General features: G+C 36.3%; 3 protein-coding genes across 4 annotated transcripts in view; all 3 read right to left on the reverse strand.

The window, feature by feature from the left end:
• Window positions 1–11,005: 11,005 nt before the first annotated feature.
• On the reverse strand, window positions 11,006–20,976 carry LOC123533402 (beta-glucuronidase-like). Its single transcript, XM_053520606.1, has 12 exons — window positions 20,848–20,976; window positions 20,098–20,274; window positions 19,401–19,576; window positions 18,183–18,325; window positions 17,766–17,959; window positions 17,203–17,349; window positions 16,445–16,624; window positions 14,482–14,624; window positions 12,944–13,028; window positions 12,212–12,388; window positions 11,574–11,709; window positions 11,006–11,133 (listed from the first exon to the last, which is right to left on the reverse strand). The coding sequence occupies exons 1-12, from the start codon at window positions 20,926–20,928 to the stop codon at window positions 11,006–11,008; spliced, it is 1,767 nt and encodes a 588-aa protein (XP_053376581.1). The 5' UTR covers window positions 20,929–20,976.
• Window positions 20,977–23,048: 2,072 nt separating this feature from the next.
• Window positions 23,049–39,010, reverse strand: LOC123535029 (C-factor-like). Of its 2 annotated transcripts, none has more exons than XM_045317542.2 (6): window positions 38,766–39,010; window positions 27,593–27,728; window positions 25,661–25,712; window positions 24,513–24,700; window positions 24,070–24,213; window positions 23,049–23,527 (listed from the first exon to the last, which is right to left on the reverse strand). In XM_045317542.2, exons 2-6 carry the CDS (start codon window positions 27,725–27,727, stop codon window positions 23,300–23,302), a joined length of 747 nt encoding a protein of 248 aa, XP_045173477.2. In that variant the 5' UTR covers window position 27,728; window positions 38,766–39,010; the 3' UTR covers window positions 23,049–23,299. The 2 variants fall into 2 exon arrangements, with proteins under 2 accessions (XP_045173477.2, XP_045173478.2); XM_045317543.2 differs by lacking the exon at window positions 38,766–39,010 and adding an exon at window positions 27,967–28,106.
• A 12,698-nt stretch (window positions 39,011–51,708) lies between these two features.
• LOC123534391 (PHD finger protein 12-like) overlaps window positions 51,709–72,089 on the reverse strand; it is a 20,575-nt gene continuing 194 nt past the window's right edge. The window contains exons 1-15 of the mRNA XM_045316620.2: window positions 71,958–72,089; window positions 70,257–70,438; window positions 67,825–67,900; window positions 67,325–67,520; window positions 63,831–63,948; window positions 63,300–63,432; window positions 61,397–61,567; window positions 60,384–60,524; window positions 59,419–60,127; window positions 58,739–58,861; window positions 57,228–57,368; window positions 56,218–56,313; window positions 55,085–55,167; window positions 54,496–54,699; window positions 51,709–53,253 (exon numbers count right to left, since the gene is read on the reverse strand). The exon at window positions 71,958–72,089 is cut by the window's right edge and continues 194 nt beyond it. Coding sequence (XP_045172555.2) covers window positions 53,032–53,253; window positions 54,496–54,699; window positions 55,085–55,167; window positions 56,218–56,313; window positions 57,228–57,368; window positions 58,739–58,861; window positions 59,419–60,127; window positions 60,384–60,524; window positions 61,397–61,567; window positions 63,300–63,432; window positions 63,831–63,948; window positions 67,325–67,520; window positions 67,825–67,900; window positions 70,257–70,438; window positions 71,958–72,005 — 2,643 coding nt within the window. The 5' untranslated portion in view covers window positions 72,006–72,089 and the 3' untranslated portion in view covers window positions 51,709–53,031. The remainder of the gene's footprint in view (window positions 53,254–54,495; window positions 54,700–55,084; window positions 55,168–56,217; window positions 56,314–57,227; window positions 57,369–58,738; window positions 58,862–59,418; window positions 60,128–60,383; window positions 60,525–61,396; window positions 61,568–63,299; window positions 63,433–63,830; window positions 63,949–67,324; window positions 67,521–67,824; window positions 67,901–70,256; window positions 70,439–71,957) is intronic.

Here is a 72,089-nt window from a genome sequence, read left to right on the forward strand (position 1 = left end):
TTTCTAAAAGTATTTTGAAAATAAATAGCTTTTGATGTAACTAAGAAATTCAATGAAATTTGGTTATCAACAGAAGAAAAATAATTTTCTGAATTTTCAAAACTAGCATAAAAACAAAATATTGTGTCAGTGTGGACCATAAAAGCTGACTTTACATTCTCTACAGTACTTATATTAAATTTAAAACATTTCTAACTTGAAATATCAAGCTGTTACAGTGAAACTTGTTTTTCATTACACAATGAAACCACACCACAGCAAAGTCTCCACTGTGTACACTATCTGGTCGACTTGAACAATTTAATACTCCAAGCACCTCCTTTCCCCAAATCTTAGTTTAGTGTATCTACTCAAAGTTTTAGCTATCTCATCTTTACATGGTTTTCTTTTAGCACTATTCAGGAAAGGTGGGGCAGGGGTACTAAGTGTGGGGAGACATATTGTTTTTGCCCTGTCCGTCCATCCGTACGTCACACTTCCATTTCCTGGCAATAACTGACGAACCATTTGACATAGAACCTTCAAACTTCATATGATGGTAGGGCTTATGGAGTAGACTGCTGCTATCGTTTTTGGGGTCACTCCATCAAAGGTCAAGATCACGGGGACCTGAACATGGAAAACCATTTCCGATCAATAACTTGAGAACCACTTGACCCAGAATGTTGAAACTTCATAGGATGATTAGTCATGCAGAGTAGATGGCCCCTATTGTTTTTGGGGTCACTTTGTTAAAGGTCAAGGTCACAGTGGCCGGAACATGGAAAACCATTTCCGATCAATAACATGAGAACCACTTGACCCAGAATGTTGAAACTTCATAGGATGATTGGACATGCAGAGTAGATGACCCCTATTGATTTTGTGGTCAACTCTCTTAAAGGTCAAGGTCACAGTGGACAGAACATGGAAATCAATTTTTGGTCAATAATTTGAGAACTATTTGACTTAGAACCTTCAAACTTCATAGGATGATAGGACTTACAGAGTAGATGACCCCTATTGTTTTTGGGGTCACTCCATCAAAGGTCAAGGTCACAGGTAGTTGAACATAGAAAACTCCTTCCAATCAATAATATGAGAACCACTTGACCCAGAATTTTGAAACTTCATAGGATGATTGGACATGCAGAGTAGATGACCCCTATTGATTTTGGGGTCACTTTGATAAAGGTCAAGGTCACAGTGGACAGAACATGGAAATCCATTTCCGGGCAATAGCTTAAAAACTATTTGACCTAGAACCTTCAAACTTCATAGGGTGATAGGACTTACAGAGTAGATGACCCCTAATGTCTTTGGGGTCACTCCATCGAAGGTCAAGGCCACAGAGGGCTGAACATAGAAAACTATTTCCAATCAATAATTTGAGAACCACTCGACCAAGGATGTTGAAACTTATTAGGATGATTGGATATGCAGGTTAGATGACCTAAAACTTCCCACGGTGTATTTTAATCCAAATTTAGCATATTATGTTCAAAAAGTTGTCGAACAATAAATCGGAACACAAATATTTATGATCAATAAAGCAGCGTTTATGGTTTCTTTCATATTCTTTACAATGTGATATACAACTCCAAACCTTTGCTTGTCCGTAGAACCTTTCTTGCTGTAAATATACAATGTTCGTGGAGTTTTTGATACTTTTATAGTCAATTTCACAACAAAATAATTTCAAATAACTTCCGGCACTTGTAAAACACCGTATAGCCGGGGAGCCAAGGCATGAAAAAATGGATTTACCTGTCCGGTCATGCTATAGTCAGTTTCTATACATATTATGAAAGTACCAGAAAAATCGGGCCTGCAAAACCAAAGCTCTTGCGAAATTTGAGAATATCAAGGGGAGATAACTCTGTATATTTGCATTTTTTTAAGATTCAAATCGTGTTTTTACTAACAAAACATGACACCATGTTTCTAAAACCAGTTCAAATATATATCTTTTAACATTGCTTTTACGCATAAGGCTTATGCTTAAAAAATATGCAAAATGTTCTCATTTTATGTACATATTATTATAAGATTTGGCACCTAAAATACCAGAGAATAAAATAAAAATATTTAACCTAAAATTTACAGTAACAAGAAGTAACCTTTAAAATGGTCTTATTTATCAAAGTCATTTATTAATACCGCTGCGAAACAGTCTTTTAGAACAGAAAATCATCTAGATACGCTAGTTTAGGTTTGGCTAAGAAATACACAAATCCGGAGTATTTTATGTACCCCACCCACTTTATATAAGGCAAAAAATGTATAATAAAAATATTCGACCAACAACCAAGAAGATATATTCTTTTTATCACGTATACAATATAATCTATATTTCTGACCATATAAAGCTGGATAAGGGGTATTTAAAAGATTTTAAGCAGAAAAAGGGGGTAGGAAAACCTATGTATTTTACAACCGATAATTAGAATAAACAACCCGTTATTAAATAAGAGCAACACTAATGGAAGGCGATGAAACCTTTTCTTGCAAACTATTCATTTAGAAAGTAATTTAATCAAATACTCTTTCGTGCAATCTAGTTCGGTTTTGGCTAAGAAATACGCTAATACGGGGTATTTTATGTACCCCACTCACTTTATATAATGCAAAAAATGTATAATAAAAATATTCGACCAACGACTAAGAAGATATATTCTTTTTATCACGTATACAATATAATCTATATTTTTGACCATTTAAAGCTGGATGAGAGGTATTTAAAAGATTTTAAATAGAAAAAGGGGGTAGGAAAACCTATGTATTTTACAACCAATAATTAGAATTAACAACCCGTTATTAAATAAGAGCAACACTAATTAAAGGCGATGAAACCTTTACTTACAAACTGTTCAGTTGAAAAGTAATTTAATTAAATACTCTTTCGTGCAATCTACTCCAGGCGTGGCTAAGAAATACGCAAAACCGGGGTATTTTATGTACCCCACCCACTTTATATAATGCAAAAAAATGTATAATAAAAATATTCGACGAAAAATCAATGAGATATATTCCTTTTATTACATATACAATATAATTTATATTTATGACAATTTAAAGATGGATGAGGGGTATTTAAAAGATTTTGAATAGAAAAAGGGGGTAGAAAAACCTATGTATTTTACAACCGATAATTAGAACAAACAACCCGTTATTTACCATTTAATAAATACAAACATCAATAATAAAAGGCGACGAAATCTTTACTTGCTAACTGTTCAGTTGAAAGTAAATTTAAATACTCTTTTGAGCAATTTTGTCAAAATTGTGAAATTGTAGGGGTATGAACATTATCCCACCCATCTAAAACTATGTAAAAATTTTGTGATTGATCGATTAATACAGTTTTTACAAATTAACAAAGTATAAATGCTTGCTTCGGGGTTGTACACATTTGTTTTTACCTTTCTCATGATAAACAGATTGATGGAATGTAGTTCTGATGTGTTGAATGTATTGTAGAAATTTGACATAATGTGTAACTTTAATGTTTATAAAATGAGACATTTTGAATAATCTTTACTATTCAGAAGATTTAAAAACTAATTAATGTAATGATAATTCATTATATCACTTTTCAAGAAATTTTACAAATCGTACTAAAAAGTCGTAATTATATCCCCCAAACATATATAATTCAAATAGATTCTGTCAGAGTTTTAGCTCACCTGTCACGTAGTGACACAAGGGAAGCTTTTGTGATCGCCTTCGTCCGTCCATACATTTGTGAACACGATAGAAACCACATTTTACTATTGATTTTAATAAAACTTGCGCGCAACTTGTATAAGAGCTAGGAGACGAGGGAGGAAATCTACTGGCCACCAGGAACAAAAAAAAAAAAAAAAAAAAAGTCAATGCAACCTTTCAAGGTTTTGCATTGGAATGCAGAAGGACTCCTAAATAAGAAAATGAATTAGAGAACATATTGTTTGATAAGGCCATTCAGTTCTGCTGCATCGAAGAGATTCACCTTAGCGAGGATAAATCCTTCAATGTTAAGAGGCTACCAGTGCTTCCGTTGTTACAGGTTGGGTAGGAGCAAGGGAGGAATCCTAACACTGATGAGAAACAACATAGCAACTTGTACTGGTATAAAATCTCGCTTTAAAAACTGGCCAAATCCCATAATGGGTTCCAGAGTTAGGGCCCCTTAAAGAGCCAAAAGTTTCTGTTTTGGCTTGTGAACAGTGTAGAGACCACATTTTGCAATTGATTTTAATCAAACTTGCACATATATTCTATTGGCATAATATCTCGGTTCCTGTCAAAAACTGGCGAGATCCCATAATGTGTTCTAGAGTGGTGGCCCTTAAATGGCCAAAATTTGCCATGTTGGCTTTTGTAGCCACACAGGCACTTCACTTATAGTTTGATTTGATATAAACTTGCGAAATATCTTTAACAGCAATAAATCTTGCATTCCATGATGACTTCATCAGATCAAATAATAGGTTCCAGAATAACGACCCCTATTTGAACCCCGAAAGTCCCAAAATTTGTTAATTGTTACATTATGAACACGCTAGAAATGACATTTTACGTTTGACTTTAACCACACTTACGACTTAAGTCACGATACGATCTCGGTTCAGTTCGAAAACTGAGTTGATTGACCTTTTAGCCATAAAGAAGTTTCATTTATGCTTTGATCTGACACAAACTTGCAAACTTGATAATATTTAGACCAAGTTTGAAACTGGATTATGTGGGGTCAAAAACTAGGTTACCAGGTCAAATAAAAGGAAAAGCTTGATAGCACCGTAGAGGCCACATTAATGACGCTATCTTCATGAAATTTGGTCAAAATGTTTGTCGGAACTGGGTCATATGTGATTAAAAACTAGGTCACCCGCTAAAATCAAACGAAAAGTCTGTTAACATTCTTGAGGTCGTATTAATTACCCTATCTTCATAAAACTTGGTCAAAATATTTATCTTGGTTAATCCTGTTTCTAGGCACTTTTCGCCCCTTTGGCTCCCTGGCTAATAAGCCATGTTTCATCTTTTACGAGGGACGTTCAATATGTAATGTTACTCCGTATGTAGTTCCGTAACCGCTTATCATTTTTAGATGCGGTTTTAGGCACATTATAAAGCAATTTATTGGGAACAAAATGCTATATAAATTATAAAAATCGGCATGTTCAAAGTAAAAATATAATCATTTTAGTGAGGTGTGCTCAGGTATACTGGATCATAATTATAATTTAGGTTTGTCCTGGGCATCCAGAGTATCAGGAAAATAGAATGACTTGTAAAATTACAAAATTCTATCATTTTTCTACGAGGTACAGCAATTTGTGATGAGTTTGCTTTTGTTTTAATCTATTTATTGCATTTCTAATTTTACAACACAACTAAAAAATCTAAACTCGAGGTAGATTCCATCTAGAATGGGTGTTGAGAGCGATTAATCAAAGTTGTAAGAACTAGTTTCGCAATCGAGAATTAAGATACTAGTATCAACTTAAAATACAAGATTTTTTACGATGATTATCGCGCCTGACAAAATTGCAGAGGCTTATTGTACTCACCTTATCATTTTTCGAGTAAAAATGAACTAGAGTTCTAGTTGTTGAATAGTAGAATCAAGGAATTGCATATTACAGTCTCAATATTTTAGACATAAAATTGCCTAGTGTACCCGAGTATACCTCACTCAAATGATTATATTTTTACTTTGAATCAACCGATGTTTATAATTTATATAGCATTATGTTGCCAATAAATTGCTCTATAATATGCCGAAAACCGCGGTTACGGAACTACATACGGAGTAACATTACATATTGAACGCCCCTCATATCCTACCACTAAGCATTTATCAGGCTGATATCAGTTTGCCGTATAAACTTGGGGTTTATTCAGTCAATAGAGGTGTATACGGTAAATACAACTGATGGACTACCTTTTCAAGGCTGTATAAACTGGGTCAAGAGTTCGAAGCTCAAACATTTTACCGTTTTATGAGAGCAGCCATGGTAAAACAAAAGTAAAATAAAAAAACAGTTGACTCTTTCCTAGAATATCTGAAAACGGAATAGTACGGTGACGGTTTTAAAGTATGGGTGAATCGACCTTGACTTTGCTTATCGTGGTGGTATCACAGTTCTAGTTAGAAATGTAGACATATAATCTGTTTTAGGCAGTCGTTTATTGTAATTATTAGATCTAATCCATTCACGGTGGAAGAAATTTTATTTACCTCACGTTGTCTTGCACGGAAATGGAGTAAATTTAAGGTAGAGACTGCGGGCATTTGAATTCATCTCAAGCATGGTTTTCGACTGAATTTTATCCGGGTCAAAACCACTTTGCTTGTTTGCTTGTACACAAACACACTGTTAGCATCTATGATTTATAATACACAGGATGCAAAGAATGAGTAAGGGGTAATTTTTATTGTAAGGAATCCTGTGTAACTGAATCAAGCAAGGGCGTAGGAATTTACAAATGAGCAAAAATCTGTGCGGGTTATTTTTGTATTGAAAAACATTTTTCAAAGAAATATATGTTATACACAGATTTTATTGACAGCAGGATCAATAGAATATTAGGTTGTTGTCTTTTTTAAGTTTATCTGCCTCGTCTCCGAAAAGTTTATCCCCCTCGGCAAGCCACGGGGTGAATAAACCTTTCTCTGAAGGTCTGTTTGTGTTTTTGTGCGTCCTTATGGGAATTATATCCAATAATAGTGCAGTGCTGAGACAACAATACGGTACCTGCCTTCACTTCACCAACGATAAATTAAAGATTTTAATAAGCTTTTATAAATAGCATATAGCAAAACAAGTAAGCTAATTAGGTATCGACATTATTTATTATTTATCGATATTGATTCTAGTCCGTCCTTGGACTCAGTGTGTTGTTTTATTTTCTGGTCTTTTGGAATCATGCAGTCCATACAATGTGTATGGAAAAAAGCTGGTGCTAAGAACTATCGTGATCCGAGCCTAGGTATTAGTTTATTAGTTTTGCTTGACTGCGTCATATGCTTACAATTTTCATTATTATGTTTTGCTTTTTGGTTTTTTTCTAAAGGCGTCTGAAAAGATATTGTTGAGATAAACTTTTAAAGTTTAGTATATCAGACGACAAACAAAAAATGTCATTGCTTATTTAATGTATAAACCATTTCCAAAGGAAACATGAAAGCCAGCGTTCTGTCAAAGAATAAGACTCGTTCTATCTCTCCCTTGAATTCCTTACATAACGAGTACACCTGGGCGGAAATGATTTTAAAGACATTATTTGAGTACTTTTTCCATATATCTATAAGCTAACAATCAGATTTCTCTTGACACTCCTTGTGGTTAGATTTGACTTTGAGAGACTGAAATATTGCGATATTTAAATAATTATTTCCGTTCTGTAGAATAAAGAGTTCTGATCATAATAAGCTAAATACACTAGACTTTTGATGTATATTAAAGGCTAGTTCAATCAACCTTTATTTCACTTTCTACGGATGTTAATATTGGTGCCTGATAAAGAACACAGCCTGGAGCCCACATGATTTTATATTGCTGCCTCATTTACGAGTGTTCCAAAGGTCAAAAAAGATCAAATGGAATTATGAAATACCTTTATGTCAGACTAAATCATCATGGTAGTCAAATCTTTCTTGGTACTAATATAAAATAAATGACAGAAAAAATACGACCGGGGCTGTTAGAATAAGTTTACCCGACTAGACGAAGCGGTATCGAGCATCTAGATTTTACGCGCTGTGAACAAACCATATTTAAATAGAGAAGGTCTGATCGGGAAAAAAATCAATATCTTGATAAAAGCGAAAGTAGTTGTTAAAATCCATCAAGAAATATCTAAGAGAAGAAACTCACACAGGTTTATGACAAATATAAGACAAGAATTACGTACGCCTTCTGCTGCACTATCCCTTACAGCAAATCATCCCAGAACATTAATGAGAGTACTCAAGTCTGATTTATCATCCTTTATTCTACAAGTTTAGAGTCAAAGATAGAGAGAATTCATTTCCTTACCTGCCTGTAGTTAACTAGTTAACTCCTGTAGTTAACTAGTTAACTAGTGTTTTACAGTGGCCGTTTTATTAAAGTCTGTCTGAGGTGATGAAAGTTGTAGCTTTTTAGGTATTGTGATCGCTCACCGTCCGGCGTCCGTCCGTCCGTCCGTCCGTTGTACGTCCGTCGTCCGTCCACACTCTCCTTTAAACAACATCTCCTCCTAAACAAACAAGCTAATTTTGATGAAACTAGACAGGAATTTTCCTTGGATGGTCTTCTTTAAAAATTATTCAAAGAATTGAATTCCATGCAGAACTCTGGTTGCCATGGCAACCGAAAGGAAAAACTTTAAAAATCTTCTTCTCAAAAACCAGGAGCCCCAGAGCTTAGATATTTTAGGTGAAGCATTGCCTAGTGGACCTCTATCAAGTTTGTTCAAATCATGACCTCGGGATCAAAATTGACCCCGCCCCAGGGGTTACTTGATTTTACATAGAAAAATCTTAAAAAATCTTCTTCTCGAAAACCAGAAGCCCTAGACCTTAGATATTTGAGATTTAGCATTGCCTAGTAGACCTCTACTAAAATTGTTCATATCATGACCCCGGGGTCAAAATTGACCCCGCCCCAGGGGTCACTTGATTTTACATATGAAAATCTTCACAAAATTTCTAAAAATAAACCAGAAGGCCTAGAGCTTAGATATTTCACTTGTAGCATTGCCTAGTAGACCTCTACAAAATTTATTCAAATTATTACCCCCAGGGTCAAAATTGACCCCGCCCCAGGGGTCACTTGATTTTACATAGGAAAATCTTAAAAAATCTTCTTCTCAAAAAGCAGAAGCCCTAGCGCTTAGATATTTGACCTGTAGCATTGCCTAGTGGATTTCTACTAAATTTATTCAAATCATGACCCCGGGGTCAAAATTGACCCCGCCCCAGGGGTCACTTGATTTTACATATGAAAATCTTCAAAAATTTTCTTAAGATAAACTAGAAGGCCTAGAGCTTAGATATTTCACATGTAGCATTGCCTAGTGGACCTCTACAACATTTGTTCAAATCATGACCCCCGGGGTCAAAATTGACCCCGCCCCAGGGGTCACTTGATTTTACATAGGAAAATCTTTAAAAAAATCTAAAAATAAATCAAAAGGCCTAGATCTTAGATATTTGATATGCAGCATTGCCTAGTAGACTTCTACAAAATTTGTTCAAATCATGACCCCCGGGGTCAAATTGGCCCCGCCCCAGGGGTTACTTGATTGTACATTGGAAAATTTTCCAAAACAATTCTAAAAATAATCAGTTTGACATTTGAAACATGTAGCTCATATTACTCTGGTGAGCGATCCAGGGTCATCATGACCCTCTTGTTTTAACAAAGTGTAGATGGTGAACAAAGTGTATTTTCTCATGTCTCAGTATATTCAAATAACTTTTTCATCTTAAAACTGAATTTTGGTCTCCATGTGAACGTTACTTTCATCGTTTCGCTCTTGACCTGCTTCATTAATTTTACGATCGAGAAATGTCATGGTCAAATGTACATAAGCACACGATGCAGCTTTGTTGAGACACTACATTTAACGAAGTGTCAGTCACATCGAGACATAGTTGGCGTCATTGAAATATGATGTTAACAGGCAACATTCGATATCCTACACATATTTCTTAACACTGTTTGTAGCCTAGGACAACTTTACGACCATGAAGATCTTTCATAATACATCGGCCGTTAATTCAAGAATTGGCATACAGCAAACGAAAACTGTACTTGTTGGATTTTCAAAGCAACTTGTCTACAATATTTTTCGTTACAGCTTCTTCATGTTATGTATATATTTTGCTATGCATGGCTTTATGGCTGTGTTTGTGGTGCTCTGTGCTTCTAGGAAATCTACCCTTACCTTTTATCTTTTGTGGGACAACGAATTAAACGTCCTACACAGAGAAAAATACGAGATTACGTAATCTCACGGGAATTGCCGATTGGCATTACCAGGTCGGTGATTTAAAACGCAGTCAAATATGCCTTTAAAATTATTGTGATTGATACAGCAAATACAAACGTTCTCTCATCAAGCTGAAGAGGAGGAGTCCTTAAACACGGACGAAAATACTAGTGTGTTCAAAGTATGACTGCAAACCACAAGTAGAAGCATCATTGAAGGCGATAATAAGGATCTAGCCTCATTATGAGCGGTAACTGAAATTCGTAGAGCTAAACGTACATTAAATCAAATAGAAATGGAAGTTAGGAAAAAGGAAACTGATGGACTTATTCGTAGAAAAAAATATCTGGAATGAAATACGTGTTACCTTGTAAATATTTACGGATATTTTTTAATAATGCCGCATATATCCGCCATTTTTAAGCAACATGCTCAGTTATTCCAATACAGACGCAGCTCAACATGCGTCCCAATCCCTCTTCCTTTTGTTATATTAGTACATCCATCCCCATCCCTGTTAGGTATTTCATCTTCTTAAAACCATCCGTTCCCTATTAGGTATTTCTCCTTCTTACATTCATCTCCATTCCTGTTATGTATTTCATCTGCTTACATCAATCCCCATCCATATAAAGTATTTCAGCTTCTTAAATCTACCCACCCCTTGGACGTATTTTATCTTCTTACACACATCCCCATCCCTTTTAGGTAATGCGTCTTCTTAAATCCATCTCCACCCCTGTTATGTATTTTATATTCTTATCCATCCCCGTCACTGTAAGATATTTCATGTTCTTACATCCATCGATTATATCGCCCTCATGGTTCAATTCCTGCGCATCTTAACTCTGAGCCGTGATAAATTAGACGACAGACCACTCGAAGGCCTTGATTATTTGTTGATTCTATTTGACTTTTTAACGACAAAGGTTATATTAGTATTTGTTACATAATTGTGGGTATGAAAGATTGCCTTCTCATATGTTAATATAGTGCTATCATATGCATATAACATAGCAATAAAATCTTTCATTTAAAATTTGATACAAAACAAGCAATATCAATTAAGTGTGCACGTTTGTCCTTTGATCATTTTCATATATCTACTACGTATCAAATGTCCAGACATTTTTGGTTGCCGTTGCCGTGTCAGTAGTCCCTTCTTGTTACCCGCAACACGTTTAATACCTACAAAATATTAAGACTTACATTATCAATGACTTACATACACGTTCTAGTTTATACGAAACGTTTTAATAAAATTTCTAGAGCGGTCTCCGTGGCCGAGTGGTTAAGGCCGCTGACTATGTACCACTTGCCCAACTTGCTTGGAGTGTATAATTCAATAATGTAAAAAAAAATATCTAGATGGCTTACGGAAAGCTGTTAGATCTACCTATGTGCCCAAACCTACCCGAAACAATGCTGGAGAAGTTGCCATACGATCTTAATTGTGTCGAGGTGACAATAAACACACCAACCCTCAACAACCCCGCCAAGAGTATTCCTTGCCTTCATACTAGTATTAGGCATACACTTCCCTTAACTTTAAACCGGAAAAAAGAAAGATTTTTAAATCAATGTGACCCTTATTTACAAAAAGAATTATAAATGAAATGTGGACATACCCTGTACTGTCATAAAATCCGCAAAGACCCAGGGCATTTCTCCGACAAGGAATTCAGCTCGCAATTTGTCGAAGGTTTTGTGATATTCCTGAAGAAATTCTTGTTGGTATTCCTCGGTGAACACGAAACTTGGTTCCTAAATTATTTAAATTTATTTATAATTATTTGAATGACCCATGAGGATGCTTACAATTTATGTTGTTACGTTCCCTGAGACTTATTGAAACAGAAGAAAATTTTCATTCAAAAGACCTGAAATTCACGTCATTCCGATTTTTTATACCTTATCCAATATGTGAAATGGTTACATTACTGACACTACAACGAGAACGTAACATCATGAGACTAAGAATTCACTAGAAGAAATGATCAAGCCTTATCATCGTGGAGACAAATGACAGCATGTGACCTTGCCATCACCCAAATTCAAAGAACACAATCCACGCAGATGATCTACACATAAATTATAACAAGGCAATTTCAGAAGCAGAAGTAGAATTTTACTTTTTACCGTTTGCTTATCTTGTTGATGTTGTATGTCTCAGTGGTTATTAGCTGTTATGTATTTTGCATACATGACACAGTTACTTGCCAACACTTTTGTCTGGGTGTGCGCATGCGCGTGATGGAATCTTTACCTGGTGAAACCCAGCTATTGTGTCTGCACCATACTCAGAGACTATAACTGGCATGTTAAATCTTTGGTACCAGTGGCGCAAATCGTTCTCCAGTTGTTGTTGGATTAGTTCAGTGTGACCGACGTCCGTGTACCACGCATAATAACGGTTTACGAGAATTATATCCACATACTGGACCTATAAATAAACACTATTGTCATCTTTATTTAATATATTATTTGTCAAAAAATGTAAATGGTAAAAGCCTTACGGAGTTAACAAATGTTGGTTGTTTTTATTGATATTTACTATTCTCGTAAAACATTAATATAGAAAAGCAAAAACAGTAATGCGTTAAGATGGTGATGTCTTTTGGTTACAAGTCAGAGAAGTTGCGATTTCAATACTTGAAAGTACGTGTTCGCGTACGTGTTTACGTCACAAACATTTTAATTGTTGTTTTACAAGTATAATTGAACGTAAACGTGAATAACTTGCATTTTTCTTATGTTTGACACTTCAGAAATTTATTGAAATGAAGAAGGAATTCCTACAGGTGTGCGTAGTATACAAGTATGAGATCGCAGTCTCTGTATTGTCAATGTTAAAAATATGGAAATATTTACGGCTTATGCATAGGCAAACAGCAGGTGTAGTCAAAATAGCATAACATAAATGTTTGTACATAGCCCTAAGTTACTACTACTTTGTAGGAGACAGGCTTTAATCGAAAAGATACTCCATGACACTGACTGCAACATCTGTATTGTAGGTCTGGTTAGTGATAAATGTCACTGGACGTGTCGAGTCGAGAGAGCGCACGTGTTCCACGACATCCCTACCAAGAACAAAAATCAGTTAAATTGATGATCTTACATTAAGACTGTACAACTGGTGTTATAACTTAAGCAAACGTGCAATTGGCAGAAATGCATGACAGGCTCGGTGAGCACTGAGCACCAATGAATAATCAAGTTATTTTGTGATATCACAAATCATTCAAATTGTGTATCAGTCTTATTTACTATATCATGAATACTGTTTAATAATATCTTTAATTCTATTTTATAATATCCATTAATGATTATTCAATCAAAAAAATCTGTATCATTAAATAGAATTGAAGATATCATAAATGTAAATACTACTTTTAGATATCTTAAAATTGATTTTATGAGACAATTAATGAATTAGAAAACAAATAATGTGTACGAATTACTGTTATCCATTTATCGCAATTTAGATATCTTCAAATGATTTCTTGATATTATAAAATGCTTTACAGATGTCAAAAATGAATTTAAGATATCATTAAATCGAAATAAGGATATGTGAAGTAATCGTATTAAGAGATATCCAATGTCCTATTTTGTGATATATGTAATTCATTTTATCAAAATATTTCAATGAGCTTGTAAGCATGAAAATAATTAAAGCATTTGAATGGTTTGTCTCCTTATTTATTACAGAGTTCTGACGCGCAAGAAATGTAATAGTTTTGCAAGATACCAAACATGAAATAATTATCATCAAATTGCTTTTGCCCATCTTAACGGAAGTAGTAGAACCTTTATTTATGCCTTTGACAAGTTAGCCTTGAATAGATACTTTAAAAGTGACTGTCATCTATAGTAATACTCCTTTGAAAATGAAGTTAAAAGCATTTAAGGTAGTGGGCCCATTGAGACAATCGGCAATTATCTTTCGGGTGTGTTTTCACCTGATACGATATCAGCATTCTCCGTTAGGAACGAAAAGTAAGCTCTCGTTTGAGCTACAGTAATATCAAAACAAAAAAGTAGGACTTTTTACACCATATAGAAAGTGACTATGCAGTGTTACGTGTAACGTAGTCTGAAATGAAGTTCCATACTGATGAGAAAATATAGTAGTTTTAGTAATATAAGACAGTAACATGTTCTCGTCTAGTTTAATTGCTGGTTGTCCTTAGAAAAGATTCCGACCACTGCCATTATGCATTTTCACTGAGTAAATGACTACGTGCACGTGATTTCCAGGGAGGTGTATGACAACATCTCATTTTTCTTCTTTGTTTGTTTTGTTCTTTTTTTTTTAGTAGACAGGTTACATTGTACAGTAGTTGGCTATATAAGGTTTTCATATCACTGAGATGCTCTAAAGTACTGGATAGATACTTGAATATGAAATTAAAAGGAAATTAGCTACTATGATTTGACCAGTTGCATAAAAGTATTAATTGCACAGAAATTGTCGATTATCGTACGGATACATTACCTTAATGAAACTGAAATATTAAGTTAACAGATTACTTAAAGTATGGTCCGGCTGCCGGCTTGTTGGTAGCTGGTTCATTGGCCACGGACCAAAGGATGACGGCGGGTCGGTTCTTATCCCTTTGATACATCTCCGTCATCACTGCTTTATGGTGCTCAAGTGACTTATTGCTAAAATTGTCTTCGCTACATAAATAAAATAAAAATATATAAACTATTATACAAAATAAAAATAACAAGCGATAGCATAATCAATTATCTCACCGTTTTCGGCATCTCTATTGGTAAAGAGACATCACGTTAGTAATTCCATATCGTATTAGTAATTAAATACTGGATTAGTAATTATATATTGGGTAAGTGGCCATTCGGTGTCCTAATTCAGAAATTATGGACATTAGCAATTATTTATTGGGTAAGCGGCCATCCGGTGTCCGAACTCAGAAAATATGGAAATTAGCAATTATATATTGGGTAAGTGGCCATCCGGTGTCCGAATTCAGAAATTATGGAAATTAGCTATTATATATTGGGTAAGTGGCCATCCGGTGTGCGAATTCAAAAATTATGGAAGCAAGATAAAATCGTTACATGTTGTAACCGGATATGGGATATACGTTGTCCCAAAACACCCCATCAGGTTCGAGCTTCGCTCTCGCCCGATATGGATTTATTTCGACAGCATGTATCACCTATCCGGTTAAACTAATAATAGTGGTTTGTTAGACGAGTCCCTCCATTTATCAAACTGATCCAACATTTTTCCGTGAAGAGTCAGTAAAAATCAAATAATTTATTTGTTTTATCAATCACTTTGTACGTACGTAATTACCATTTTCCTTATGTGTTTAGAGGAAACTACGTCATAATTATTTAAAAATGACTGAAGACTATAAATTATGGTGCGTGGAGTGAATTGTTACGCTTTTTGTGTGCTAAATAATCTATTTAAGTGTATATCATTTCGATTCTTTAATGAGGTTCTTCATACAGGTGAGCATGTGTTTGTGCTTATATAGATATCTCATAATATATAATAAAAACAATCAAAAGGGCTAATACACATTTACTCAGTACATGCACTCCCTATGTTTACTTTCATCATTCCGTAAATCAAGAAAGAATAACAAAACATCGTCATAATTCATTGTCTAGATTCGATATAAGTTGTTGAAAAAGATGCATTTCGGAGTTAAAGATTCAATCTTAAAGGGAAGTAACAATAATCTTTAACCTTTCTGTCTGACCTAGACCTTTGATGTAGGAATCTAGCTCTTACACGCGACACATCATCTTGTTGTCTGTCGTGAATGTTATTTGAATACCCATACATGCATGAAAAGTTATTGACCGACAAGAAAACTGACACCAAGATAACTTTGACCTTTAATCTAAAGAAAAAAAAAGGAAAGTATGACGGACTGATGGATGTACGAGGCGCAAACCTATAGTTTGAGACTTAACAACTTGCCCCTTTTTTCGATTATTTTTTCCTGATGTTGACTGAGTAATCTTTTGTATATCAAGCCGAATTCCATTTAAAACGACCTTCACAGCGACGCTTCTAGCTTTTGGTAGCAGTAACTTCTCGGATTCTTTTTTCTTTAATTATTTGTAGGAGCAATGAGATAAATATAGCAACATTACCCGCAAGACGGTGTTATAAATAGTAGTGTGTAATACTCTCTAAACTCAGAAAACAGATATCCTGAATATTATCGAGGAAGGCGTTTGCCGTGAAACTGGACTATGGTTAAAATGTGAATGAAATATCCATAGGAAAAGCAAATTATAGAAGGTCGTCTAAGGGAAATATCACTGACAATTATGTGAGGAAAACAGCTGGTGGGACAGAGGCTGATTATTTTCTCTACTTTTTGGAAAAAAGAAATTGTCATTTTTTGGCTGCAATTTACATTATATACTGGTGAAAAGTGAGGTATTCTGTCGTGTTAAGCAATTCTAAGTCGACTGAATTTAAAGCTACCCACTATGAGATTCCAACACCTATCCCAACACCTGGGCTTTCATCGATGACAACGATGCCTTGCTGATCTGCCTGGTCCATTATCTCTTCAGCGTACGGATAATGCGAAGTTCGGAAACAGTTTACACCCAACCATTTTAACATATTGAAATCACGAGCAATTAGAGGATAGTCCAGACCCTTACCACGTATCTGTGTAAAAAAATGATTCATAACATTAAAGACTGAAACACTTATTCCACTGGGTTCAGCATTTTTATTATTATAAAACTGAAGTCGGCATAAAGCTTCAGTCAGCATTTTTAGAGTGCAAAATAAGCAGAAATCGTGGAAACATCTGTTTAGATATTTTATGAAGCCAATAGTTATCATAACATAATATCAGACTACTGGTATTCTTGTATGCCAAATAGGATTTTCCTGTGTTTTCGCCGGTGCTTGGAAAAAAGTCATCTTACACTCCGGGTCGTAAGATAACTCACGTGCTGATATTTATGAATGAATGCGTAAATTCATATGCAACTACTATAATAAAACTGTGCTTGAAAGAAAAGCGTTTGTTTTATTTATTTCTTCCATTATTTGAATAATACGGCATGCAAGAAAACGAATCTGTCACTAGTTGAAGGTGCGGATGGAAATATCTGGCTCTCGGGTAACTGTTTCGCGGTAACTCTACAGAGCCTCGTTACCGCCTTAACAGTTACCTCCGAGCCAGATATTTCCATCCGCACCTTCTATCAGTGAAAGCTTCTTATAATGCAACATACATCCGAGTCCTCGTGTTTGTTGACTCCTAGACAGTAGAACGGTTGTTCATTGATCATCAGACTGGTATTTGTGACACGTACTGTCCGAATACCAAACGGCTGGCGGTACACATCTACATCTCCTCCAGTCAAGTCTGTAACTGTCACCTAATAGATAGTAGAAATGGTTTAGTTAATCTCTACGCAGAATGCTCTCCTGCAGAAGAAGAAGAAGAAGAACGACACCTGTGCATGATTACTGGTCTAGAGAGTATTCGTAGTACCTGAGAAATATTTATTGATGTCTCGACAGAAAGTGAGTGAACAATACGATTCGAAAACGCCCTTCAGAATTAAATATAAACGTACACATGCTCGAATGTATTTTATGAAATGTATCTTAAGAAAGCATTGCAATAAACAGCCAAATGAAAATATACAAAGCCCATGCCCAGCTATCCATTAAAAAGAAGTTATTTGCTCATATATGTGCTCTTACAAAATTTTCGAAACGATCTAATGTACATTTTTCTTATATGTCCAGTTTAATGATTTAACAATGTAACACCGCACTGGCATGTTACTTTCAATGTATACAGGTATCCTGGGCTGCTAGAGTTCATTGTATACGGCCACCAGAAATGTGCATCCCGTATTGTAACAGTATCTTTGTACATGTTGCTGGTAGCTACCACGTGACCCTCTTTGTCGGCAACCTCAACCTTTACATTGATCAGGTCCGCCAGCCCACCAGAATATATGACAAAATTGACTCTACCTGCATTAACAATAAGAATTTGTTAAGTACTAGTAATTAGAATCACGCGCATATCAAACTTAAATGCAGAAGATTTAAACGAAGTCAGAGAGTGTCAATATAGCGATGAGACAAAGTGAATGGCCAACGCTAGCAAAAAAGGGGCAATTCTATGTTAGTCAAAATAATAATATTATGTACATTGTAGAAAAAGTACATTTATATGTTTAAATTGGATATTCACCATCATTTCCTTGTATATCAGTGACTATATCAATGTCCTCTATATATGTCTTTGGTGTTGTATAAATAGTCACGTGACGATGGATTCCAGCATAGTTGAAAAAGTCCATTTGCAAATTCTGAACAAAATAACCCGGCGGGTACCTAAAAATAATTCAGATGATAACTTTGCATAACTCGGGGAATATCTGAAAAATAACCTGGCGTATACCTAAAAATAATTCAGATGATACCTGAGCATAACTCGGGGAATATCTGAAAAATATCCCGGCGGATACCTAAAAATAATACAGATGATAAATGAGCATAACTCGGGGAATATCTGAAAAATATCCCGGCGGATACCTAAAAATAATACAGATGATAAATGAGCATAACTCGGAGAATATCTGAAAAATAACTTGGAAGATACCTGAAAATTACATGACCAATTTACTATGTAATCCCACCAGCATAGTTGAAATATAATATTACAATTTTCTTGATTAATTATTTTTGATAAATCTTAACCCTGTCGGAGACTGAACTCACGGAAGAGGAGCAAGCGAGTCAAAGCCTACAATTTTAACCACTGTTCCACTGAGAATGAAGTATTTAATATTTTTTATAGCATATTATTTCAGTTTTAACGTGATCACTAAACTATAAAATACAGTTGTATTTTTGACAGTGGCTTTAAACACTGTTGCACTTTTCACACATAAAAACCACACGCGGTAAAAGTTGCGTTACGTTGTGAAGTATTATGCAAAGTGCACAACATAACATTCTCGATCAATTAGATTTTCTGGGTCAAAGGCATTTCTTTTAAATCAACTGGTTAATCAGTTTGTCCAAAATCGATACAACTTCTGATTGGTTAAATCGGTCAATTTTAATGTCCGTTATTGGCAAAATATCCTGACTAACATCATTTGAATACAAGTACTATAACAGATGATAATTCATTTGGTGTTTATCCCCTACCATAACTGGTGATTATCGCAACATATTACAATTCCAAAAAAAGACGGAAATGTATATTTGCGTTGGTAAAAGATTGGTACCAACTATTGTACTGGATCTGAGAAGGATTGTCAATGAATTCACTTTGTCCTGACCGGCGGATTCGGTAAACGGGCATTCGGTTTAAATAAAGAATTCACTATTGTTATTATTTATCTGTTTGTTTGTTTGTTTGTTTTAATAGCTTATATCTATTTCATTGAAAATCCCTTACTTCTCTGGGTCTGTCTTGTACTCAGTAGCGCCTGGTGGCAGGGTGGTCGGTGAAAGTGTGTTGTTGATTGCCACTGTGACGTAATTTTCACCATTAACTTGTAGCATTTGCGTCACTTCCGCTTCGAATGGAAGATGGCCGCCTTCATGGCGCATTGCTTCTTGCCCATTTATCCACTGTGGTATAAATAGATAGGTTTTCTATAGGCGTGTATTTTGCTGTATCACACACTACATGACAAAGTAGGCAGGCTGTTGTCATTTGAATTGTAATCGTATGTTTATGTTGTGCCCGGTATTTTTGAAAGTCTTTTAGAAGCTAATTTTTGTTTTAGGGTTTAAGGTCACATCGACACAATTATAGATAATATGGTGACTTTCCAGCGTTTAGTGGTAGAGGAAAAGTGCAGGTGCCCCTCCGGGCATTATTTATCATCACGGCCGGGTACATGGGCAGAATCAACGACATTCTGTAATCCAGTTGAATGGCTTCCTCACATGAAAAATTCTACGCTCCTAGTGAGTCGATGAGGGGTAAATAATTTGAAGTCGGCTACCTTAACCATTCGGCCACGGGGTTCTCTTAAGTAAGAAAGACATTATTATTATAGGGTATTTATGCCATGTATAGATATAGAAACAATTGTAAAGAACTTTGAATTATTTGAATTGATTCCGTAAAAAGCTGACGTACTTACCACAATGGCGTTATAGTGGGCACTGTCAATTCTGAGAACTATCCTTTTATTTGACCACGTGTTATCCAGATAAAATTCCCTGTCGTACCAAGCCCAGCCGACAAAGTCTCGCACCAGTTTGGAGTTGGTGATATCATTGTAGCTGGATGGCACTGGCATTGCAATAACATCTCCGGCCTGAGTAGTAGGAAAAAGAACATGATGAGATAACAAACGTATGAAAAGTAGGTTGTATCGTGTCTTAGCAACTTGTAATTCTGCAAATGTAAAGTAAAAACGTAAGGTTTGTAGTCAGATGGCTTATTTCAAAATAAAAGTTTTACTGTACTTGCCTGGTTCAGTATTGTGCAATATAGTTCTGCCCTGTGCTTGTCCGGTTCATATCTCTTTAATTAGCAAGCTACATTCGTGTATCGGAATGCAGTAGCGTTACAACCAAAACCGAGAATTGAAAACCAGGGAAATAAAAATGAATTGTATCCATTTAACTATTTTACAAACATCATTAATGTAACTTATCCATGTGCATATCAACGTGTATCTAAATCCATTCAATGACTAGATAGATCAAGCTGTGAATAAAGACCACCTGCCAATGAAGACCATTTATTGTCTCTCCCAAGGGTGGTCTTTACGGACAGGTTTGTCTGTATATATCAATTAGGAAGATGATCCACGGCGATTATTATCGGAGTTTGACGAAAAGGGTCGAGAAGCTACTGTAATTTCGCAATCAAAACTGCTACTGACCTGAGATAACCGATCACTGTACCATTGATTGACAAAACTTTCGTTCCCTGTGACTGAATCGTCTATGATAAAGCTCCACATCCCGTCCAGATGCCGCAAAGTCCGACTTTCTGAATCCCTCGGGTATAACATACCGACAGGTTTCCCATTAGACATAAAACACACGTTTGAAAACACTTGTAAACATAATAAGAAAAATGTAAGTCTTATTGAGATCTCCATGTTTGCTTCTTACATCAAGTGCACTATGGTGTTATCACCAAGTATCAGATAGTCAAATACTGTAAGTATAGATCTTTGATGATGAATTGACATTTGTTTATATAACAAAACTCACAATAAGCAAAAATAAGCGAGGGCATCACAGATCCCGACGTAACACGCGAACTGCATGCCGTCGGAAATATTGCGGCAACTAAGAGCATAAGATTTCGTCTTGCCATCTTTAGCCAAATTGCCGCCCTGTAACTGTAGTCGTATATCATGACAGAGTTATACTATCATATCATAACTTTAAAAGAAGGTTAACTAATCTATAGGCAATATGATTTCATATAGAGTGGAGACAAATTAACTAATGTGTGTGTGTACTAGTATTAACTTGAATCGTTTTAAGCATTGAAATCATTTTATTGCAATTATTCCTTTAAATGTTCTACAACTTTTGTGTAATATCTGTATATTGTACATCTGTAAACAATGGCCAGTAAGCTCTAGAAATTACTATCTAAAGCTCAAATTTTAAATTCTTTATTCAAGTTGTACAATACAGTAGAGTTATCATTTGTAGTAGCTCGATCTGGGATGCTGTATCCGACTCGAGTGGATATTAGCCAGTTCGGATCTCACGAGGCGCGCAAGCGCCGAGTGTGATCCGACCTTGCAAACTGATCCGCGAGAGCCGAATACAAAATCTAGACCTAACTACTGTTATAATGACCCTTTTAATATATACTTCCACTTTTTTGTCTGTTGTTTGGTTATTGAACGAAATCTTCAATGTTTATCGATGTTAAAATGGAATTTAGTGAAGTTTTTATGTGCGCTGCTTATAGAGCTTTGTCAGGTCATGCATATTAATGAAAGTAATCCGGCAACATACAATACAAAAGTTACAATACGGAATTTGTTCTGCCTGTTCATGTTCAATACGAAATACAAGCCGATTTTTTTACAGAATTTATTTAGGTATACCGTATATAATAAAAAAGCATGAGGTTGTCTGTAATCATTGTAGTATACGAGTACTATACCGAATGACAGTGCAAGATATGTCACAGCAAAGGACAACACGCTGTTGATGGTATTATTAAAATTGCATAAATAAAGCAAAACCACAAAAATGGTAAATAGAAATGTAAAATCACTAAGTACATCTGGCAGCACTTGTAATGTTATAATATAAACCCTTCTGCAAAATATTCTTGGTTCTAGACATAAACAGCTCACTTGTCGTCGTCGTCGTCGTCGTTGCTGTTGTTATAAGTAAAGATTGGACAGGAAGTTGTAAACACTTGAGATGTTTCTCCTTATCACAACAATTTACAATATTTTAGTCTTATTTACAGTCCGTACTGTACTTCAGTACTTTGGTTTATATTTGTAGTGTTTTTGACTCAGTCCTCGACAGCTATTTTGATGAGTTAATCATTATTCAATTTCAGCCATTTTCCGAACAAGAATATGAATTACTGCTATTCTGACTCCATTTTTGCGGATCAATATACATACTTGAATATACGTTAACTATTGGTTTCTGTATTATTAGGTTAAACTTTACGAAACATCTTGTTAACTGTCGAATAATATACAGTAAGTGTGATTTGTAAAGTATGTTCGTATAAAAAACAATTTATAGACCAAAAACCACGCAAGATTGTTCGAACGTAAACGTGGGAATTATATAAAGCCAGACTTGGTTCAGAACTACAGATTTCCCTTTAAGTTTGGCTAAACACACAGACGGAATAAATCCTTACACGTAGGGAGCTGGTGTGGGGAGCATAAATGACCGGATATTTCACTGTTGAACATGTTCATTTTCATTCAAGGTACATTTTTGGTGGTAAATATCATTCTGGTCAACATCTGTCAAGCAACTGTTTATACAATGGTATATTGTTTCACCAAGTTAGGTTAAACAAACCTAACAAGTAAGGCTAACGCCAAAACTTGAATAGAAAATAATAACAACAAAAACATTATATTTAAATATTTTAATACCTTATCATATGGATGGATTTTTAAATACGTTAAAACATAACTTTTAAACCCATTTTCAAAGTTTGAATACTGTAAAATCGTCAATATTGATGGGGAACTAATTTCCATGGATTTCGTGGTTGAATTAATCCATAGAATTATATTCCAACGAAATAGGTATTATGTCAAAAACCATGACATTTTATGACCACAAAATCAAATTTTTACAGTAACTGTTTTATCGGTTGTATCACCAAGGCATTACTCGTCCGCTATAATGATACAATTTCCCACTACTTTCTTCACTATTGAGCGAGTCAATGACCTTTAACAGTGCTTCAATACAGTCTGATGCCTCTGTGGTAGCTTTTGGACCACCCATACCGGTCTTGATCCAGCCCGGATGTATCGCGGAGACCAAAATACCGTCCTTCTTCAAATCGAGGCTGAGATTCTTCGTTATCATGTTAAGCGCCGCCTGAAAAAAGTATACATTTGTTACTGATATGGGTTTTCTAAAGTGTTCATCAAACATTAAGAATATCAAACAGAAAGTGTTCTTTCTGCCTGAATCATTATTATATGACAAATCAAATTTGCAAGGCCGCAAGACAAAAACATGGAAGTACCAAAAGCATATACATAAAACACAAAATGTGCCAGTTCCCTTTGCATTCTGATTCCTTTATTTAACTACCTCGTACACAGTCTGCTTTTATCTTGTTTGGATTTCGTTATATGTATTTATGTATCTAAGGCGTATATTAACTACATTTCCTATTTATTTGTTCTTTTTGGTTTATGATTCATTTCAGAATAAGAGAAGTAATTAAACAATAAGTCGCCTTAATGCCTTTATTGTCGCTAATGCATTGAATTCAGGTACATCTAAACAATAAGTCGCCTTAATGCCTTTATTGTCGCTAATGCATTGAATTCAGGTACACCTAGTACGTCCTACATGTTTGCTTTAATGTAATTTGCTATCATCTTCAGACATGAGAGACACTATTTCCAAACCTTTGAAGTCCTGTATGAGTATGCACCACCGGTATCATTCTCGGTTATGGAAGCCACGCCCGTGCTGATGTTTATCACGCATGCGCGATCACTAGACATTGCTCCGCCCTTAGCCGCTGCCTTGCGTAGTAGAGGTAGAAAGGCCTGTAGTTTTAATTATTATATAGTTATATCTACGGAGTATGAAACTTATTTTAGATGCGAATCAGTAACTGTTATATACTACTATTGTACAGGATAAATCAAATTTAAATAGAAATAACAATTTCGCACGAAAGCATTACGTGCTCTGGGTGCTTTCTTGTGGGTTTTAACACCTTTTAGCCAGTTTATGTAGAAGCCGGTAGAAATGACAAAAATAATACGTTTCCCCGTTCATTTTTAACACGTTTTAGCTAGTTCATGCAGAACTTAACGGAAATGGTATATACAACCATACTTACTTTAGTGAGCATCAGTGGTCCGACGGCATTTATTTGGAATAGACTAACCATATCCTCGCTGGTTACAGTGTCTAGACTTGCTCGATTTGCAGCACCTGCATTGTTTATTAGGAGATTCAGACCTGCGTCTCCAACAACTTCCTCAACAGCTTTAGCAGCAGAAGCATAAGTCGCCTCGTCATTTAAGTCTGTAACAAGAAAAAACAACACAACCAACCTCAGTTCATCATCGCTGAAATTTTGATTCAAGTTCAGAAAAATTTGAAGCGATAGAACTTTACGACCAGCAAGGTTCCTGGTCAGTTCACATCCATACTGTTCGTTTATCAGTCTTAGCACTTGTGTGCAACTGATACGCGAACAGCATGACTTCAGATCAGACTACACGGGTGTGTAGGCTGATCTGCATCCATACTGGTCGTCGCAAAGCGCTAACGCTTGAACTCATTAATGTAGCTGATAAAACTTAAAGAAACGCACATTATATCAAAATTTCCTTTCATGACTCTGAAATTACCTAGATTTCGGAGGTTCCTAAGATGTCATTTTTAACGATTCATGCCAAACCACTGTCATAATGTAACCTATACTACAGCTCTGACGAGACCCGCTTCACAAAAGAGAACTGATCGTTGTAACATAATATGGTTTCAGCAATTTACCCCTAAACCGACTCTTTTACCGACCCTGTCAATCAAGTAAGAACAAATTATTGTTGAACAACTTAAAAGAATTATTTGAGCCGTGCCATGCGAAAACCAACATAGTGGGTTTGCGACCAGCATGGATCCAGATCCGCGCAGTCTGGTCAGGATCCATGCTATTCGCTAACGGTTTCTCTACTATTGAATTGCAATAGGCTTTGAAAGCGAACAGCATGGATCCTGACCAGACTGCGCGGATGCGCAGGCTGGTCTGGATCCACGCTGGTCGCAAACCCACTATGTTTCCTCATGGAGCGGCTCATTTGCTCTTTAGAAATGAAAACGGTACACATACACGATTCCATCTATATTCCAGGCAAAGCCACTATGTTGGTTATCTCATGGCGCGGCTCATTTTATTTCTACTGAACATCTAGGAACTGACTTACATATTTGATAAAAGAATGAAATTTAGGCAAGACTGACAATATAGTCTTCACTAACCTATTTTAACAATTTTTATGTTCTTGTATTTTGTCTGCAAATCTTGGAGGTCCTGAAAAAAAGAAAAATGATTATAACTTCACGAACACAATGTTTAAATTGTTTGATTAAGTAAGAGACGATCTTTAGACTTTATGATCGATGTTCATCGATTTGTTTCTTCTCTTTCTTTGATCGACATATTTTTGATGATAATACATCATGTTAGCATTATCTGTTACATTGTATTTAGTTTACAGCTTTGACTGTTCAATATTTAAAACTTACTGCTCACATTATCTTATCTGAATGTGGCGATCTACAACCTGATTTTGCTAAGCGAAGTCCTGCATTTATCTAAGCGGAGTCAAGCTATCTGCAACCTGATCTTACTTTAGCGGAGTCTTCGATTTACAACATGCACTTACCTTAGCGGAGTACAGTCTGTTCTTGCCTTAGCGGGTTCTGGCGATCTACAACCTGCACAAACTTCAGCGGGGTCTAGCAATCTACAACCTGCACTTACCGTTATGGAGTCTGGCAATCTACAACCAACACTTAACGTAATGGAGTCTGGCAATCTACAACCTGCACGTACCTAAGCGGGATCTGGCAATCTACAACCTGCACTTACCTTAGCCGGATCTGGAAATCTACAACCTGTACAAACCTCAGCGGAGTCTGGCAATCTACAATCTGCACGTACCGTAACGGAGTGTGTTAATCTACAACCTGCACGTACCTTAGCGGGATCTGGCAATGTACAACCTGCACTTACCTTAGCGGGATCTGGGAATCTACAACCTGCACTTACCTTAGTGGTTTCTGGCGATCTACGACCTGCACAAACATCAGCGGGGTTTGGCAATCTACAACCTGCATTTACCGTAATGGAGTCTGGCAATCTACAATCTGCACGTACCTTAGAGGGATCTGGCAATCTATAACCTGCACGTACCTTAGCGGGATCTGGCAATCTACAACCTGCACGTACCTTAGCGGGATCTGGCAATCTACAACCTGCACGTACCTTAGCGGATCTGGCAATTTACAACCTGCACTTACCTTAGCTGGATCTGGCAATTTACAACCTGCACGTACCTTAGCGGGATCTGGCAAACTACAACCTGCACGTACCTTAGCGGGATCTGGCAATCTACAACCTGCACGTACCTTAGCGGGATCTGGCAATCTACAACCTGCACGTACCTTAGCGGGATCTGGCAATCTACAACCTGCACATACCTTAGCGGGATCTGGCGATCTACAACCTGCACGTACTTTAGCGGGATTTGACAATCTACAACCTGCACGTACCTTAGCGGGATCTGGCAATCTACAACCTGCACGTACCTTAACGGGATCTGGCAATCTACAACCTGCACTTACCTTAGCGGGATCTGGCAATCTATAACCTGCACGCACCTTAGCGGGATCTGGCGATCTACAACATTCACTTATCTTAAAGGTGTCTGGCGATCTACTACGTTTGGAGAGTCTGGCGGTCTACAACATGAGCTTACCTTAGTGGATTATGGTCATTACCTTAGCGGATTCTGGCGATCAAATACAGTATCTCACGTCTGGATTCTGACGATCTACAACCTGATCTTACCTTAGCGCATTATGGTATTCTACAATCTTATCTTGATCTACAACCATATATTACAATAGCGAATTCTGGCGATCTACTAGAGTATCTTTTTGTTTCTGGCGTTCTACAACCAGATCTTACCTTAGCGGATGCTGGCGATTTACAACCTGATCTTACCTTAGAGGATGCTGGCGATCTACAACCAGATCTTACCTTTGCAGATGCTGGCGATTTACAACCTGATCTTACCTTAGCGATGTTGACGATTTACAACCTGATCTTACCTTAGCGGATGCTGGCGATCTACAGTCTTATATCTTGCCGTTAACGGATACTGGCTATCTACATCCTTCCCTTACCTTAGCAGAGTCTGGCGATCTACAACCTGCAAAAACATGCTGTGGACAATTCGGTTGAAGCTGAGCGTACTGTTTAACAAATTCCAGACCGATACCTCTGTTAGCACCAGTGATGAGAACATTTGCTGGTGACATTCTAGAAGAGAAGAAGTAGTATAACTGTAAAAAATCAGACACCACTTAAGATGAAGGCAAGTGCACTAGTATAATCTATATTGTGTTATACACCGTAACTTCCGGACCATCATTTTCCTGTTTAAGTGTGTGAAATATGAAATACTACATTTTGCGTAATATACTGCACAACATAAAGAATTATGTAAATCCTAGAAGTAAAAGTTATTATCCATTGAACGTAAGTAAAATAGATCTACCTTCAAATAATTGGTATCTGGTATTCGCTATGTAGTGGGTTTTCAATATAAAGTGACCGCTGTGTCCGTCAAATAATAGTTTGACGTACCAGCAATATTGACTGTCCTATATTTTGTTCTTATTATAAGTTATAGTACACAAAAACTGTCGATAATTTTTGAACTCGACCCATCTAACTTGACCAACGGAGCGAAAAATACACAAACAGTGAAACACGGCGTAGTAGTAAGATTTCAACTTCAAGCAACAGGAAATTGAAACACTTGAATATATGGAAGGGTTACAGCGAAAATGTGTCCGTGCATAGATTAAAAGTAGAAACTATATCAACGCTAGTTACAGCTACTGTGACCAACTCTAGTTTGTACTGTTTTAATGATTTCAACTATAGATTCGCCGCGGTATTTTTATGATAGATGATTTTCTCTTAAAATTAACTTCTAATTTGTATGTTTCAACTTATGAATATTTGTTTTAGATGATGTGCTAATAAACTTTGATAATGTGGCAGTTGACCTCAATCCAATCAACACTGTTTATTTTCCAGTACAGGTAAATCTAATATTTGCTTTACAATAGATCTATGATAGATTATCTTTGGACACCCCTGGACTTATTGGACTCAACTGCCACATTATCAAAGTTTATTAGTATTCTTCATTTGTTTCTATCCGATAGTTTAGTGTTTTTGTTCTTTGGCGGAGACTACAAAACAAAAATCATATAACTTGTACGAGTTATCGCCTGTTGTATTAAAACTGTAAAATAGTCCGTAAAATCACATGACTAATGTACAATATTCAGGCCCGTAGCCAGAGGTAAAAAAATACGGAGGCATTTGGTAGGAGGCCCGGGGGCATGCTCCCCTGGATTTTTTTTTTCGAAGGTGCCATTTCGTGCGTTTTTCTGCATTTCAAACATGTATTTGTTACTTTTAAGATACCGATTTCGGAAAAAATAAATGACGTTAAAAAGATTCGCGTACATTTTAGTTAATATAGATCTACAGAAAAATAAGAGTTTTGAAACAGTCAATGTATTTGCGATTATTGTCACTCTAAAACGCTAATTTAAAGGCATATGGTCATGTTTGCTTGGTTCTTACATCTTCAGTTGAGTAAATGTATATATGTTCATGTATAAACGTTTTAGCATGGCCGACGTGAAACGAAAATTTGAAAGAAGCAACACAGTTTATGCATATACAAATACAATACAGAAACGTAATACAAAATTAATGTACTTAGTACATAATATATTTTGTCAATCTTCTTAAAATAATATTACATTTTTGAAATTCAGCACTTGGATAAATAGTGCGTATCACTTGTCAGATCTAAAAGATCAAATGTTGTCATAAAGTTATACTTATATGTTAATGAAAATCTAAAATGTCACACATTTATATAAAAAAAAGTATAAACGGGAAGATTCTATACTTACGAACAATTAGTAAGTGTATTTGATATAAGTTCTTAACTTTTAAGTGACCATATATTTTTGACAGAAATCTTATAACAAAGTTTTGAAATGCTGTACGTAGATCTATAATCGTGACTTTTTAGAAATGATATGTTCAAAGGCGTGTTAAGAACAAAACCTCATGATTGCAAGACTTCAATCTGTTGTAGTTGCAATGTCAAAATGAATCAATTTAGAAAATATATCGACATTCAATCAGATAAGCGCCACGTTTTATTGTGCCCCCCACCCCACCCCCATGAGTGGTGGGGGCATATAGATTTGCTCTTGTCCGTCCGTCCGTCCTTCCGTCCTTCCTCCGTCCTCCGTCCGTTCGTCCTTCCGAAAATGTTGTGTCGCGTCTAGCTCCAAAAGTATTTGACCTAGAGTCACAAAACTTTACAGGAATGTTGGTCAGCATGTGTAGTTGTGCACCTGGGGTTTCGCGTCCGGATTCATTCAGTATTGTAGGAGTTATCGCCCCTGACTTTGTAAAAATTGGTCATTTTAGTGTTGTGTCGCGCCTAGCTCCAAAAGTATTTGACCTAAAGTCACAAAACTTTACAGGAATGTTGGTCAGCATGTGTAGTTGTGCACCTGGGGTTTCGCGTCCGGATTTATTCAGTTGTGTAGGAGTTATGGCCTCTGACTTAGTAAAAAATTGGTCATTTAAAATATTGTGTCATGCGTAGCTCCAAAAGTATTCGACCTAGAGTCACCAAAGTTTACAGGAATGTTGGTCAGCATGTGCAGTTGTGCACCTGGGGTTTCGCGTCCGGATTCATTCAGTATTGTAGGAGTTATGACCCCTGACTTATTTTGTTTTTTAAGTTTTTTCATTACACAAGACCAGACTTCTTGTCCAGATTTACTCAAAGTTTGTGAAACATGTATGTTAAAATGTACTTGACCTAGAATCATAAAACGTTATAGGATTGTTTTATAGCCTGTGAAGTGTTCTCTTTAGGATTTTACTCAGCTAGGCCAGAGTTAGGGCTAACTAAGTCATAAAACTAAGTTACAGTGGCAGGAGGGGGGCACCTGTGTCCTATGGACACACATCTAGTTTAGGTATGCATAACATAAAACTTCTTTCGCAAGAACATGAACCAACTGACAGCGACAGTGTAAGGTGGAATATAAACTAACGGGCGCATAGGTTGAGCGAAAACTATGCTATATAGCATGGCCACAGCGACTATTGAGGCAACCGAGGCACTTGCACTTGCCTCGGTCATTTTTCTGCCTCATTTGCCTCGGTAGTTTTTTTATTATCTTTAGTCTGCCTCAGCTGTATGAATTACCAGGCTTTCCGGTAGTGTCTAATCTAGGTTTAGTAATATGTGTCACATCCGATATAGCTCCCTTAGGATATAGCTCCTCGGGGAGCTATATTCGGGGCACCTTTTCGTATCTATCTCCGTATATAGCTCCCTTGCTTAAACTGGAGCTATAAACGGAACACCTGTAGCTTTGTTCCGTATAATTATAGCTCCTCGGGGTTTTTATGCAACATGGACCACGTGGCTTATTTAGGACATTTCGTTATGTCGCATTTTTAAAGACCAGATAGTGTCAAGGGGGCCTCCGTGGCCGAGTGGTTAAGGTCGCTGACTTCAAATCACTTGCCCCTCATCGATGTGGGTTCGAGTCTCACTCGGGGCGTTGAATTCTTCATGTGAGGAAGCCATCCAGCTGGCTTACGGAAGGTCGGTGGTTCTACCCAGGTGCCCGCTTTTGATGAAATAATGAACGGAGGGGCACCTGGGGTCTTCCTCCACCATTAAAGCTGGAAAAACGCCTATCATGTGTTGGTGCGACGTTAAATCCAACAAAAGATAGTGTCAAATATTTCAAACATGATACCTTAATTCTGATGTAAGGGTCAAAACTAGTACTAAACCACTATTTGCCTGTCAACATTTCTGGACAGTCTTGGAAATAACTTTGGGGCAACTACCTTATTTCGTCAAATCCGACAAAATAAACTAAAATCTTCAGGTACACCTAATTAACATTTGTTCCAAATTTGATAATTCTGTCACATACTACGGAAGATGAGTGTCTGTCACAGTATGATCAAATATGTATTTGGACTCCAGGTTATATTTGCTAGACCAGATACAAAATTTTAAACCCATGTTTCTAACTTAAATGGCCAGTTATTATTTTCTTGTACAGGTTGGCGATTCTTGGTCTAACTATATCCGTTTTCGGGACTGTGTACCTACGCACTCTCGCTCTCTAGCTCATACGTATGAATGCCACGAGAAATAAAATTTATAAATCCCCACCTGTCTCCCAAGTGGTGTGGAAAATCGTATATCAAAATGACACTCTGCCAAATATTCATGTTTTTTATTACTCGAACAGTACTGTTATAGTATTTTAATTTTTCCATGTATAAGGAGTCATATTCGGGTTTGTCGTATACAGCTCCTCTGTCCCAAGGAGCTATATACGAAAACGTGTGCCGAATACAGCTCCCCGGGAAGCTATATCCGAAGGGAGCTATATGGGGTGTGACAAATATGTCTTCAATTTTCATTTTCGAATAGGTATGTTATATGACAACAGCGTAAAAACACGATACGACGTTATAATTATGTGGTATTTGTGAGATATTTCAGTATCATACTTCAGTTGGTGCGCGCATTTCAGATATCTTAATGCAAGTGGTCTCATATTATAGACATAGTACCCAAATTTAAAATTATGAAAAGCAATTGAAAAATTCATGTTTGTTGCTTATATATAATATGCAAGACCAAAAAATCTTGAACTGATCATTTTGAGCATGTTGTTTTAATGTTTTTTAATTTCCATGTAGCCGCTCCTGCAGATAGTCCTACCTATCAAGCTATTGATAATTATTGCGGGAATAACTTCTCTCAATGACGGAAAATTGTAAGATACATGCATATTGTATGATATCAGAAAATGTTGTTGTAAGTCTAATAAAATAAATTCAGATCGACTATTTATCTGAAATTTAGATATAATGTTATTCGAACCATATCATATATCATATATAAAAATAAGAAAAACTATTCAATATTTACCATGAAAATTAACATTACATTGAAATGACTTTTCACTAAGCTGTGACATACAGATGTATGGATGAATGCAAGGTAGGATTATTATCTGAGTCATTGAGTGTTGTGGTCTCTCAAGCAAGTTTGACTGTACTTAAAATTAAAAATCTAAGTATAGCACTGAAGGCTATGTCAGGCTGACATATTAAGATATCATTTCATGATTCAGACACGCAAGTAAAGAAAGGAAATTTTAATAATCTTCAAACGATTTACCAAATATAATACTAAATCAAGTTTTGCAGTCAAAAACGTTACTCATTAACATACACTTGCATCGTAATCTAAACACGCTAAATGAAACAGTATATACAATACTGTGGAAAAAATGATTTTTAAATGTATAAATGTGTAGTGATCGAATGCCGCAAAGTAGGTTTTTATGCCTTTTTAGTTGTTTGGATCTCATTACATGGTAATATGGGCATAAGTTGCAGTGTCATTGAATTTGTGAAATAAAATAGGAATAAGCACCTGATAACTCCATTCGAATAATAGAAACAGACATCAGCCTCATACTGTAAATGAAATGATTTAATGGAAGATGTGAAATTCAAAAGATTGCCTGAAGACAGCGTCTTGTAGAAATGGGAAACGCATTTAAATAGCTACTTTTATACTACGAAGAGTAGCGATTTAAAATTTAAACCTCTTTCGATCAGCAGTGTGGAGTCTAATTACACGCTTATACACTTACCATTGCTACATTACATACAATGTATTGTTCAAGATTGTAAGATACTACACTATGTCCTCCTCTCACATGTACATGTAATTACAGTGTTAAAACCAAGATGTTGTAAAAGTTGCCAATCGTTAGTTAAAAACTGATATAACTTAAGACCTAAAATTACATTAAAGCTCAATCTCGACCTTTCTCAGTTAGAACTGGGCACTGGCGCCAGATCAGAAAGAAAATGCCTCTGTACATGTTATACCCTACCCCTAGGTATTCTATAAGAACCATGGTCATGAAGGGGAAAATTTACTAACCCGTTTCAATCGCGCATTTCATACTTAAAGCACGCAGTTCGGTAAATGTGTACTATGGATATCAAACAAGTTGTAATTTATCTTCCATTGTGTACTGGTCACATTTCTTCAATACATCTTATCTTAGAAAAACAACGCGTAGTTTATAGTTATTTCAACGTTACACAAAAAACTTGCTTGACCTTCCCTGGTGAAGTTCCGTTCTAGATTACAAAACCATTCTGATTGGCTGTTGTGAAAATGTATGTCAATCGTCATTTTACTACACGTGTTCGCTAAAATGTGAAAATGCAGCATAAATGTGCAAAATGAATAAAATAAACAGAACAGATGCAGACCAATGTACGATCATATACAAGATGAATTTCATTCATCATTTCCAGTTTTAGTGTAAAATTGTAATTATTTTTTAATTCTGTTTTTGTTTGTTTACATTTCGCCGAACATGTGCACACTGCCGTGACCTCTAGACCGGATGTTCATTAGGGAAGGTCAAGCAAGGTTTTTCTGTAATGTTGACGAAAGCATAAAATATGTTGATAATCTCAGCAATATGGAATATTGAGACAAGGTGATTGGTGCACGATGGAAGATAAATTATCGCTTGTTCAATATACTAGGTACCCATTCACCGAACTGCGCGTTTAAGTTGAGAAATTTACGATTGAAACGGGTTAGTATGTTTTCCCGTTCATGACCACGGTTCTTATAGAATACCTAGGGGTAGGGTATAACATGTACAGAGGCATTTTCTTTCTGATCTGGCGCCAGTGGAACTGGGCTTAATTCTATCAAATATCGAAAGAAGCAATAAAACAGATCAGGCCAGGGTATGAGGCTAGTGCCAATGTCTGCGCATATATTAGTAAACTGTATTTTTGTAGACTCTATCAGACCTCGACGTTTCAGTCGTTCAGTTAAGACGTTCCACTTTTTAATGGAATTTATTAGCAAGTGCAGTGAGTGATAAAACACTTCTGTTGCATATGCATATCTGAAACTCTGGGATACGGTCAAAATAAATGTTTTATATTTGCTTAATGCAGATTTTGGTACTCCTAGTCCTACAGCTTAGTAAATATTTCACAACTGTAATTCATTTAATAATTTCTACTGTAGACCTTTATTTCACTGTAAATGTTCATTTTGCTTAAATGTAGATGATACCATACTGGTTAATACCAACAAAAGTTTTACCACTATTACAAGAAATGGATGTCAGGTTAACATAATTTGATATCCTTTCATCGTCGTTTCATGATTCAGACACGCCAGAAAAGAAAATTTAGTGTTATTTTCAAAAGATTTATAAGATATAATACTGAATCAAGTTACCGGTCAAAAATGTCTACTGTCTGTATCAAAATAACAGTATCATATGTTATCAGATACATTTGCGTCATAATCTAGACGCCGCTAAATGCAAAAAAAGTATCTAAAATACTACGAAAAAGACGATGAAACTGCTTTCAAATGTAAATAGCGAAATGCATACCCATAAGGTAAGACTTTTTTTAGTTGCTTGGATCTCATCACTTGGTAATATGGGCATAAGTTGCAGTGTCATTGCATTTGTAAAACAAAATGAGAGAAAAAGGCTCCTAATAACTGCGTTCGAATAATATAAACAGAAAGAAACCATAATACTGTAAATGTAAGGTAATTCAAAAATAGCAGGAAAAAACAGTGTATTATACCAGTGAGAGACGTATTTAGCTACTTTTATTCCAAAGAGCATGACAGAATAAGTTTCCAGTCAAATTTAGAATTTAAATGATCAATAGCAAAACTCTTTCGGTCAGATGTGTTGAGTCTAATGATAACTTCTTGTTACACGTTTACCCTTACCATGAATTGCTTCAAAATTGTACTCGTGAGTATTTTATACGAATAAAAATTTATATATTTATCATACTAGAAAAATTATATTCATGTAGTACACTTTAAGTCTTACAGCTTTAACTACATTTGTATATCCATAGGCCCCATGTGGTTCTGGGACGATATGTGTATTAAAAGAATTGGAACCACTGCCTTACCCTTGCATGATCGTAAGAGGCGACTAATAGGGTCTTAACACTTGGTTTTGCTGTAACTCTGTGATTCAAGCAGGTATGCAAATTTTGATTCCATACCTCATTTTTTTATTTCAATGTAAATGAGATGTGAAACCAAAATTTGTAGTCCTGTTTGGCCCCATATAACCTATACTGTGTTGGTGCGCCGTAAAACCGAAAAAAAAATATTTTGTTTGTTTGTTTTGGGTTTAACGCCGTTTTTCAACAGTATTTCAGTTATGTAACGGCGGGCAGTTAACCTAACCAGTGTTCCTGGATTCTGTACCAGTACAAACCTGTTCTCCGCAAGTAACTGCCAACTTCCCCACATGAATCAGAGGTGGAGGACTAATGATTTCAGACACAATGTCGTTTATCAAATAGTCACGGAGAACACACGCCCCGCTTGAGGATCGAACTCGCGACCCCGCGATCCGTAGACCGACGCTCTACCTACTGAGCTAAGCGGGTTGAAAAAAATATATATATAGTGCCTGTCTAAAACAATACTAGTTTAAACTTTGATCTTCCCTATTCAGTTTCAAATAAGCTCCAGTATTATAGTATCAGCCGAAGTGTTGCCCATAAGTATATCAAAACAATGTCTTAGTATTTTTTATTCGGCACAATAGAATAGTCAGTTTGGGAAGCTTCTTGACTGGCTACTTAATAATTAATGCCTTAAGTGACCGCTAAAGCAAAATGTACTGTATACGTCTATCATAGTTCAACATAAATGTCCTTTATATGTGATAAAATAGGCCTGTTAAACCAACCAAATAGCTATTTCTAAACATTCACAAGGACTGCATTTTTCATTCGTGAAACATTCGGATCCCGAATTAGTATTCGCATCCCTCCCATCGTCATTTCGTACTTGGGCACTTATAGCCGGAGCAATGATTTACGGAAGGTAGGGGCACTAGAAAAGTTTACATACCTACGTTTTCTAGCTACTTTATGTCTAATTTCCTACAATATAAATCGTTTTTCCCAAACTAATTCATTTCAAAGTATGGTTAAGATTCAAAATAAATCGATGAATTTGTTGGTGCCAAAAGCAAAATCATTTGAAACTTAATGATTTATCATTATAGCTTATATGTATTTCATTTTTATCAAAATATCATTGATGGAGAACGGCGCAGTTTATTTTCATTTATTTTGAAGAATATTAAGCGCGAAATTCTTGTTGAAGCAGACGATAGGTAGAACATGTGGTATCGTGAGCAATTGATGAAACTCCATTTATGCTGTAATCATTAATTAATATGGATTTGAATGTTCTTTTCAACCTAATGAAGTTTTATTTTAATTTCACGCAGCAAACAATTTGTTAAAACGCATTTTGCTCTTACCGGCCTCTGTGGCGAGTTATACTGATATCCAGTCTTTGTAGCAACATCCTTGTCATTGTATGAAAGAAGATTTTTTTATAGAAAACTAATGTCCTTTTCAGCATGAGAGCAACATTAAACGGAACTTTGATTTTAGGGAAAATTGTTTGAACATTTTTACATTTAATTTTACTCGTATGAGATAAATCAGCAGCTCCATCAAGAAGAATATTATAGACATACACCTCTCAAAAAGTAAGTCCTGTGTTGCATCCGAGACCTCCATCGCAAGAGAGACATTACAAACGAACCATAAATCGGTATTAGTACCCGGGGTAGATCGCGGAGTGAAAGGGTATTTTTTCTCTTTAATATAAAAACAGCGCAACAAAGTGTGTTTTTCATATCATATATCCTATTTTTGGGGGAGCCCCCATAAACCCTCCTGGAGGGTGGGACACAACTGTCCTAATTAATGCCTGTCGGGGCTTTGCCTTTACCATTCAAATTTACCTAACAACCACGAACAAACGCACATACTCGTTTGCCTCGGTAAAATTTAGTCTCTCTCTACGGTCATGTATAGTGTAATTATTCGTGATATTAAGAAAATGGCGGAAACTAGTTTAATAAGTTAAAATGAAATAATAGTGCCTCAGTTCGGTTATGCCTTTTAAGATGGTGACTCAAAACATATCCTTTTTATGCCCCAAGCATCTACTGATGCGGGAGGCATATTGTGATTGTCCTGTCCGTCCGTTCGTCCGTCCGTCCGTCCTAACGAGGTTAACCAAATGGGACCGTTTCGTCTAGCATCAATACCCATTACTAGAATGACTTGATACTAATGCAGATGTAACCTGTGACCATTCCTCATCTTCAAACATCACCTGACCTCAGTTTAACCTTGACCTTGACCTCATTTGGACTTAGGTTGCTTTATATGGGCCATCTCTTGGTTAACCAAATGGGACCGTTTCGTCTAGCATCAATACCCCTTACAAGAATGAATTGATACTAATACAGATGTAAACTGTGACCATTCCTCATCTTCAGACATCACCTGACCTCAGTTTGACCTTGACCTTGACCTCGTTTTGGACAAAATCTATCGACAAGGATGCCACTGGGGGTATCAAGCGTTTATTGAACGCAGCTCCTTGTTTCTCATAATCTTGGCAGAAATCAGGGAGGCACCGGCCTCCCTGTGCCTCAGTGTAGCTACGGGCCTGGTATGGGTATCATATACACAGATTACTGCACCTTTCACAATGTTCTAATTCCTTCACATTATTTCCAGTTACCATCCCTTACTTAAATTAAGGCAAGAACAAAAGCAATAGCCAGCTGCCCAATTACAGCACTTTTGGAGATGGATACATTTTCGTTTGTCCGCCGGAGTGGTAAAAGATATGGCGTTGTAACAAAATAATTTGCAAAATAAGATCGTGGACTGTGTTATGGAGTTGTTTTGGTCTTCACAACGTTTTCAAACTATTGAAAAAAAATCGTTTAGAATCATACTGAAACAATTTAGGTCAGGACTACTTTTCCAGCTTTTGAAGGAGGAAAACTAAAGGGCATTAATTCATCACGAGCTGGTCCTAGGGTGCAAACACTGGACTTCAGTACGCTATATGGATGCCTTCCACGAATGTATTCTAAACCACAACCGTATCAGTGAAATGTAAGTGATTTTAGTCAGCGACATTAACTACTTTGCCATTTCCCTGTTTAAGTGTGTGAAATATGAAATACTACATTTTGTGTATTATACTCTTCAATATAAATAATTATGCAAATCCAGGAAGTAAAAGTTATTATCCACTGAAAATAAGTAAAATAGATCTACCTTGAAATAACTGGTATCCGGTATTCTCTATGTAGTGGGTTTTCAGTATAAACTGACCGCTTGTCCGTTAAATAATAGTTTCACATACCATCATAACCATAAAATCAATATTGACTGTCCTATATTTTGTTCTTATAAGTTATAGTACACAAAAACTGTCAATAATTTTTGAACTTGACCCATCTAACTTGACAACGGAGCAAGAAATACACCAACAGTGAAACACGGCGTTATAGTAAGAGTCACGGTGTTATAGTAAGAATTCATAGCTCGTTTTCATAATTGAAACCCTTGAATATATGGAAGGGTTAAAGCGAAAATGTGTCCGTGCATACAGATGAAGCAGAAAATACATCAACCCTAGTTAAAGCTGCTGTGACCAACTACAGTTTTGCATTATTTTTATTATATCAAATATAGATTCGCCGCGGTATTTTTATGATAGACGATTTTCTCTTTGTTAAAATTAACTTTGAATTGGTCAATATTTGTTTCAGATGATGTATTCTTCATTTGTTTCTATCTTTAGTGTTTTTGTTCTTTGGCGGAGACTACAAAATGATCACTTGCGTACAAAAATCATATAACTTGTACGAGTTATCGCCTGTTGTATTAAAACTGTAAAATAGTCCGTAAAGTACAGTATTGCAATTTCTGTTGAAATTTGTAGAAGATCAGTAATATGAGAAAACATTACATTTCATTGGATACTACTGGAACATTTTACCAAAAGCAGTTTGAGATGTAAAACTCGTTTATATGAAATTATTTTGAAATTTCTCTTTATGTACTGTACAGTGAACATGCGTGTAAAACGAATGGCAGAAAAAGCTAGAAATCAGCATTAAATCTGTGCTGAAAGTGTTTTATTCGTTATGAAAGGATAATTTAGTTTTTTAACTATTGAATGGGTTAGTAACGTATTAGCTCATTTCTGTATTAATTAAAACAACTGAATCAGGCACTTGAAGCATCTGCACTTCCGGCACTAAGCGGGTTTTTAAAACAGCTCGATCAGCGAATGTTTTGCTTGGATACATCTACATGTTATTAAATCCCCTTGAAATATTGCTTTAATTTTTTCAGAAGATGGTATTACAAAAAGCTCAATGTTATTTTGAAACAAGGTATCATATGTTAGATGATTGGTTAGAATTTGAGTTCAGTTTATGTACTGTGTGTCCATCTCTTCGTTCATTTTACAAAATTTTACAGGTGGCAATTAATGATACATAACTGCGGTGCGTTTTTTTACAACTATTCACATGCCAGGTATTTTCATTTTCTCCGGTGTGTACGTGCGTACGTACGTATGTTTTAATACTGAAGATTTTACTTCATAACCTCTATCCTTTACTTACGTTAATTTTTTTTCAATTTTTCTGATTTTTATTTGGTCTACATTCAATATAAGATCTAGTTAGCGGCCCATGTATGTCTACTATATTATTGTGCGTTGCATCCCACTGCCACGGATGATCACGTTTTTCTGAGCCGGTACCTTAAGGTTTAGCAATATATCACAAAACAACAGAAATTATTAGTAAACGAACAACATCTTGACAAACAACTTATCTGTCCAATACATGTTTTACTGTTCTGTCCCATAGAATTGGATACTTAAAATATTGTAAATGAGTTGTCGCCCTTTAAAAATGTAGAAGCTATCATGTGTTGACCAGATTCAAAGTTGACTAGTCTGGGTAAAAGAAATTTAAATAAAAAACTAACATTAAAAATCAAAATCCATTGCACAAATTCAGTTATCATAAACGATCTCCCGGGTGAAAAAACTACATAATTATACAACCTACAGCACATTGTTGAGCACATTATGTAACAGAAACATACTATAAGAAGTTTTATCTTTTAAAAACACTGACATGACTCTAAATAACTCCACTAAGAGCTAGGTAACTTATGTACATATGTATATGATACAACTGTTATGAAAAAATGTCCTTCGTCACAACTGTCAGCAAAACTATCCACAGAATGTGTAAAACCAAAAACATTAAAAATCAAGTTAACACTCACAGACTTTATGGCATAAACATGCCATATTATTGCTTATTTAATTTAAATTTCATATAATTATCAATCCCTTTGTACTGCATCTGATTCTTTACACATAAGAAACTACAGCTGTCACAGGATGACTGATTACAACAGAAGACATACATAAGATGACACCTGCCAAATCAAACTACTACCATTGAATGGTTTTGTAGAATAATAATTATAATATATATGTTTTATATGCTGATTAATTTTCATGTAAAACAATGCTTTCTTTCTATGATTTGGTGATGTTCAAACTTTTTTTCTCCGAAACATGGACCTAACTCTTAACCAGTATGACATCATACGTCCGTTTGATATCATTTTACCAAATAGTATGTAAATTCAATGTACGTCTATTAGTACATGAAGGTTTGTGTGCTTAACTCATATTTTAAATTATATGCAATATTTCGTCCAAACCTCCATAATATGTAGATGCCCAAAATGTGATTGAATCTCGCCTTTATACCAGAAAAAAGAAAAAGTCCCTTTCAATGTTTTCATTAAGGAGTATGACGGCCCAAAGTCGTTACCCAGTTCAAGCAGCGGCCCAAAGTCGTTACCCAGTTCAAGCAGCGGCCCAAAGTCGTTACCCAGTTCAAGCAGCGACCCAAAGTCGTTACCCAGTTCAAGCAGGCGTATGTATGAAACGTATCCAGTGGAAACTATCCCCGCCAAATAGTAAGATTTTATTTTATAAATCAAAAGCCTAATGTGCACAATCTGAGCAAAATGATCTGCTGAGGAATCATTTGTTCCATGTTATTTTAGGTGTCCATCAATACATGCGGAGAAAACAAAACTGCAAAACATGTTTTTAGCGAATCGCAACGGTTTGGTCATTTTGATAAATAGCCCTCATGGAAGCTTTTAACTTTGAAATCGGACTTTCATGTGTTTTCATAACCCCGGGGAAATTTAATTCACCCGGCAAGCGGGGGAATAATATTTGAAGAGGACCACCGAAGGAATGCAGTGCTATAAAAATTATTCTAGTCAATACGTTCACAGGGCAGGAAAGGGAACGCAATAATCATGTATTGTTTGACCATTTCGAGTGAGAGCATAAACTGGTGGGCCAATTCTTCGTCTTCTGCAGAATAACACTGCCAGTAATAACTACAATGTAATATTAGACTAGATGAGATACAGTTGACATATTTTACTTCTTGAAATAGATGAAAAAGGCACGCGAGAATGAATGCGAATGGTGCCTTTTTGATTATTTATTATCACGAAAATAGTAAAAAGAATCAATTTCTTTTCTTCCCGTTTCTTTGCAATTCTTTCCTACGGAAGGTATTGGTCATCTAGAGAGACGTCTGCTGATTAATCTACCATATTCCTGTGCGGGCGATACCAAAACTTCATTTATGAAATTTACATCTAATGTAGATGCTTCTGGAATGGCAGCTGCTACTATTATTGATGATGATAATATGATGATGAAGACGACGTTGTAGGCCGATGGAATTGCTACATTGAATATCTTCGTATATTTTGGCTTTACCAGGACCTCATATTCGGCATACAATTCTCTGCTGGTTGTCTTACGGATCAGCCTGCGCACAATTACACCTATAAAACAACAGTGAATTTAGCTAGTTGTAATATTCATTTCTTAATAGATGTCATCGATGTATAGAATAATGCTAAAACAAGAGCTCCGCAAAGCGGCGCAACAGATCAGAGAAAGAATTTTATTAGTGTGCGTGTCAGAGGGGGGTGTAATGTGGCAGTGGGTTGGAGACTGGGTTTGGGGATTTTTGTGGCAGACACAAATATGACGGACATTCGCACACGCCATCACATATTACATCCGCATTTTTTTTTCAAGCCGGGCGTATAAAAAGCTTAACAGGTATATACTCATTACAGGCCACGAAATTCAAATCTTAAATCAATACCTTGAATAATTATTAAGTTATGCTCCTGACACGAAATATGAAAGTAAACTTTGACCTTTGAGCTCCACTCTGCATATCGTCTCATTGCCAACAGTTTCTACCTATATGCCAAGTTTGAAGTCAATACCTTGAATGGTTATGAGTTATGCTCCGGACACAAAGCATGACGGACATTCGCACGCGCCGTCACATACTTCGTCGGGTTTTTTTTTCAAAACAGGCGTATAAAACGTTTTACAGGTATATACTTATTACAAGCCACGAAATTCACATATTTCTAGTTTTAGAACTTTTGAACTTGTTGTATTATAATTATGTTATGCACGTATAAAAATAGCCTTGTAACAATGTCATATGATAGCTATTGGCCTTAAAAGTTATTACCCAAGAAAATAATGGGACGATAGACATAGCTGTCAACGAACTTTTAATGATAAAAGTACATGCAAACTAAAATATCATCTTTAAAGTATTCTTAAGGGCATACTTATTTAACTCATTCTGGAGTCTATGTGTCATATAAGCGGCGAAATGTAGACCTCAACGCAAAATCGAATCTGTGGACTCCGGGTTGAGCGAGGGACACAAAATTATCTTCCTTTTTTCATGAAGCATGTGGAATTATCGAAGTATCAAGCTTCGTCACTGCATATTAAAACCTAATTTGCAATTTTTCTTCTCCATTCATACCACTCTTCATACTTTTGCGTGAATCTCGTCGGTAAGACGATCATCAAACGTGGACGTTTTTGACTGAGGAAGGATTGCTCAGTCAAGAAAGGAGCATAACTCTACAAAACTGTCAACTAGAAGTATGTAACCTGTTAGTTTTATGTTAGATCTTCACAGTGAACATATTAGATGTCAAGTCTCAGTACATTCCCAGCACTTAATGAGATTCCAGTTTTATAAAACTGCAAAGTCGAAAAAAGGAAATATCTATGTAAAAACAAACATGTGTCGTGCATTTCAAATCATCACGGTGTACAAGTCAACCCATTCCACCAAGCGGTTACCGAGATCCAAGCTTTTAAACAAGAGCTCAGCCAAGCGGGGCAATATACGCCCGAAGGGTTATATCAGAGGAGGATGGGAGCAAAATTTAGAATGTGATGCATCATCCATGTTGTACCAAAGAAAAATTACGGGTGTTAATTTTCCCATAAGGCTAATAACAAAAAAAGCTATTTATAGGAACAACAAAGAGAAAAAAAAACTAAAAAAAATTCAAGTCCACAAAAAAATCCTAACCAGGTACAGATATGTCAAAATACACCTAAACATATGAGGTACCATCCATGTGTACCACAGAAAAGTGGTTTCGGAATTTCCGTACGGCCAGTAATAAAAACGTTACAATATAAACCATTTATAGTAACAACAAAGGGAAGTAATTCTTAAAAATTGCAAGTCCTGCCAAATAGAAGATATATTTTAAGTTATGCTCTGGACATGAAATATGATGGGCAGATTTGACCTTGACCTTTGATCTACCAGCCTGGTTCATGCACTCTGCACATCGTCTAATCACCACCTACCTACATCCCACGTTTGAAGCTAATACCTCGAATGGTTAATAAGTTATGCTCCGGACACAAAATATGGACAAGTTTGACTTTGAGCTCAATTTGTGAGCTTGACCTTAAATCTACAGACAATGTTCATGTCTCTGCACATTGTCTCATCACTACCTATCAACAAGTTAAGTTTGAAGTAGATACCTTAAATGGTTAATAAGTTATGCTCCGGACACAAAACACAACAGATATCAACTTCGAGCTCAATTTCTGACCTTGGCCTTCGGCCTACATACCAGGCTTTTTAGGCTCTGCACATCGTCTCATCGCCACCTATTCACATGCCAAGTATGAAATCAATACCTTGCATGGATATTTAGTTATGCTCCGGACACAAAATATTGACATTTTTTACCTTCAGCTCAGTTTGTGACCTTGACCTTTGACCTAGTGCTGGTTCAAGCGCTCTGCACATCGTCTCATCGCCATCTACCACGACGGATGGACGAACAACAGACGCACGTGCCCTCACAAAATACGTCCGTTTACTTATAACCACAAATTGCCAACTCGAAAAGGAAAATAACTCTGTAACATGTAAAACATGGGTAGGTTATGGACCTTTGATAGTGCATGTCAGACCATTACAGTGGACAAGTGTATGAAGTTTCAGTCCATTCCCATTGAGAAAAACACATACGTCCGCGATGAAATAATACTCGGAGGGGCATCCGGAATGTCGCCGTAACTTCAAGACTTTACAAGGGTAGGTATGTACGTCACGCGCACTCCTGTATGGGTATCATATATACAGATTACTGTAACTTTCACCATGTTCCAATTCCTTCACATTTTTTTCTAATTACCTTCCCTTACTTAAATTAAGGCAACAACAAAAGCAACAGCCAGCTGCCCAAATACAGCCATTTTAGAGGTGGATACATTTTCGTTTGTCCGCCGGAGTGATAAAAGATATGGCATTGTAACAAAATAACTTGACAAAATAAGATCGTGGACTGTGTTATGGAGTTGTTTTGGTCGTTCACAACGTTTTCAAACTATTGAAAAACAAGCTGTGTTCAGTAAACGCTTGATGCCCCCGGTGGCATCCTTGTCGATACAAAGCAACCTAAGTCTAAAACGAGGTCAAGGTCAGTCAAACTGAGGTCAGGCGATGTTTGAAGATGAGGAATGGTCACAGGTTACATCTGCATTAGTATCAAGTCATTCTAGTAAGAGGTATTGATGCTAGAGGAAACGGTTTCATTTGGTTAACCAAGAGATGGCCCATACAAAGCAACCAAAGTCCAAAACGAGGTCAGGTGATGTTAAAAGCGCATGTCTCCCCAAATGCATCGTCATATAGGCAGGAAGTCAATAGGGGACAGGAGCAAAAGTCTAAGCAACACTGGTGGCTGGATGCAATAGGAATCATCTATTTTGCATGTCCAACCATTCTATGAAGTTTCAACATTCTGGGCTAAGTGGTTCTCAAGTTATGAATTGGAAACTGTTTTCCATGTTCAAGCCCCTGTGACCTTGACCTTTGATCGGGTGACCCCAAAATCAGTAGGGGTCATCTACTCTGCATGTCCAATCATCCTATGAAGTTTCAACATTCTGGGTCAAGTAGTTCTCAAGTTACTGACCGGAAATGTTTTTCCATGTTCAGGCCCCTGTGATCTTGACCTTTAATAGTGATCCCACAATCAATAGGGGTCATCTGTTATGCATATCCAATCATCCTATGAAGTTTCAACATTCTGAATCAAGTGGTTCTCAAGTTATTGATCGGAAATGGTTTTCCATGATCAGGTCCCCGTGACCTTGACCTTTAATGGAGTGACCCCAAAATCAATAGGGGTCATCTACTCTGCATGACCAATCATCCTATGAAGTTTCAACATTCTGGGTCAAGTGGTTCTCAAGTTACTTATCGGAAATGGTTTTCCATGTTCAGGCCCCTGTGACCTTGGCCTTTAACAGTGACCCCAAAATCAATAGGGGTCATCTACTCTGAATGACCAATCATCCTATGAAGTTTCAACATTATGGGTCAAGTAGTTCTCAAGTTACTGATCGGAAATGGTTTTCCGTGTTCAGGCCCCTGTGACCTTGAACTTTAACACAATGACCCCAAAATCAATACTGGTCATCTACTCTGCATGACCAATCATCCTATGAATTTTCAACATTCTGGGCTAAGTGGTTCTCAAGTTATTGATCGGAAATGGTTTTCCATGTTCAGGCCCCTGTGACCTTGACCTTAAACGGAGTGATCCCAAAATCAATAGGGGTCATCTACTCTGCATGACCAATCATCCTATGGAGTTTCAACATTCTGGGTCAAGTGGTTCTCCAGTTATTGATCGGAAATGGTTTTCCATGTTCAGGCCCCTGTGACCTTGACCTTCAACGGAGTGACCCCAAGATCAACAGGGGTCATCTACTCTGCATGATCAATCATCCTATGAATTTTCCACATTCTGTGTCAAGTGATTCTCAAGTTATTGATCGGAAATGGTTTTCCATGTTCAGGCCCCTGAGACCTTGACCTTTGACGGAGTGACCCCAAAAACAATAGGGGTCGTCTCCTCCATAAGCCCTGCAATCCTATGAAGTTTGAAGGTTCTAGGTCAAATGGTTCTCCAGTTATTGATCGGAAATGAAGTGTGACGTACGGACGGACAGGGCAAAAACTGGGGGGGGGGGGGGGGAGAGACGTAAGAATTCATCACGAGCTGGTCCTAAGGTGCAAACACTGGACTTTAGTACGCTATATGGATGCCTTCCACGAATGAAATCTAAACCACAACCGTATCAGTGAAAGGGAAGTGATTTTAGTCAGCAACATTAACTACTTTGCCATGGAGGCCCTTTTCTGGTTACTGTTTAATCGTTTTGTTGGGCTTATAATCACACCAACACTGATAGGCGACTGGGTAGAACTACTAAACTTCTGCAAACCCAGCTAAATGTAGACGACTTGCTCTCACAATCTCAGCAAGGTTCGAATCCAGCGAGGGCATGATTCAAAGGCCGTTACCTGAACCACCAGGGAATGGAGACCACACAGCAGACCATGGACAAAGTGCCCAAATTGCTGAAAACTTTGACAGAGAAAAAACAAAATTCAATATCCAAGTTGAATTCAATTTTTATACTATAGAAAATGTACTCTACACAGTGTAATATGGGTCTTTTATTTATGAAATTTACATTATGTTCATATTTACAATGAATGTACACGATTTCATAGGGTGGAAGTTTATGTACATGATGACAGTGTGCAATAATAAAAATCCTGAGGTTAAAAACTTCCAAAAAATTGCCACATTTTAATAGTATTTTGATGCACATGAAAAACAAACATGGCGATAAAAAGAAAAAAGAAATTATGAAGATTCTGCATCAGAATATAAAATACCAAAATGATAAAAGTATAATATTGAATGTGAACGAGAATGTATTTCTAATGACGCTGTAATAGCACTTTTGTAAACACTTAAAACAATTTCTTCAACAATGGAAACACAAAATAATTCCTTGAAATTCAAATTTCTTACACATAATCATTAACAGCATGGTGAAATCACTGACTTAATCCCCAATGGTTATGAAAAAGAATTTCAACAGAATCAGGGCCATGACTACCAGCCCTGCAAAAATGTTATATTCTGAAAGAAACTGACATTCTTTAAACCAGAACTGGAAATTTAACTCCCAATACAAACATGCCCAATAACCCCAAATAGCCTATAGCAACTTTGATTGTTGGAGAAAAGGACAATTCTCCCAAACAGTTTTATCCCAAGCACAGGCTGATTCTTATTTGGCAAATGGCCGATTCTCTGGACTAGTTGGATCTCAAAAGCCAGTGGATTTTTGCCTGAACGAATACTTTGGTCTAATGACACAGCACAAAAGGACGTGTCAAAACAAATATATCAAAACAAGCCTGATATCAATTCAAACCCATGGATATGAATAAATAGAGCTCCTTAGATTTTGTGCTCCACTGAATTTCAGGAAATGTTAGGAGTGTTGTCTACTTTACAGTTCAAACTGGCAGTGTTCAGTTGAATTGAAATTGCCACAGACTCCAAAATTAGTCCCAAGAGAAAACGTTCCAAGACATTAGAGTAAGATCTGCCCTGATCAAGTTTGATTATGTAGAGACTTGACCCATAGTGAAGGCCTGGTTTTTAGTTTTAGTTAAACCCTGAACCAGCCTTATCCTTGCAAAATTACAGATTGTTATAGTATAAATCTAGGTCTTTATGTGCAGAAAACTAACTGATCACTTTTAGGCCTAAGCTACACAAGCACTGGATTGAAATGCAAAGGAAGTTTCTTTAACAACAATAAAAACAGCTGCCAACCAGGTATATATAGAGGTACAGTAACTGCATCTCCACCCTAGCCCCCTCCCCCACTTCACATTACTCCCTCAAATGAAGTTTTGCATTAAAAATACTACCTTACAAAACTGAAAGAATGCAACATTTCTTTTTTAATTACACAAGTTTTATTGAAATTCTAACACAATTCTCAACAGTATAAAATGTAAAACATGATAAAAATTTATTATAAGAAATTCCTGTACAATTAAGCGAAATGATTTTGAACAACCTTCTAATAATATTAAAACATGATAAATCCATCTGTCTCACAAAAAAAATTGACAAAGTAACTATACCTAAGATGTAACTGAGCAATCTATTCCTGCCTTCCTAGATGTTAGTACAAAACCTAGCTTTTTTTTTGTAGGGTTACGACAAACACCTTTTTGTTGCTGCTATATTCCAAGTGATAAAACGACAAATAAGTGTCAATCTAAGCCAAACGCCTTTTATGTTTTTTTTTTGTGTTTTTTTTCAATCAAAATCCGCTTCTTCTAAAATAGCCCTCTTCAAAGTGGAAGTTGGAAGGCAATCCAATGAGTCTTTAACCTTTACTCTACTAAATTTCTAAAATGGACTGGTCCATCATTCAACTTGGGCAATATCATTTATTATTCAAAGGGGTGGTCACTGAAAATTTACTGACTGAATAGCGAACAGAGCAGACCATGATCAGCCTGCACAGATGTGCAGGCTGATCTTGGTCTGCACTGATCGCAAAGGCAGAATCACTTGCCGCCAGCAGGTTAAACTGATAAATCGATGATAATACACATTATTTTTTCTATTATAACTTAAATACTGCTAATCTGGAATTGCATTAAATTTCAAACATTGACTCCTTTAATTTGTAGGATTTTCACTGAAGAATTAACGATTATGTTTTCCTATGTTAATATATTAAGCATGGAGAATAATGTGCAAAGGAGATTTTATCCTACACTCACCACTCTACAGATTCTAGTAGACACCAAAATAAGATCTTTCAAAAACAAATCACTACTCCTGTGCAAAACTATCACATTAACTTCTCAATATACATATACACTTTAAATATTTTCACACAGAGGAAATAAAATATCTAGTATAGTGTATCATTTTTTCAATAACAGATAATAATATACACATAAAAAGTTCAGTCAATAAATGCCCCACACTTTTTTTTTTAAAGTAAGTTTTCATTATCAGTTTTGATCACCTGGAATATAGATGGAATCGTGTATGTGTACAGTTTTCATTTCTAAAGAGCAAATTAAGTATAGAATAAAAAGATTACTGAACATTTTCCAGTTCAATATAGGATGCACTTTGACTTGTACCCATCTGGGAAGCAAGTTGGACTTGCCTAGAGGTTCATTCAATATTTTATATGACTGGGTACTAGTATAAATATATCACTGTATTGTTACACGAAAAACGTTAAATAACCAATCAGTAACTGATCTAAAACACACCAGCTTTCAATTCAAAATGACAATCTATACTAAAGGTAACTATGGTAACAGATAAAATAACAAACATTGCACTTCCATATCCCTGTGTAGCACATCATAAAATCACTTTGTTAAACTAATACAGGTCTATTACATCAATATCAAAGCTATACATGCAAATAAGTGAAAAAGAATTCACTGCTAGCAGAAGTTAAAGCTGACTTTTACTGTGAAAAATATCAAGATTACCCTATCATGTTATGGTAGAAGTCCATTAATGACAAACTGTCTTTTCCATTCCATTTCATATTCTCCGTATGCAATGTCAGTATTTCCTGGTTGTTGTGGAAAGTCTCATGTTCTTAATGCTACATTGACTAAATTTTTTTGTTTTGGGTTTAACGCCGTTTTTCAACAGTATTTCAGTCATGTAACGGCGGGCAGTTAACCTAACCAGTGTTCCTGGATTCTGTACCAGTACAAACCTGTTCTCCCCAAGTAACAGCCAACTTCCCCACATGAATCAGAGGTAGAGGACTAATGACATCAGACACAATGTCGTTTATCAAATAGTCACGGAGAATATACGCTCCGCCCGAGGATCGAGCTCGTGACCCCCGAGATCCGTAGACCAACGCTCTTACCTTTACTGACTAAAGCGTACGAGAAGCATACGAGAACATGTAAATGCAAGGAAATTGTAATTAACAGTCCACTACTTTAAATAATCTACAATATTTCGCGAGTTATACGCCTGCACAGCTGTAATTTTCTTGCCAAGCATATATTTCCCTTTATAAATGCAATATATCTTTGTTTTCAAGGAAATCTTCAATAAGCAGGCAATGTGCGATCTTTTTTTTCAGGCTATACTAATACTGTGTTTTGTCTTGTATTAGAACTTTAAACTTGTATTAAAGACATTTTTAACTGTCCTGGCTTGCATTAACTGTGAAGCAAAGAGAAAACAACTAAATCCAAGAAAACATTTTTAGCACTAAACTGTTGCATGAAAACAAACTTTATTAATCATCATTCTGAACAAGACGGACCTAAAAACAACAAACATGACGTTCTGTAAGCCATCCCAAAAATAGGCCTTATATATTCTCTAAACCTGCAAAATGAATATCTATTAATGAGCTTATCCACTTAAACATTTTGAGATCATATGAAACTGATAAAAAATTTCCACATAGACAACAACAGGCTTAAATATATATGAATTTGCAGGGCTAGACATTAACACTTGGACTACCATGAGTAAGGTCAAGACAAGTATCAACTGATAAAATGTTAATACAGACTTTCAAAGCAAACATTTCGTAAGATTTTATAAGGATTTTTCCTCTTTCTTAACTAATTTTTTCATGTTTACATGAATGCGTGCAGTGTGTCACAACACCATAAATTTTCTCTGTAATTTTTTTCCATATGATTCTATCTTCAATGTTTTTGGAATAAGGAACGTATCCTTGCTGGTAGCACAATAACAAGTGAAATTTTTAATTCTTTTACTATTTCACCATGACAAGTAGCCTCACTGACATTAACCACTGATGAACAAAATAATGACCTGTCAAATTCAATGTGGTGTAAAAAAAAATAATAAGAATATCCAGTATTTTGGAAGTCAAAACACTGCTCCAAATTTATTGCCAACAAATAACAGACATTTTTAAGACTCATAACATTTGAATCATTTCTTCAATTCTGAACACCAGGAGCAATACAGTCAGCCAAATTTACAACTATAACGCTTAGTATTTCTATTTTTTTTACTAAATATTGGTACAAGAACATTTTTGGTAAAGACCACATTAACAGAAGCACTTGCCCAACAATTTTTAAGTTAATGTCTAGCCCTAAATATAACTTGTCTTAAATTCTTTTCAAACTAATTCTTCAGGCAAGGACAGAAGCTTAACTTTCAAAGAAATAACAGTGCCTGGAAATTTTAAGTAATTTGGAAACCCGTTATAAAAATAGTTGTAATACTTTAATCTTAGTGTATTCTGTTAATCTAGAAAATTTCATGATTGGTACTGGAAAGGAAGATCTTACACACATGACTTTAATCAACCAGTACAAATAGCAATGTAATTGCAAATATGACCATAATCCAAAAACATGACCCTTAAGATATAAATGTAACAAAAACAATCTTAACATTTAACAAGAGGAAGAAGTCAATCATTTCATTGACAAAGTAAATTTAGGTCTATTGCAGAATTTTACTCAGAAGTACTAAATAGCAGTATTCATTTTTTTATGTAAAAATAATAATTTAATAAATAACGTTTCATGTTTTCTGTGACAAAACATGAGGTTTCTGTAATGGATAATGTGTATGTCGTGCAACACTAAACATTTGGAAGAAACTGACCAAATGTCAGTCTGGGTTAAACTTTGGCAACAACAATTATTTAACAAAATACCAACAACTTTATCTATAAAGCTATTCTCAATTTATCTGTATTTTTGGGCCATCATGTCATGGGGCACAGCAAAATAATCAAACCTGGAGACTGACCATGAATGCTGCAATTCAAGGCCATTGAAAATCACATGGTTTCCGGTTGTTTCTAGTGGCCACTTTGTGTAAGATTGCAAAGAAAGAAACATCTACACATACACTGAAGACTTCCTGAATTCTGCATCTCATTTTACTATTTTATACTTCAGAATTTCATTATCAAAGACTCAGGGATTTACAATAAGTAGAAGACCAATTTTAACAAAATTATCTTTTAAATGGAAAAAAATTCAGTTTCTACAACCAAAATTTGCACGACAACTTAACAATTTTTTTTCGAAAAAATAAAAGGTAGGAAAAATCCTTGTGATCATATATTCTAAAATAATGCCCAATATTCTCACCTTAATTTGATTAAAATGTTGTATCACAGAAGACATGAAACGTAAAACAAGTTGTCTATATGTTATGGAACCCCTTTTAGATGTGACTTAAGTAATGACATAGGTTCTCTTTTCACACCAGTTATTGGCTGTGAAGTGGCATGATCTACAATGCTGAACACAAACTGTATACAGCCCACTTTGATGTAACTACCGTGGTGGAGAATCGCTGTGCCTTCCCAGCCTGCCCCGCTCCCACCTATCAGACTGGAGCTGCTGCCTTTACAATTACATCTCAACCGCGTCTGTAAACGATGATGAAACATTTTTGAAATGGTTGAAATATGCATTTTGCTTCATAAAATTAAAAACATATCTGGAGTATACCACAAGCGTCTACAAACAGAAAGTTTTTATCCTACCTTCATGCAAAATAAAGGGGGGTATGATAAATTTTGCTTTCTCAGGTCAGTGGCTTGATAAAGCTTGGCGGACTACTTTCTGGATTTCTTTTTAAAACGACGCCATCCTGTTTTTGAGAATAACTGCTTAAAGGCATTATTTATGCAATTATTTTTATAAACGCGCTTTTATTAGGTACACGAGACCATGTCACAAATGTTAGCGTATGCATACCGTATTTGCAATTACCACAAAAAGTTTTTATAACGGAAACACTCAAGAGAAACGGAAAGTGATTCATGTATAGCGTTTGTTCAGGATTTTAGCTTTCTGCACTTAAATCTAGGAATATATTGCATCTGAAATGGAGTGTTATTGAATAAAATCATCAAGGAAACAGTTGCCTATTTGTTCTGTCAAGCGGCGTTATGGCGTGTGTATAAGTCAAGAGGATCAGTAATTTGACATGCAACTGAACTTCGTACAAAACTTCACTTGGCAGCAAATTAAAATTATTCTTTTAATATTCAGCAGAACAGAGAGGTCAGGCACAAAGCAAAACAAGGTTAGCCTTTGTTTTTCAGCTCTTATTTTATAATATTTTAGATTTTAAAGACCTATTTGTGTAATGGTGGGGCGTATTAATTTTTAAATTTCTATGCAAGGCAGACTCAGATCTAGTTGGTGGTCAATTTTGAATTTTAATTAAAGAATGATTTTAGATCAGAAGGTAGGATAAATAGAATATTAGGTTACTGTCTTACAAATTTAAATTTATTAAGTTTGTCTATGAAAAAATAAGTCTCAGCAGAGCCTAGACTTTTTTATTTTCTCCGACTCACTTAATAAATTTAAATTTACAAGACAGTAACCTAATATTCTCTATATATTGCATCTCCAGAGCGCAACAACAAATCTGCTGAGAGCCTTGTGAATATAAGACAGCAATCCTAAACTGAAAGAAGCCTTATATAGTGTTAAAGGCCAAACAACTTTTTTTACCGAAAGTTGCAAATATACAAAAGGAAAGGAACTATTTTTTCCCTTAATATTGATCGATCTATGTACTGCATCTGATAATGACTGTTAATATGCATGAATTATGTATGTTTCAACTAAATACATAAATAAATTTTCTAGCTTACATCAGGCGGTCGAGCTGTCATGGTTAACCGTTCATCGGCCTTCATTTTAGGTTTGTGCATTTTGTTGAGATGCCGTACTGCTGCTACCACTGCTGATGGTTGTGGAGTTGTGGCGGGTTTATCGGAGAAATCACAGGAGTAAAGCACATTATCCACAGTTGTTCCATGCTCACTGTAGTTCAATAGCTCATAATGCTTACTAGTCTGAAATAAACACAATTTACAAATTTCTACAACGCTCAAATGATTCAAGATGTAATATATTTAGGCACATCATCATAGTGAGTGAGTGAGTTGGGTTTACTGCGAATCGACACAAAATGGTCATATATCGCCGAGACATCATCATAGAGGACAACTGCCTTTCTTTTAAATTTAAAATCTCTGAACTTACTACTACTTTGTGTTGCACATTTTATTACCTCTCATGAACAATCAAACATCTGCTATTATTTATGCATGGTCGCATCCTACACTTCCAAATGATCTTAAGATTTTATTTACATATATAGTTCTCCACAAATAGTTCTGTTACCAAGGAGGGTTCAGAAAGAAACAACAGAAACAAGTAACCCGATATAATACATACCTCATCATAGAAAATGAATGCATGTTTTGCCGAGATGAAATTGCATTGTCCATACTGGCCTAGACAGACATCCATATCAGCACCTGAAAATACATCATGAGTTAGGGCTGGTCTGAAAACTTCTTTTAAAGTTGAATACAAACAGAATTGATGAACTTTATAATTTATAACTATCTAGAGTTTTTGTCTTAGACAGGGCTTTTCATCAGGAAATTGGGAAGAGGCCTTGGCCTTTCAAAATTGGAAATTTATGTGCGATAATTGTCCATATTGGGAAAAATAATCAACCGGGATTAAACACCGAGAAAAATTAAATTTATCTCCCCTAAAACAACAGACTAAAATCCAGGCCATGGAACAGATGACTGGTAATGCATCACACGTGGTTCTGTGCACTGTTAGGCTATAGTGTAAAAAAAATCAATACTTGACAAACGCTTCCTCGGGAAATACTAAAATGTAAACAAAATCTTAACCATCTGTTGGCTTGATTTTGGAAAATCTTACCTTGCATTTTGGAAAATATCTCTGCCACAGTTGGGAAAAATATATTTTTGGATTGGGAAGTGGCCTAATATAGGCCTCTGTTATATAAGGATGAAAAGCCCTGGTCTAAAATAGAAGTAACATTTGCAGGTGATGTCACTCATCAACATGTCTATTAAGGCATAATTTCAGACAAAAGAATACCTGGGTAAAAAAATTTACATTTTGTAAGCCAGTTGGATTAATGGGAGACTCAAACCCCCAAGTGCAACAGAGTAGGTGATTAGTAGTCGGTGACCTTAAAAACACTGCCAAGGAGGTATTTTTTATGTGAAATCAATTCATCCACTTCTTAATCATGGACAAACAAGCTGAATACAATTAAGCAGCTTTAACCCATAATCTGCTAAATTTCTACAATGAACTTGTCCATTTTCCAATTTGGACAGAGCCATTAACTGTTAAAAGGGACGCTTACCAAAAAGATACTGACTGAATAGTGAACAGAGCAGATCTTGATCAGCCTGCACATAATGATCTACACTGGTTGCAAAGACAGAATCAATCTTGTCCAGCATGATAAGGGTTAATGCTGTTATTTTCCTGCAATTAAGCCAGTCTATATTACAAGAAAATAGTAACTTTACCTGTCCCTATTGACAAGGTTCTGTATGGCATAGGAATAGCCTCCCCTCTACCGGACAATGGACACAGAACTGCTCTCGCCTGTACATCCTGAAGACCTGAACATATACAAACCATCATACTATGTTTACTCAGCTCCAATACAGATATAATTACAAAATGTTTCAAGTTTCAAGTCATTATCTGGTCTTTTATGCAGATAAGAAATTCTGAAAGTTTTTCCCCTCCAAGTCATTATTAAAGCTATCATTAAAGGCGATCAATACCCTTAGATGCCACTTTGATACAGGGAAAGTAAAATGCTGAGAGTATGATCTTTGACCTTCAAGTGTGACCTTTAATCTTAGAACTAGTGACTTTGGCTTGTGTGCACTGCATGTTGTCTTGGTGAGGTTTTCAATTCATGCAAGTTTTATAAAAATCTTTCCAGCAGTTCAGACAGAGTGGACGAAAAGCTAAGTTATTTGACCTTTGACTGCGAAGTGTGACCTCGAGCCTTAAATCAGTGGCCTGGGTTGGACACACTGCATATCATCTCGCAGAGGTAAACAGTTGCTGTCAGTTTTATGAAAATCTTCCAAGTGATTAAAAACGCATTCAGTGGACATGACGGAGAGACCAACAGACTTGCAGACTCCCAATAGAGCCCCCATATACTCTGTATGATCCGACAGTATTACAAAGCATGAAACAGTTATAAAGATCTTGTTTTGCGGTATTCAAAATTGTTTTTTCAACGAGACATACATATTACCATGAACACGAGGTACACCACTAAAAATCTACGCAAATTTCCAACAAATAGGCTTTTACTAAAATGCCTACTGATTTTTAGTAGAATAACAAGTTGAAGTTCTATCAATGTCAAGGCATAAGCCTCTTTTTATTTAGACTCCATAAATTTTCTTTAAATAAAGCATGCTTAAAATATCAAAATTTGAACATAATCTGTTTAATATGCCCAATTTAAAATATTTTTAATCATAGCAAAAAATATGAATTATTTTCATACCTGGTGTTGTGAGGAGACCATTTAATGAACCTGAGTTTTTTCTCTGTGACTCACTGCCTGTTTTACTTGGCATCAACTGTTGCAGTCGCTGCCAAGCTAATATCTGTATCAACTTTTCATCTAGTTTACTCAACTCCAAGTCTGAAAAAAAATGTATAAGCTTATAGATGCATCATCTAAACCACTTGAAAAACAAGAGCTGTCGGAGGACAGCAACGATCGACTATTCAACAGCCTTGTCAACTGAATGAATACAACAGTCGAAAAAGGGGCGTAATTTTGTACAAATGCAAAACAGGGTTACGGAACCTGCCCAGGGCTTATCAGCTCATGACAATGGACAAGTGTGTTAAGTTTCAATCCATTCCCATTAGTGGGTAATGAGATACTACCTTACATATAAAAACTTAACTAAAAACAGCTAAGTTGAAAAAGGCGCATAATTTTGTAAAAATGCCAATTAGGGTTACTGAACCTATGTACTGCATGTCATATCATGACAGTGAACAAGTGTGTGAAGTTTCAATCCATTCCCATTAGTGGATACTGAGATACCAGCTTATATATAAAAACTTAACCAAAAACTGCTAAGTCGAAAAAGGGGCATTATTTTGAACAAATGCTAAGTAGAGTAAAGGGACCTGCGCAGTGCACGTCAGATCATCACAGTGAACAAGTGTGTCAAGTTTCAATCCATTCCAATAAGTGGGTTCTGAGATACCAGCTTACATACAAAACCTTAACCAAAAATTTCCAAGTCGAAAAAGAGGCATAATTTTGTAAAAAAGCAGAATAGAGTTATGGAACCTGTGCAATGTAAGTCAGTTTATCAGAGTGAGTAAGTGTATGAAGTCTCAATCCATTCCCACAAGTGGTTACTGAGATACCAGCTTACATACAAAAACTAAACCAAATCGAGACGCGGACCCACGGGCAAGTCCAATAGCTCTACTATTCTTTGAATAGTCAAGCTAAAGATTATCCACCAAGGATAGTGGATTGTAGTTTTTATACCACTGACTGATATGTCATTCCAAATCCCAGCTATTTGGATCATAATTCAAACCAGTTTATTAGCACTAAAGCAAACTTTATGAATTTAGCATTAGCAAATTACAAATTAAAATCTAAAATGTTTATAAAAAAAAATTTACACAAGGGAATCATTTGCGACCACTCAGTTTTTCTATTGTTGTTCTTTTTTTATATCACACCAACATAATTTTAATAATGTTATATACTTCAGATACCATCAACCGCTTGGGTAGAACCAACAATAGGTCATCCAGATATAATTCCTCCAATCAAGAAAATTTTACATCCAAAGTCAGCTTCCAGCCAACAGCAACAAGACGCATGTGATCCACCAATCAACAAAGGAGGCCCCTAAACTAGTAAAGGCCATACTGATGGATGAAAAACTGGTATCTACATTCTCCCTTTTAAGTCTACGAATACAGCAAGAACTACTAGTAACGCCCACTCAAGAGAATAGTGATGTTGTAACTTACCTGCAGTACCCTCGAGGCACTGCTGAAGGGTGTTGTTTAGTGAGATTATTGCAGATGATGTTTGATTGGCCCCAGTACTTGTTACTTGAGGTGCCTTCCCCTGGGATATTGCAAGTTTTGATGCTGAAAATGAATACAAACATGAATGCATTGCACAGACACAGCATAAAACCAATAGCGGATGGGGGACAAAATATCAACCAAATGAAATGAGGGCAAACTGAGAAATTCAGGAAAGGTCTAAATAAGTAATGCCGGTGTAATGGTCAGTTTTTCCCCTACTCAAATGGTCGATTCCTTCCACCCGGTAAACATCTGTCAGTCAGTTAGCCAACCCCTGACTGGTTTTTTTTTTCAGCATAGTTTTTGTACAAAGTAAAGCTTGGGAGCATAGAACTGTAGCAAATATTGCTCTTGGATTCTGTACCAATCATATTACCTGTTCTTAAAGTAGCCAAATTCCCCACATGAAAGGGAAGTGGAATCATACTTACTGAATTCAGACAAGACTTTTGTCTAAATATAAGAAAGAATATACCACTTAAACGGAGACTGAGTCTGCTTTATTATAGTCTTGACTTCCTCCTACTGCCCTAACTGGGTAGACCCTCAGGAAAATGAGGCTTTTATAAATACATTTGTTTTATAATATAGAGTCTCGACTGAATTTATTATATTACCTTGTTGAGATTGATTCACTGTGATGACTTTTGTTGAAGGGCTGCCAGATGCTACGTTTGACTTGAGTATGGTGCTGCCTTGTTTCCCTGTTTGGTTACCTCCCCTGGCAGACAATATTGATGTCTGCCCTGCTAGCTTTCCAGGAATTCCTGGTACCACTCGCGTATATACATTGTTTGTTTTACTCACAGTACTAATAACAATATTTCTACTACCAGAAGTTTGTGCATTATTTGATACATTTACTTGTTTATCACCGCCAGGCCAAGTCAATTTCACAAAATTTGAAGTTCCATCAGGTGTATTACTGCAGTCTGATTTTGATCGAGCAGGTTCTGCCATTTCAATGTCACCATTTAAAGAACTACACGAGGGGTTTAATAATGACACAGCTCCTTTACTCACATCTAGATGTCCATTGTTCACTTTTGTGTCACAATTTGAGACTAGAGGTCCATTTGATACACTACAATCACTAAAGTTACTATTTTTAGATTTAAGATCACTGGACTGGTTACTGCTTTCCGATACAGAATTAGACTGATCCATTAAGTCTCTATTTTGCACTGGCTGAACCGAGGCTGTCGGTTTTTCAGTTTTGGCAGATTCAGAATTTTTACAGCTATCCAGTGAATTACTTCGTTCCAACTGTTTTTTAGTCAAAAACTGTGCTATACTTGTCTGCAGTGAAACCACAGACTTTAACCACTGAAAAACAAAACGCAAATTTGACTGGGAATGTTTACCAACTAAGCTAAAGTCAAGTGTATTATGAAATCTAAACTGTGTCTCTTAATTACAGTTCTTACAATCTACTTCATATAATATAATTTTGATTTTTTTCCCCCTTAATTTTAAAACAACTGTGGGGAATAAATTTTGATATACATTTTGTAACACATTTACATTTTGTACTTGTTTTGCAACTATGGCAATGAATGAGATTTTTAAGTGAATAACATACATGCTCTTGTTCTTCCAGTGATGTTTCTGACAGACAATCTCTATTGGTAGCATCATCAGAAGTTCCCCCGCTTGTATCTAAAGTTGGTGGTGGTAATAAATCACTCGGATATTGGTAGTAATCCTTAATTGATTGAGGAATCTGAAGAAATAAGACAGATGTCAGCATGAAATTGTATTGCCAGGTGACGTTGTGGCAGTAATACAGTTAACAGCATATTACTTGAGATCCATAATTTCATGCTCATCTTTATCTGACTTTCCAACGGAACAGCTATTATTCTGCTTGGTTGCACACTATACTTCCTTTAGGACCATCTTACAGATATTATTTGTAAGGCTTAAATGATTTTTTCCTACAGCATTTCAGTGCTTCACTCATTCCATTAACTTGAAATGAAGTTAAGAAATGCACACGACTTTCCAAAGTATCTTGGTGAAATAAACTCCCAAGATCATTTGCTTGATTTTGCAACTGATCGGACAACAAAGTTATAAAGTCTTTCACAAGTCAAGCAAACTATACTGACTACATTTTTACACACCCAGAGCAGTTTGTTTAGCTTGCCTTACCAAGCTAGTGTGTGTGTGTTCGGGTTTAACGTCTTTTTCAACAGTTTTTCAGTCATATAAACAACGGTGTCTACTTGTAGCAGTGAGCACAATGCCCAACTTTATAGTGCTGCCTCACTGGAATATCACGTCATAGACACGTGGCATGATATCCCACCCAGTCACATTATACTGACACCGGGCAGACCAGTCCTAGCACTATCCTCTTAATGCTGAGCGCCAAGCGAGGAAGCTGCTAGTACCATTTTTTACGTCTTAGGTATGACGCGGCCAGGGATCGAACCCACGACCTCCCGCTCTCGAAGCGGGCGCTCTACCACTAGGCTACTGAGGCTAGACAGAACAGTACTTTTTAACTGTACAATCCTGTGAATTTTTTAACTATAGTATCAACAGATAACAAACAATGTAAAAGCAGCAATTAGAAAAATCATTGAATACCTGTGCAGCTTTTCGTCGTGGATGTCGATATTTTAACCTGAATGGAGGGTCTCTTCTGTGTACTTTCTTCATAAATCCCATTTTTACACTATGCTGATTAACTCTGTCATTATATTTATCCCATAATTTCACTCTTTCTGTGATCATAGTTGTCTTTAAAAGTTTCTCATCCTGAAACAAAGAAACAGAAATGTTAAAGAACACACAGCATAATCACAACAGTCACACTCAGACTCTCACTGCCTAAACACTTCAAATTTACATCATCTGGATATGTAAAACAGATACAAAGTAAGTAAAAGGTTGTGATCATGACCCCTGGCCTTCAAGTGTGATGTTGACATTAAACCTAATGACCTTAGCTGTGCAGTCTGCATGTAATCTTGTCGAGGTAAACAACAGATGCTACTTTTACAACAATTCTTCCAGTGGTTAACAAGGCTGCCATAGTCAAGACCTCTTAAGTGTGACCTTGACCTTACACCTAGGGACCTGGTTCTTGCGCATGACACTCTGTCTCATGGTGGTGAACATTTGTGCCAAGTTATATCAAAATCCCTCTGTGCATGAAAAAGAAATGCTCCAGACAAAGTTTGTGGACGCCGCCCGCCCGCCAAGGGCGTTCCCATATGTCCCGTCTTTCAGACGGGCCTATAAAAAGGAATGAAGTGGGCACAGATTTAAGCTACCTGATCACTGACCTTCAAGTGGGACCAATTTATCTGGGTAGTGCTCTCCGCACGTTGTCTTGTAATGTTAATATCTGATGCTTGTTTTATGAAAATCTTCCAAGTGTTTAAGATATGGAGCCGACACAATGGTAAGACAGACTAACATGGGAGAATCCAATATAGACCCAATATACTTTTTATCTTGAGGTGTAATAACTCCACACCAAACCAATTTTGAATGTTCAAGACAGTGTTTTCCCTTGGCTTTTGAAAATAAGGGTCATTGTGACCCCCAGTGTTTCACATGTGGGGGTCATTTTCAAATTTTGGGGGTCATACAGATATACTAAAATTAGTATTTTGAATAAAACTTTGTTTTTCTTATACTAGTGATTATACAGATTGAAGTCTTTCCTCATATTTGACACTGAATAAAATGATAAAAACAGCTGAAGTTTGTCAGACTTATTTTTATATGTGCTAAAATAGGTTTTAGTACTTTTTACCAGGCAGTGTTATAGTAGAAACTGGCGATCTGAACCACTGGGTCCTACTGTACTTGCTGCCGACAATGTCACAAACATCGTCAGCTTGCTTTGATTTTGAGCCATCTTTTTTAGTAAATAGCAGACTGGTACTACTGGTAGTAGTAGCGAGCAGCGATAACAACTGTTACAAAGTGTTAATCAGTCAAAGTATCAGACTAGGTATTAATTTGTGAAATGTGAATCAACGCAAATATAGAAAATTGGTGACACAGTCTGCATATAATTATGAAACTGAAAGTACATTTTCAGAAAATCGCTCATTGTAAACAAAATTGACCTGATATTGATTTTCAAGAAATTGCGTCCACTGTGACGCACAGAATTTATTTTTACGGGTCATTTGTCAGAAAAGTGCGACTATGACGCAGGATTTGTGCGTCAGGGAAAACCCTGTCAAGACATATTTCTGTTCAATGTATCTACATCCCAAATGATCCTGATTTGTAACTGGAAAACATTTACTCTGAAAATGAGAGGAAGCCCTGGTTATAACGCTTTTGTTAAAACTTGTCATATGCAACTACTTAAAAAAGGTCTTCAAATCAAAGTTCAAACTGCAAGGCAATGAACAGCCTCAGTGTAATATCTAAATCAAGATCCCTTTCTGTGGTTCTTTGATTTTCTCTACAGATTTTTAAGAAACATACAAACTCCCTATATATTGCCATTACAATAGATACTTACAATGATGTTTTCTACATGATTGGGACACATCCATACTGTTGTAGGTACAGAGGTAAGAGGTGGATCCAAACAGTCTAAGTGATACATACATGGACAATAGTCACAAGGTAACAGGGGAGCCACCCGACAACTCCTGTAAATATAACATTGTCTTTTAAACAATATTTCTGCCAAAGTGGCTCCAAGTTTGCTTTTTCCAGTGAAATTACACTATGTTCTTGTATAAGCAGATACTAACAAGAAATTTAACTGAAATATTTAAATACCCCAGGGCCACTTTCTCGGACTGTAAATTGGCATATCCAAATATTTAACTGGAATCTCGTACAGTTTCTGATATATGAAAAAAGATTTTTTCGTAACTTCTGCATTTTTATCGTAAAGTTTGCGTACAGGGCCAAAATTTACAGCCCTGCACTTTTTTTTTTTTACATGTAACCTAAACCCTTTCAAACATTAATCATACTTCACTGGCCTTTGTTGTTCACTGACTGATACTAAATGAACTTTAGAAGCACATAACTAACTTACTTGTTACAAACAAAACATAATTTGGCAGGCAGGGGTACCAATCCATTATCCAACTCATGTGCTGCCTTTTTAGATGGTAAATTTTTATCTCTTCCCCACCACTTCCTTTTGTATGATCCTGAAAATTTATGGACAATATTTTTTCTGACATCAAATTAAAAACGGTAAGTAAAATCGAATTTATGTGATGAAATCTTTTTTTTTTCATATTACATTGAGATCTCAGACATAAGCTAGAAGATGCTTTTGTAAAAAAGCGCATGTCTCCCCAAGTGCATAGTCATATAGGCAAGAAGTCAATAGGGGGACAGGAACAAAGTCAAAGAGACACTGATGGTTGGCTGCAATAGGGATAATCTACTTGTCATGTCCAATCATACCACTAAGTTTCAACATTTTGGGCCTGGTGGTTCTCAAGTTATGAACTGGAAACAGTTTTCCATGTTCAGGCCCCTGTGACCTTGATCTTTGATTGAGTGACCCCAAAATCAGTAGTGGTCATCTAACCTGCATATCCAATCATCCTAATAAGTTTCAACATCCTTGGTCGAGTGGTTCTCAAATTATTGATTGGAAATAGTTTTCTATGTTCAGCCCTCTGTGGCCTTGACCTTCGATGGAGTGACCCCAAAGACATTAGGGGTCATCTACTCTGTAAGTCCTATCACCCTATGAAGTTTGAAGGTTCTAGGTCAAATAGTTCTCAAGCTATTGCCCGGAAATGGATTTCCATGTTCTGTCCACTGTGACCTTGACCTTTAGCAAAGTGACCCCAAAATCAATAGGGGTCATCTACTCAGCATGTCCAATCATCCTATGAAGTTTCAAAATTCTGGGTCAAGTGGTTCTCATATTATTGATTGGAAGGAGTTTTCTATGTTCAACTCCCTGTGACCTTGACCTTTGATGGAGTGACCCCAAAAACAATAGGGGTCATCTACTCTGTAAGTCCTATCATCCTATGAAGTTTGAAGGTTCTAAGTCAAATAGTTCTCAAATTATTGACCAAAAATTGATTTCCATGTTCTGTCCGCTGTGACCTTGACCTTTATGAGAGTTGACCACAAAATCAATAGGGGCCATCTACTCTGCATGTCCAATCATCCTATGAAGTTTCAACATTCTGGGTCAAGTGGTTCTCATGTTATTGATCGGAAATGGTTTTCCATGTTCCGGCCACTGTGACCTTGACCTTTAACAAAGTGACCCCAAAAGCAATAGGGGCCATCTACTCTGCATGACTAATCATCCTATGAAGTTTCAACATTCTGGGTCAAGTGGTTCTCAAGTTATTGATCAGAAATGGTTTTCCATGTTCAGGTCCCCGTGACCTTGACCTTTGATGGAGTGACCCCAAAAACAATAGCAGCAGTCTACTCCATAAGCCCTACCATCATATGAAGTTTGGAGGTTTTATGTCAAATGGTTCTTCAGTTATTGCCAGGAAATGGAAGTGTGACGTACAGACAGGGCAAAAACAATATGTCTCCCCCAGTGGGGAGGGAGACATAATGATAACCAATCACTATTCAAGTTTGCAAAGTACTGTACTGTTAGTCTGTTACACAAGAGTATTGTGAAAAAGATATTTGGGGAATTTAGCTTTCAGACAAGAAAACAGGAAATTCCATTAAAACTGTGTATTTTCGAATTGCAAACCATTCTAAAGGGATCGTTTTCTAACTGGCTATTTTAATGCGTAAAAAACCCTTCCTTATCTTGGTATTGATGTAATAAGCTTCCTACAGCCAGTTTCACTTCTTCCACTTCATCCAATTATTTTTGAAGTTACAGTGACCTTATAGCCAATAACAAATCTAAACCCTAGCCATATTAAAACTAGATATTTTGAGAGGACAAGATGTCCGTTGCAACAATTCCAACCACCAAATGACAATTCCCAAATGTAAATTCTAATTACCAGGTTTTAAACAATCTAATGATTCTGACAGGCAAGAATGTGATTTTGACGAGGATATCAGGGCTAGACACTAACTTTTTTCCAGTGGTGGTCCGAAGGACCAGCAGCTTTTGCAAACTGATGGTCCGACAGAATTTCAGGTGGTCCTACCTAGATGGATGTTGTTTTTTTTTTAAGTTAACGCAACCAGTAACGTATGAGACCCCCTCTTCTTTCATGGAGTACTTTTTACAAACACTGCAAAACATGTGATTTTTATATTATTATTTTGATAAACATCTGCCATTTAATTATTAAAAATAGTTCTGAAAATCAAATTTAAAATAAAGATGTCAATAAAGATAATTTTTTCAGCAATTCATATTTTAAGTGGGTGGGGTTTGGTGCCACTTCTCGAAAAATGCTTCAAAATAAGAGCGTTTTTTTGCAACAGTTGTCATTTTTTCTTAAATACAGACTTTTTATTGACTTTTCATTAAGATTGCACTAGAAAATCTCGTTAAAAATGTCCGAAAATCACGGCCGTGAAAACGGGAGACAAATATAGAACACGAAAGTAACATTAAATTCTTGATAAAATACGTGTTATAATTTTTTTTTTCATTATACCTATTGAATACTTATAATTTCTGCTTATTAAAAGCATTTTTATTTATTTTTGCCCAAACAAAGCCTCGGTAATGATAATAAATTAAATAAAATGCTATAGATCGTAACGGCCGATGGGCTTATATAAACGTGTCAAGCACATAAAATAAATGAATTTCGTTATCCAATTTGTTGTTCAGTAATAATCGGCAAGACAACAATACAGCAGAAGCTGTATACCGCTAATTAACAAGTTGTACAAACACGATAATAGGCTGCTTTTCGTATTGTTTATCAATTAACTTTTAACTTTTTGATCAATAAACACTTTTGATAATGACGGGCACTAAATACAAACCGCGAGATGACAACGTGTCAGCCGGCGCGTGGCGTAATTGACATATGTCAGTAGCTAATTAATATACGACGCTCCGCCTTCTGCCATACTTCCGCTTATGGCGGCAAACAATATTTAAATTCACTGGGATTTTGATTGGCACAGAGGCAGAACTTTCGAACTCGAGACGAATCAAAGAAAATTTCCGCGGGCCACGCCGACGCATGGGGCATTTTCTGTGCGAGTCAGATACGAGTTTTTCTCTATTTTCTCGGGTCAAAATCCGGAACCTTGGGTCTACCGAACGCTGGATACTGTACTGATACCTCAATAGTTTGTAAAGGAATACTTGAAGCAGATAGATAAGTTGCCGTGTTCCGTTCCCGGGTTTTAGTACCAGCGTTACATCCGGGGATTCCAAATTTCAAGAAAATATACACGGGGAAAACCAAATTCTATTTTTAAACTGCAGTACCTTGAACAATTCAATGTTTATTAATTTATTTTAAAAATGACTTGCTTGTAATTTTCGGTGGTCCGTCGGACCACACAGGTTCGAGAAGTTAGTGGTCCTCCCTGAAAAGCACTGGTCTCGGACCAGCGGACCAGCGTTAGTGTCGAGCCCTGGATATGCAAACAGCAACATACCTGGAAGTGGGGTTGTGCAGTCTATATCTTTTGGAAGCTCAAACTGTACTGGATTAAGTACTTTGGCAGCTTCAGCCAGTGTGTGCAATGGGTTTGACAACAATACAGGTATTGGAACCGGTGGTGGAAGGTACTTTGAAGACTTCCCACCATTGGAAGAGCTGCCACTCTTAGTTGAGGAGGCATCATCATCCTTCTGTGGGTAAATTAACAAAATCAACATACCATTTTTTTTCTTCATCTTGCAACAAAAAACTTTAACAAAGCTAGTGATATAATTTTTTTTTCAGACTATACATATCAAAAACCTTTATCAAGCTAAAACACAACCTTACTGCTTACAGACATCTAGACTCAAACTGTGTTTACATGCATCATCAAAATAACTAAACAGTAAATCAAAATCTGTCTTTTTTTCTCAGCAACAGTGAACATACATGTCAGCCTTGCCCTATATATTAAAATCTACTCTTGTTTAGATAATTTTTTCAATCTTGTACCTCTTTTGGGCCAGTTTTACATCTATGACAGATCCATTCTCCTGGAGGAATATCATCTTCTTCTAGTGGAGGATCACTGAAATGTAATGTGTAAACTGATATTCAAACAAGCAAATTCAGTGAATTTATATCCCCTGCCGAAGTTGTTTTGCAAAAGAGGGAATTGTATTTTGAAAGATATTTAACTTTGATATATACCAGTAATGTACAAAAGGACCATACAACAGTTTGTTGGTTTCTATTTTCTTACAAGATCAAGGGGGAAACTTTGCACTACAGTGATCTATATTTGTATTAAGTTTCATGAAAACCCATCAATGGGTTACTTTGTTTTAAAGGAATTTATGAATTTAAAGACAATTTAAGGTCACCCTGATGAAACTTTGAAAGGTATGCATGCAATGCTGCCCTATAGTGATCTATATTTGTGTTAAATGTCATGAAGATGTGGGAATTTATGGATTATAAAATAATAAAAAAAATATGAACCAGGTGTCAGGGGTCACACTGGGAATTTTTTTCTCTGAGCCACTGCTTTTTCCGAAGATAAAATTATGAGGCCAACAACGGCGAAAGCATAGCATTGACATTCTTGTAGGACTACATTATATGTACCAAAGTACTCATACTACTCAAGAAATTAATGTAGTTATTACATATTTCTTAGTGACCCTTTAAAAAGCTATTTAGAAAATAAATTTGAGTTAATTTCTAAAATTATCATTTTTATAAACATCATTCTGCCATTTAATAAAAAAAAATTCTGAAAATCACATTGAAAATAAAGATGTCAAAAAAGAAAAAAAAACAGTGTTGCCCAGTGGGTGGGGTTCGATGCCTTCGTATGTTGTATTCTCGAAAAATACTTCAAAATAAGAGCTCCTTTTGCAACAGTTGTCATATTTTTCTTAAATGTAGACTTTTTATTGGCTTTTTATTAAGATTGCACTAAAAAATCTCGTCAGAAATGACAGAAATATCCGAAAATCATGGTCGCGAAAACGGGTGACAAATTCAGAAAACGTAAGTTAGAATTAAATATTTGATAAAATACCTATGTTTTATTGCTTTTCTATCATCATAGCTATTCAATACTTACAATTTCTGCTTGTCTAAAGCATTTTTATTTGTTTTTGCCCAAACTAACCCTCGGCAATCATAGAAAATTTGTCAAACGGCCGACTGCTCATAAAATCGTATCAAGTGCACAAAATGTTGATTATAATTATCCAGTTTGTTATTCAATAATCTAATTATCGCCAATTGACTGGCTGATCAAAAAAAAAAAAAAATTCCAAATTGACTCCCTCCCTTTCAATAACGGATGTTGTGTCTACACAGATTATCGATTTTTCACACCTTTTGGTTCGTAAAACTGGCAATATTCGTAGTTTTGCAGACAGACACAGCTTCGGGCCATTTTCACCAATTAGAAAATTTCGGAGCCACATTTAATTTTTTGTCGCAAATGGCTCAAGTGGCGATCGACAGCGTGACCCCTGAGGTGTTGAACGTTCTACAGGCAGTAGAAGGTTACATAAATTAGCATGACAGATGGCAAACAGTTCATAGACTATAAATGTATGCTTCCAAAGGGCCTTCTTACAGATTTTATCAACTATCACATCAGCAGTCTTTAAGTGTCGTGTGGAGACTGTAAGAAGTTTCCCCATACTTGGATTCAGTGTTGTATTTTCTGGTCCTTTGGGATCATGGAGTCCATTTAACAATTGTGTAATAAGAGTTCCACTTAAGCCGGTGTTAGGAGGCTTGAGAGGTGTTGCACATTTCATTACCCCTCATGAACAGACTCGATCAGAGTCTGCTATTATTCTTCTTGGTTGCATTCTTTGCTTTCAAAGGATCTTCTTACAGATTTTATTTCATATTGGTTGAAGAAATATACAAAAACAACTGGAGCAAGCTGAAAGTGTTTTGGCAGGTCTCTTTCTAATGGTTAACTGCATTCAAGGGTTCACAAGAAGTTTTTTAAAGGTATTTCTATTTTTAGCTCTAGTGGGCAGCAGTAATAGTGGTCCCTAAAAGGTGCTAAGTGCCCCATTTGAATTTTGAGAGGACCCAATAATGGTGCCACATACCAAGTTTGATGAAAACCCCAAGTCATTCACAATAAGAAGCAATTTAAAGGTATTTCTATTTTTAGCTCTAGTCACTCCAAAAAGGAACCAAGCTCCATTTGAAAAAATTCTGGAGAAGACCTTATAATGATGCTAAGCTCAAGTCTGATGAAGATTCATAAAGCAGTTCATGGGAGGAAAGGTATTTCTATTTTTGACTCAAGCTGCCCCCCACCCACACCCACCAAAAAAAGGCCAAGCAAATAACTAGCACTGCATCTGTGTATGAGTACAAGTCATGATTAAGTCAACCTCTGAAACATAACTTCTTAAAAGTAAACCATTGATTCTTACTGGCACTGGAGATGAAATGAAGCAGGACATCTGTCACAGCAAACAAGATCACCCCCTTCAGTACAACTATCACAGTAGTCATGATTTATAGCCTTTCCATGCTTTTTGAATTCCTTTGGTCCTCTTCTCATCCTTCGTGCTGCATCTTCACTGACAGGTGGAGCTATCAACCTCTGAATATCCTGAAATTGCAATAAAAAACTGTGTACATAGAATAAAATTGGCCAAAGCTCAATTCCTTCGAGTTTTTGAAGACTTGTATTAACTGCTATTCAATTCAAATAAAACGGCAAATTAGATATACTTTGTTTCAATAATAAAAGATGCATTCTAATTGTCCATACCCCAATAATTGTAGCTCCTAGTTTACAGTATGTTTAAAAATTTGAGAATTTCTATTGTACTCTGAACAAGATTTTATCAATGGCAATGTCAAAAGGTGTTTTGTTTTGTCAAGTGTAATGTCGCACCAACACATGTATGGCGCCTTTCTAGTTTTGATTGTGTAGGAAGACCCCAGGTGTCCCCTCGTGTATTGTTCAATTACAGGTTGGCACCTGGGTAGAACCACCGACCTTCCCTAAGCCAGCTGGATGGCTTCCTAACAGACTTTCGGAAAGTTGGAAAAAATTACCGGACATTCGGTCTCGCAATGTCTAAAAATCTGCCGGACTGAAAAACAATCCACCAGACTGAAAATGAACTTGTAATGCAGAACCAAAAAAAAAGCCTCTGTAAACTACCAGTTTAACACGCTGTTTTACAAGCTGGGCCATATCTTCGCCATTTATCATTTATATTAAGATAGAACCTCTTCTTCCTCGAACTTATTTTAGCTTAATTTCTAGATTCTGCACTGGTATTTTTTTTTAATGATGCCATGAAGTCAGAGATGTTGCGGTTCTCGGGATACGATAAATGCAGTCGGACCGCATCCAGGTTAAATAACAGCAGACTTCTTCAAAATTTTGTGATGATGTCCGTTGGACCAACGACTTTCCGAAAGTCTGTCCCAACATAAAGAATTCAACGCCCCAAGTGAGACAAGTCATGGACCTTAACCAATAGGGCACAGATGCATATGACAAGGTGAAATTATGCTTAGGCGTCCTTCGCAGTGAGAAATATTTGGCATCTTTGGCGAGTTCTATTAAATTTACTCTTTCATTTATAATTCATCATGTAACTTTGACGAATATAACCTTCCACAGAGTGGGGAAAACCATAGTATTACCTTCTCGGTTGGGGCAGATTTTTCCAGTAATCACTTAATAAAGACAAAAAAAATGGCAATCTGGGCCCCAAGCTTATTTTTTCAACTTATCAACCTTTCCATAGACCCGTGTCATGTGGAACAAAGTTGCAACTAGCTCACAGGATAGACCGACCGTACATCACATAATTTCATGTAGATTGGGATTGTTGTTATGAATAACATAAAAGCTAAAGATCAACTTCACGGCGAACTTTACAAAGTTCCATAAAGCCATACCCAGCAAAATAGTATACAATTCACAATGCATCTACTATCAATAAGATTTAATCATTAAATCGAAATTATAAAAATAACTTTCATTCATAATGGCTGCCATGAAAGAAAAAAAATGTTAAATTTTTTTTTTTTTTTTGAAGACTGAAATTTAACAGATTATCTTCACATAGCATTATTTCTTGTTATAAATATGTATAGCAAAAACGTACATCCATCAACCCTCCAGAAGTGTCTAAATCATATTCACAAGACGCCATTTTGGTTTGTAATGATGATGAACTTTGCAAGCGAAGAGCACAAAAAAGAACCAACTCTGGTAAAATGTCACAATTAAACCAAAA

Source organism: Mercenaria mercenaria, chromosome 12 (genome assembly GCF_021730395.1).
Source record: "Mercenaria mercenaria strain notata chromosome 12, MADL_Memer_1, whole genome shotgun sequence".
NCBI classification, from domain to species: domain Eukaryota; kingdom Metazoa; phylum Mollusca; class Bivalvia; order Venerida; family Veneridae; genus Mercenaria; species Mercenaria mercenaria.

Coding starts and splice junctions, on each gene's coding strand:
- LOC123533402 (XM_053520606.1), bottom strand. CDS start 20,928: ATGTGGAGCTTTATCATAGACGATTCAGTCACAGGGAACGAAAGTTTT. Junction 17,350..17,765: donor GATACCTGTATACATTGAAA/GTAACATGCCAG, acceptor ACTATCTATTAG/GTGACAGTTACAGACTTGAC. Junction 11,134..11,573: donor GGATTTTATGACAGTACAGG/GTATGTCCACAT, acceptor AATATTTTGTAG/GTATTAAACGTGTTGCGGGT.
- LOC123535029 (XM_045317542.2), bottom strand. CDS start 27,727: ATGTCACCAGCAAATGTTCTCATCACTGGTGCTAACAGAGGTATCGGT. Junction 24,701..25,660: donor CATAAAAATTGTTAAAATAG/GTTAGTGAAGAC, acceptor TTCTTGTTACAG/ACTTAAATGACGAGGCGACT. Junction 23,528..24,069: donor ACTCATACAGGACTTCAAAG/GTTTGGAAATAG, acceptor TACTTTTTTCAG/GCGGCGCTTAACATGATAAC.